Genomic DNA, 72,089 nt, shown 5'->3' with positions numbered 1-72,089 from the left:
TATACTGCATCTGCCATGCATTTGCCCACTCCCTGAACCTGTTCACGTCACCCTGCAGCCTCTTAGCGTCCCCCTCACAGCTCACACCACTACCCAATTTAGTGTCATCTGCAAACTTGGAGATATTACACTCAATTCCTTCATCCAAATCATTGATGTATATTGTAAAGAGCTGGGGTCCCAGCACTGAGCCCTGCGGCACTCCACTAGTCACTGCCTGACATTCTGAAAAGGACCCGTTTATCCCGACTCTCTGCTTCCTGTCTGCCAACCAGTTCTCTATCCATGTCAGTATATTACCCCCAATACCATGTGCTTTGATTTTGCACACCAATTTCTTGTGTGGGACCTTGTCAAAAGCCTTTTGAAAGTCCAAATACACCATATCTACTGGTTCTCGCTTGTCCACTCTATTAGTTACATCCTCAAAAAATTCCAGAAGATTTGTCAAGCATATTTCCCTTTCATAAATCCATGCTGACTTGGACCGATCCTGTCACTGCTTTCCAAATGTGCTGCTATTTCATACTTAATAATTGATTCCAACATTTTCCCCACTACTGATGTCAGGCTAACCGGTCTATAATTACCCACTTTCTCTCTCCCTCCCTTTTTAAAAAGTGGTGTTAGAAACAGTCCATAGAAACTGATTCCGAGTCGATAGACTGTTGGAAAATGATCACCAATGTAGCCACTATTTCTAGGGCCACTTCCTGAAATACTCTCGGATGCAGACTATCAGGTCTCGGGGATTTATCGAACTTCAATCCCATCAATTTCCTGAACACAATTTCCCGCCTAATAAGGATATCCTTCAGTTCCTCCTTCTCACTAGACCCCCATGTTCAATGCTGGCGAAGTGAGACCTCTCCCCGCCGAAGCCCCTCTGCTCTCCCATTGCCTGCCCACCTTTGATGCTCAGATCTCCCCCTGCTGTAAAAGGCTGTTGAGCTGTGGGGCGGAGGGGCGCCAGGCCCCGCTGCAGAGCGACTGAAGGGCAGCCGCTCATGGGGCCCAGAGCCAACGGAAAGGGTGCGAGCTGTAGGGATCTGTGATTGGTGGATCAGCGAGCGGGGGGGGGGGGGTGCTGTGATTGGAGGAGCAGCGGGCGGGAAAGAACGGCTGTGGAAAGTTCCAGAGCTCCGGATTGATGTGTCGAGGCTGCAGGAGCCCGGGGAAAGTTTCCCCCATCCGTCCGCCTATGAGGGCAAGTGTGGGGCCTGAGGGAGGGAGGGCTCAGATTGTGTGAGGCTGCATTTCACAGCAGTGCGGGGCGGCCCCGGCCCCAGGGTCACAGCCTGAGGGAATCCGCAGGTAAATTCGGGGGGAAGTCGGTGATGGTAATGCCGTTGAATGTCAAGGGGCAGTGGTTAGACTCTCGCTTGTTGGAGATAGTCATTGCCTGGCCTTTGTGTGGCACGAATGTTACTTGACACTTATCCGCCCAAGCCTGATTATTGTCCAGGTCTTGCTGCATGAGGCCATGGACTGTTTCATTATCTGAGGAGTTCGAATGGAACTGAACACTGCAATCATCAGTGAACATCCCCACATCAGACCTTATGATGAGGGAAGGTCATTGATGAAGCAGCTAAATATGGTTGGGTCTGGGGCACTGCCCTGAGAAACTGCTGCATTGATGTCTTGGGTCTGAGATGATGGACCTCCAACAGCCACACCCATCTTCCTTTGTGCTAACTATGACTCCAGCCAGTGGAGAGATTTCCCCCTGATTCCCATTGACAAATTTTACTGGGACTCCTTGATGCCCCGCTCTGAAGTGCTGCCTTGATGTCAATAGCAGTCACTCTCACCTCACCTCTGGAATTCAGCTCTTTTGTCCGTGTTGGGACCAAGGCTGTAATGAGATCTGGAGCAGAGTGGTCCTGGCAGAACCCAAACTGAGCATTGTTGACCAGGTTATTGGTGAGTAAGTGCCGCTTGATAGCAATGTCAATGACACCTTCCATCACTTTGCTGATGATTGAGAGTAGACTAATGGGGCGATAATTGACTGGATTGGATTTGTCTTGCTTTTTGTGGACAGGACAGACCTGGGCAATTTTCCACAGTGTTGGGTGGATCTCAGTGCTACAGCTGTACTGGATTGGCTTGGCTAGAGGTGTGGCTAGTTCTGGAGCATGTAGCATGTGTTCAGCACGATAGCCTGGATGTTGTCAGGGCCCATAGCCTTTGCTGTATCCAATATGCTGAGCCTTTTCTTGATATCACATGGAGTGCATCGAATTGGAAGAAGACTTGCTTCTGTGATGGTGGGAACCTCAGGAGGAGGCCGATATGGATCATCCTCTCAGCACTTCTGGATGAAGATGGTTGCAAACTCTTCAGCCTTGTCTTTTGCACTCACGTGCTGTTCTCTGCCATCATTGAGGATGGGGATATTCATGGAGCTTCCTTCTCCCATTAGTTGTTTAATTATCCACCACCATTCACAAATGGATGTGGCAGGACTGCAGAGCTTTAATCTGGTCCATTGATTGACGGATCGCTTAGCTGGTCCCCTGGCTTGATGGTAATGGTGGAGTGAGGGATAGGACGGGCCATGAGGTTACATATTATGGGCGGATAGCCTCGGGATATCGTGTGGCATAGTCAACAATTACTAAAATATCCTGATGTCCTCGTGCTGACCTTTCCATAGGTCCTTCTAGGTCCATAGCGGTCCTTTCAAAGGGCAGATAGATTATTGGAAGAAGGACTAATCGAGTGCGATAGTGAGGCGTGGCTGACACTGTGGACAGGAAATACAGAAACAGAGTACTTCTTCATATAGCCCTGGCTAGAGGAATCGCCTCAACAGCCGCTGCAGGGTCTTTGCGATCCTCGGTCACCTCCGAAGAGATGCTTGTGGGCCAAGTCACTGACTGTCCACCTATGTGTCCATGGCACCAACAATTGTTCCACTTCCTCACAATGCACCCGAGTCACTCTGTATAAAGGTCATTCTTTACTATGTTAAACGGCGGAAGGCATTTCGTTTTACACTCAACGGGTGCCCACTTATCACCATTACCTCTTGCTTCACATTTTGTAACACTGGATCATTTATCTGGGCCAAGAGGAAGTGTATTGCCTCTTTAAGAACCTCCCGTTTACAGACAGCTGTACCTTGAGCGGGAGCCCCTGGAGTTGTGGGGGCAGGGGTTTGGGGGCGGTGGGGAGGGGGAGAGACACTTTCCCCAGGCAGCTGAGCATAAAACGGGAGGTTCAGGAGAAGTATGGAACAGAAAGAAGCTGGGACTTGGAGCTGAAAGTCATACTGTGTGGTCTTGCTTTGTTTTATGTGCAGAAAAAGAAGGTATTTGAAATTTGGATTGTTCGAGGATTACTGTTTGTAAAGGAAAAGAAGGCTCGAGACAGCAGGACCCTGTAATACGTGGAGTCAGAAGTGGGATCTGTGTCTCCAATGGAGGAAGAAAGAGACCAACCGCGATGGAGGGAATGTTTAGAGAACTGGTGTGGACCTTGCAAGCTCTGATTGAGCATCCACAGCCCTCTGGGGCAGGGAACTTCCAAGAATTCACAACCATCATCTCAGCCCTAAATGGCCGACCCTTTAACCTTAGACTATGCCCCCTAGTTCTCGATTCCCCATCCAGGGAAAACCACCTCTTAGTATCTATCCTGTCAAGGCCCTGAAGGATTCTAAATGTTTCAATGAGATCACCTCTCATTCTTCTAAACTCTTGGGAATATTTACCTAGTCTACTCAATCTCTCCTCATAGGACAATCCCCCCATCCCAGGAATCGGTCCAGTGAAGCTTTCAGCACTCCCTCTAAGGAAATAGATCCTTCCTAAGATAAGGAGACCAAAACTGTACACAGTACTCGAGGTGTGGGCTCTCCAAAGACCGATATGATTGCAATATGACTTATTCACGTTTATACTCCTACCCTTTTGTAATAAAGACTAACATACTATTTACCTCCCTAATTGCTTGCTGTACCTGCATGTTAACCTTCTGTGATTCTTGTACAGGGAGATCCTCTGAACAACAACATTTCACAATTGAAAAATATTCTGCTTCTTTATTTTACCGACCAAAGTGGATAACTTCACATTTCTCCACATTGTATTCCATCTGCCAAGTTCTTGCCCATTCACTTAACCTGTCGATATTCCTTTGCAGCCTCTTTGTGTCCTCCTCACAACTTCCTTTCCCACCTAGCTTTGTATGATCAGCAAACTAGGATATATTACACTCAGTCCCCTCATCAGTCATTGATCTAGATTGTAAATAGCTGGCACCCAAGCACTGATCCTTGCGGAACCTAGTTACAGTCTGTCAAACTGAAAATGACCCATTTATTCCTACTCTCTGTTTTCTGTCCAATAACCAATCCTCAATCCATGCTAATATATTACCTCCAATCCCATGAGCCCTAATGTTGTGTAATATCCTCTTGTGTGGTACCTTATCGAATGCTTTTTAAAAATCCAAATACATGACATCCACTGGTTCCCCCTTATCTACCCTGCTAGTTACAACTTCAAAATATAACAGGCTTGTCAAACACCAATTCCCGATCATAAATCATTATTGACTCTGCCCAATCATATCATGATATTCTAAGTGCCCTGTTACCAGGTTCCTAATAACAGATTCTAGCATTTTCCCGACTATTGATGTCGGGTTTTCTGATGTCCATATTTCTGTTAATCCGCACCTATCAGATGTTGCTGATATGAACAGATCTTGGCGTTAGTATCAGGAACACTCTAGAAACTTGGGCATAATATCTAGGGTAATACTCTAGTACAGTACTGAGGGAAGGCTCCATTTCAGAGGTGCCGTTTTTCAGTTGAGATGTTAAACCTTCTCAGGTGAATACAAAAGTTCAAAGAAGAGCAGGGGAGTTGTTTGTGGGGTTTTAGCCAATGTTTATCCCTCAACCAACATCAATAAAAACTGATTATCTGATCATTGACACCTTGCTGCTGTGGGAGCTTGCTGTGCACATATTGGCTGCCGTGTTTCCCAAGTTACATCAGTAACTACACTTCAAAAGTACTTCATTATCTGTGAATCACTTTGGGACATCCTGAAGTGGTGAAAGGCAGTGTAGAAATGCAAGCGGGTTTGTTTGATGTTCTTTCTGTGGTGAAACTCTTTTTGGAGTTCACCTGCAAAAACATAAAACATTAAACCGTGCCACCCGACCTGGGTGACACACCAGACATTTACAAGGCCCTTTTTTCCTTTTTTTGGTTTTTTTTTTGTGTTTTTCTTTTTTTTTTTGGTTTTTTTTTTGGGCGCTAAAATCACATTTTTCCAGTGACCCCTATAAAAGGGAAGGGGACACTAAAAGCACCGGCAATTAAAACAAATTAAACTTTAAAACGTAAAATCAAATTAAAATTTGGTTTCTTTCTGTGGTGAAAGCAGGAATGCTGCTGCTGGTGATGTGGATCATTGGGGCTGTGAATGAAGGAAATCACCAGCAGGGGGCAGGCAAAACACAAAACCTTCCCAATGCACAACGTTCAGTTAATCAACGCAACAACATCATCAGAATGTATGTCTCCTCATAGAAATCCTTGTGTGTCAGTGGTTCATCAACAAACAGCTTGCAAGGCTCCAAGTGTTGGTTTTATGTGGTCACTCAGCGGGTTTCGAGCTGTGCTGTAAAGCAGCATGGAGAATGTGGAGCAGGAGCACTGGCCTCGTGTGTTGCTGGTGGGAAGCTGATCCCTGAATTCAGTAGCACGGGATAGGCCCTAATGTTCCTTATCATTCACTGCTTGTCATACGATGCCAGCACGCCCGAGCTCATTTATGGCCAATCTCTATATTCGCTAGAGTTCAGAAAAATGAAAGATGATCTCATTGAAACTTACAAAATGCTTCCAGGGCTTGATGGTAGATGCAGGGAGGATGTTTCCTCTGGCTGAGGAGTCTAGAACCAGGGGACACAGTCTCAAAATAAGGGGTCGGCCATTTAGCACTGAGATGAGGCGAAATTTCTTCATTCAGAGGGTGGTGAATCTTTGAAATTCTCTGCCCCAGCGGTCTGTGGAGGCTCAGTCAGTGAGTATATTCAAGACAGAGATCGATAAATTTGAGGATATTAAGGGAATCAAGGGATTATGGGGACACTGCAGGCAAGTGTTGAGTTGGAAAATCAACCATGATATTATTGAATCGCGGAGCAGGCTCGAGGGGCCGAATGGCCGACTCCTGCTCCGAAACCTTATGTTCTAATCTCACTGTTATTATCAATAATATCAATAAACACCATTTATAATTGACTCCCAACATGTTTAATATCAATCTTTTAGAGGTTTATGCTGGTTTCATTAATAAAGTAGGCTGTCTATGATTGGTGCTCGGGGTCAGTGGGGTAACACACTATTGGCTACACATAGAAAGGAATGAAATTGGGGAGGAATCCTGCAGCGGATCCACTCAGACCCCAGTCACAGTCAGATTCTTTGTGGAAGGATGAATCTACCTTCCTGACTAGCGCTCCCCGGTGACCCAGCACTCCCCGGTGACCCGGTGCTCCCCGGCGACCCGGTGCTCGCCGGTGACCCAGTACTCGCCGCTGACCCAGTGCTCCCCGGTGACCCAGCGCTCCCCGGTGAATCAGCACTCCCCGGCGACCCGGTGATCCACCGCTCCCCGGCGACCCGGTGACCTAGTGCTGGCCGGTGATCAGTGCTCCCCAGTGACCCAGTGTTCCCCGGTGACCCAGTGCTCCACGGTGACTCAGTGCTCCCCCGTGACCCAGTGCTCTCCAGTGACCGAGTGCTCCCCGGTGATCCAGCGCTCCCCGGTGACCCAGCGCTCCCCGGTGAATCAGCACTCCCCGGCGACCCGGTGACCTAGTGCTGGCCGGTGACCAGTGCTCCCCAGTGACCCAGCGCTCCCCGGTACCCAGTGTTCCCTGGTGATCCAGCGCTCTCCGGTGACCCAGTGTTCCCCGGTGACCCAGCACTCCCTGGGGTCCAGTGTATCCGCTTTGAGAAAATGGGTGCGATGGTTATGATCTGGCAGCATCTCAGACAGTAGGTGCTGGTAATAGTTATTCTGTAAACATTTACACCCGCTACGGACCCATCTTTTGTGTTTTTATTGTCCCATTACGATCCACCTTTCCCTTGCACCATCATCCCTTGTGTCATTGAATCACTCCTGCCTTCCACCCAATCACAGACCTTGCCTTTAGCTGCCCCACCCTTTCACTCGATCTGCACTTGCTTATAAACTGTTAAATCACTGACTTCTTCCGGTTCTGATGAAAGGTTGACTTAGTTTCTCTCTCCACAGATCCTGCCGGACCTGCTCACTGTTCCAGCATTTTCTGTATTGTATTTTAGGATGCACCTCACAGGAGATTTAACGTCGGATCCAAATGCAACGCACTTAGAAACCCAGCTGAGCAAACCATCACTGGGGCTGTGATCCACTGAGAACAAATAGGGAACCATCTGACCACCAGATTGGGGTCTATCTGTGATATTGGGGGTTTAGAAGAATCCTAAATTATCTGGACTGTGGACTGTCCCACAAACCCAGTCCAAAAGATATTAACCAATTAACCGGCTTCAAAAGACTGAGTCGGACACAGAGGTGTATCAACTAACACTGCTTTATTTAACAAATCTATACTAATACAGTTACTGCCATCATCGGGTTAAGTACTGACGATTGCAATAAAGTAGTTCATTATTTAATATCAATCCAACAATCTAAACCATCACAGATGGAACAGTAATCAAATGCATCACATGACCCGGGGTGTCACTGGCTTTAACTCAGTAACAGTAAAACACAATTACGTTCAATGGCCAAGATTACTCCACCGTGGTTTCTTTAACATTCGTTGATGGGATGTGGGCATCACTGGCAAGGCCGGCATTTATTGCCCATCCCTAGTTTCCCTTGAAAAGGTGGTGATGCCTTGTTGAACCGTTGCAGTCCGTGAGGTGATGTTACTCACACTGTGCTGTTAGGGAGGGAGTGCATGATTTTTGACCCAGCGACAATGAAGGAACGGCGATATATTTCCAAGTCAGGATGCTGTGTGACTTGGAGAGGAATTTGGAGGTGGTGGTGTTCCCATGTGCCTGCTGCCCTTATCCTATTAGGTGGGGGAGATTGTGGGTTTAGGAAGTCCTATTGAAGAAGCCTTGGTGAGTTGCTGCAGTGCATCGTGTCGATGGTACACGTAGCGCCGGTGGTGGAGGGACAAGGTGTTTAATGCGGTGGATGCCGGGCCATTCAAGCAGCATGGCCTGGATGGTGTTGAGCTGTTTGAGTGTTGGTGCAGCTGCACTTGGTAAACTTCAAGGACAGGACATCATCTAGAGAGGGGCGAGGCCATGGAGGGATTTGAAAACAAGGATGACAATTTTAACATAGAGGCATTGATCAACCGGGAGCCAATGTAGGTCAGTGAGCACAGCTGTGATGGGTGAACAGGGTTTGGTGCGAGTTAGTATACGGGCAGCAGACTTTTGGATGACCTCAAATTAATGGAGGGTGGAGGATTGGAGGCCAGCCAAGAGTGCGTTGGAATAGTCAGATCTAGAGGTAACAAAAGCATGGGTGAGGGTTTCAGCAGATGAGTAGAGGCAGGGATGGAGTTGGGCGATATTCCCGAGATGGAAGTAGTTGGTCTGAGTGATGGTGTAGCTCTGTGGTTAGAAGCTCCTCGGGGTCAAATACAACACAAAGGTTGTGAACAGTGTGGTTGAGCCTCAGCTTGGACAAATTTGACTAATTATTTCAACCCGGCATCGGCACTTTCATGGGGGCCAAGGTAGTGATTCACATAAACCCGGACGCCAAGCCAGTATACCACAAGGCCAGAGCAGTGCCATACGTGATGCGGGAAAAGATAGAAGGCGAATTGGATCGCCTGCTGAGGGAAGGCATCATCTCGGCAGTTGAATTCAGTGACTGGGCGAGCCCGATTGTGCCGGTGCTCAAGGCGGATGGGTCGGTCAGAATATGTGGTGATTACAAGGCCATCAATCGGGTGTCACTCCAAGACCAGTACCCGTTACCGAGAGCGGAGGACCTCTTTGCAACGCTATCCGGTGGCAAACTTTTTTCAAAATTGGACCTGACCTCAGCTTACATGATCCGGGAGCTGGCGAGTGAGTCGAAGAAGCTGACCACCATCACGACACACAAGCGGTTGTTTGAGTACAACAGATGTCCGTTCGGGATTCGCTCGGTCGCCGCGATCTTCCAACGAAATATGGAAAGCCTCCTCAAGTTGATTCCAGGGACGGTGGTTTTTCAGGACGACATCCTCATCACGAGTTATGATACTGAAGAACACCTCCGCAACCTGGAGGAGACTGGACCGGGTAGGGCTGCAACTGAAAAAGGCGAAGTGCGTCTTCCTAGCTCCAGAGGTAGAATTCCTGGGGCTGAGGGTAGCAACAGACGGGATCAGTCCAACTGCATCCAAGATGGAAGCGATCCAGAAAGCACCCAGACCGCGTAACACGACGGAGCAGCGTTCGTTGCTGGTGCTCCTGAACTATTTTGGTAACTTTCTTCCCAAATTGAGCACGCTGATAGAGCCGCTACATGTGCTCCTACGCAAAGGTCGTGAATGGGTCTGGGGGGATAGCCAGGAAAGGGATTTTAATAGAGCACGCAATTTGTTATGTTCCAACACTCTGTTAACACTATACGACCCATGTAAGAAACTTGTGTTAACGTGCGATGCGTCGTCCTATGGTGTCGGGTGTGTGTTGCAGCATGTCAGTGTCAAGGGTCAGTTACAGCCGGTAGCTTATGCCTCCAGGAGTATGTCCCAGGCAGAAAGGGGTTACGGGATGGTAGAAAAGGAGGCGCTCGCATGTGTATATGCTGTAAAGAAAATGCACCAGTACCTGTTTGGCAGGAAATTTGAACTGGAGACAGATCACAAACCCCGAACGTCCCTTTTGGCCGACAACAAGGCCATAAATGCAAACGCATCGGCCCGCATACAGAGGTGGGCACTCAGGTTAGCCGCCTATGACTATACAATTCGGCACAGACCGGGCACCGAAAACTGCGCCGATGCACTCAGCAGGCTCCCACTAGCCACCACTGAGGGGGCTACCGAGCATGCTGCTGAGACGGTCATGGCTGTTGAAGCTTTCAGAAGTGAAGGCTCACCTGTGACAGCCCGTCGGATTAAAGTCTGGACGAATAGAGACCCGCTATTGTCTCTAGTCAAGAAATGTGTCCTGAATGGGGACTGGCCAGCCACGTACAGGGCATGCCCTGAGGAATTTAAACCATTTCACAGGCGCAGGGATGAACTCTCGATTCAGGCAGATTGCCTACTGTGGGGAAACCGCGTAGTCATGCCCCAGATGGGCAGAGAGATGTTCATCAGAGAACTCTACAATGAGCACCCGGGCATTGTCATGATAAAGGCAATTGCCAGGTCACACGTTTGGTGGCCAGGGATAGACGCAGATCTGGAACTTTGTGTTCGCAGGTGCAACACGTGAGCCCAGCTGGGCAATGCGCCCAGGGAAGCCCCCCTTAGCCCCTGGCCATGGCCCACCAAGCCTTGGTCACGCATTCATGTGGACTACGCAGGTCCTTTCATGGGAAAATGTTTTTGGTTGTAGTAGGTGCCTACTCCAAATGGATCGAGTGTGACATTTTAAATTCAAGCACAGCCTCTGCCACCGTAGAAAGTCTACGGGCAATGTTCGCCGCCCATGGTTTACTGGAAGTCTTGGTCAGCGACAATGGCCCATGCTTCACAAGCACTGAATTCCAGGACTTCATGGCAGGCAATGGAATTAACCATGTCAGAATGGCACCGTTCAAGCCGGCCTCAAATGACCTGGTGGAACGAGCAGTGCAGACAATCAAACAGGGGATGCTCAGAATCCAAGGGTGTTCCCTACAAACCCGCTTATCACGCCTCCTGTTGGCCTATTGATCCCGACCACACTCGCTCACAGGGGTTCCACCGGCAGAGCTGCTAATGAAAAGGACGCTCAAAACCCGGCTATCCCTTATACACCCCACCATGAAAGAAATTGTCGAGAGCATGCGCCAGTCACAATATGACGACCATGACAGGAATGCGAGGGTGCGATGTATTGATGTAAATGATCCTGTTTTTGTCCTCAACTACGCTGCAGGGCCCAAATGGCTCGCAGGTCCTGTGATTGCCAAAGAGGGAAATAGGATTCTGGTAGTTAAACTTACCAATGGACAAATCTGCCACAAACACGTGGATCAAACAAAAAGGAGGCTCAGCAACCCCATAGAAGAAGCGGAGGAAGAACACGATGTAGAGTTCACTCCACCACAAGTGACCGAACACCGAAACCAAAGGGAGGAGAGCCCAATCACTGTGGGCAGTCTGGATAGGCCTGAGGCACCGCAAGCAGCAGACACTCAGGCCTGCGCCCAACAACCAGAGCCCCAACTCAGGCGCTCTCCAAGAGAGCGTAAACCACCAGAGGGACTCAACCTGTGATCCCAATAAGACTTTGGGGGGGAGGTGATGTCATGTATTCAACCAGCATTGTAACCCATGTATAATCTGACCTAAGTTGTACACTGTGAGAACAATGACCACTAGGTGGGAGACAATCCTAACCTAGACCTACAGGTATAAAAGGGGAAGCTCTACCCACCTTCATCACTTGAGTGCTAAGGAATAAAGGACAGGTCACAGACTGACCTTCTCTCAAGCATGGGCCTCGTGTGCATTTATACTGTATAGTAAGGACGTATCAGGGCCAACCGGCTAGCCCCGTGCTGGCGCTGTGGAGGAAACCACAGGGCCCACCAGTGCCGATACAAAGACTATACATGCAAAGGCTGCAGCACTAAAGGCCATCTCCAGCGAATGTGTAGAAGAAATTTTACTCACCGTCTCGTTGATGAGTTAGCTGATCACCCGGGCTCCAGCGCTGATGAAGATGAAGCCACTCAGCCCCTGGAAGAGGCGTACGGAGTGTATACCTGCTCCACTGAGAGTTCCCTGTGGAAAATGGAAGTAGAAATCAATGGTGTTCCAGTCTCAATGGAGATCGACACAGGGGCAAGCCAATCGCTGATGAACCAGACGGCCTTCGAGAAACTCTGGGACAATCCTGCCAAACGACCAAAAATGATCCTCATCCAGGTGAAGCTGCTCACTTACACAAAAGACACCATCCCAGTCGCTGGCAGCGTGGATGTCCAGGTGTCCCATGGCGGCGCGATGCACAAGCTTCCTTTGTGGGTCATTGCCGGTGATGGTCCAACGCTGCTGGGGAGATGGATGAAGCGAATCCAGATCTGTTGGAGCTGGGAAAGCCTCCAGCCCCCAGCGATCGACGTCCTACGCGGCACCAAACTTGGATCCATCGCAGCACCTGGAAATCCTACCATCCAGCTCGACTGCGTGGCGACGACACAGACTGCACAACTCAACGGCGAGATGATCCAACCTGAACGACCAGATCTCATCTTCCGGGCTCCAGTGGCAGGACTCCGAGGGAAGAGAATCGGTGCAGAAGGTGGTTTCCCGGCCACCGTGGCAGAACCTGGGGAGAAAAGGATCACCGCAGCCTACCTCGTGGAGAGAAAGAAGATGGCGCCCACACCACGAGGTGAAGCACCTGAAATCAAGATGGCCGTGACCAGACCACGAGGGGCAGCGTTGAGGGAGCAACACGTGAAGCTGAGCAGCGAACCGGATTGGGGTAAAGATTGCACGGCCTTGTTAAAGGAGACCGGCAACCCAGAACAATTAAAGGGACAGTTCCACTCTTCGTACAGCGATGCCGGTGATATTAATAAAGGTATAATTAATGAATGCAAGTATATAAATGTACCGTTGAACAGTGATGCCGGTAATACTAACGAGAAAAATGTAGCTAACAGAAATGCTGATAATACTCAAAAAAGTGATGTAAGTGACAAATTCATACAGCTGAACAGTGATGCTGGTAATGCTAATGAGACAAATGTAATTAACAAAGGCAGGCATCCAATTGTACCCCTGTACACAGATACTGATAGTACACAGGAAAGTGTTGTAATGGACAAATGTGAAAGTGTAACTGATAGTACACAGGAAAGTGCTGCAATGGACAAATATGAAAGTCGGAGCCAATGTATCATGAAGGCTAATGGACGGCACAGCCACCACCACTGGCAACCTGCCGCAGATCGGCCCTACCCCGCTGGCCACCAGGACCAGCACTGGGAGCAAGAGGCCATTATCCTCCAGCCTTCCTGGCAGGACCTGGGATGACCAGACTTCCACCACCAATGAAGGGCAGCAGGGTGACCTTGCAGCCGTCAATGAAGGACAGGGAGGCCATGCCACCCTGTGGCTCTGCCCACCACTAAATGTCCTTACCCACCAGACAAAGTAATGTATGTCCTTTCCTATAACGTGTACTTGCTCCACCACTGCTGAATTCAAAAACAGTGACATAACCAACCTGATTCCTTACTCACTCTACATGTATGCCAATGCAGGCGTTGAGCCACACACATGGTCTATGTATGGAGGGGGAAATGGATGTATGTAGCCATGAACACATGGATACCCAGAACCCACACAACCCTCTCGACAACCTCAAACCGTCCACTGCCGACCACTTCCCAATATCATGGCAATAAGGACTTGGGGTCCACAGGGAGAGAGCCATTCCCTGGCAAAGACAAGGTGCCAGGGCTTTGGGCACTCAAGTCGAGGGCCAGAGAACACAATGCCTGTGGCACAAGAATAAATGTATATACTGTAACACCAGACCACTGAATGTACCATCACACTGTATACACCATACCTGTACCACCAGAGGGTGCTACTGGTGGAGACCTAAGGATCACCTGCACACTGCAGGTAACCAAGTAGAAAGGGGAGCTCACCTCATTGTGTCCTCACTCAAGAAGCTGTAATAAAAGGACGAAGGTCACTGCAGTTCAAGTACTAGACCTTACCTCATGGAGTCGTTACTAGAGTACTTGTCTATACTACAGGTGTTCCCAATATTAGTTGGATGAAATTTCTGCTCATCCAGTACTGGATGTCGGACAAGCAGTGTGACAATTTGGAGACAATGGAGGGATGGAGAGTGCCTTGGGATGTCTCACTATGTTAAATGCTCTGTATAAAGTGGTTGTTGTTGAGGCTCAGGAGCATCTTGCCCACCCAACAAATGGTAACACAGTGCACGGGATTTGTCGCAATACGTGAAGTCACATGTACCCATGCACACCCTGAGAGAATGCTGCAAGCCTGACTCACCTCCATACCATCCACGCCCTCACTGTCGAGAGATGGATGATGCCAAACACACAATCACTCCTTTCTCACCTTATCCCACCTGTGTTATCCCAGAGCATGATACACGGCTGCTGGGATTTGATTCATTAGAGAACAGATTGCTGCATGGCCTGTACCTGAAAGCATCCTCCCTGTGCAATGTCTGCACACTCCTGGCTGTAATTCAATCTTGTGTTAATCAGGGGCCTTCCTCACTTTGCAAAAGGAAAGTTCCCGCAATCAGTGGGTCAAACACATTTGTCAGAGAGGAAGTGCACCCATCCCCCCACACGCACGAGGAGGAAGCTCCTCAGTTCCTCGGGAACACACCGGGGAGGCGGTGGGAGATGGGGACGTTGGAGGTGAGCTGCTGAGAACACATGGTAATAGAAGGGATCGGTCTCAGTCCAGTGAGCTGGTACAGTCTCCTGACATTCACCTCAATTGTAAGCTCTTCTGTTGTTGCTCACTGACTTCCTCAAAATCACATAAGAGTGGCCACCCTCCTAAACCCTTCCCTTTGTAACCCTCGCAGGTGATGCACAGCCTGATGCCTGGTCTGAAGAGCAGGCTGGCAGCTCCAGAGTGAAGAGCCACTCACCTGACTCACCAACTCTGTCCTGGCACCTTCCTCATTGAAGCAGCAGCCCCAATACATCACTCAGGTCACAGGGTGTAAGAGCTGATGAGGCACCGAGCACCAGTGAGCAGGAGGGGCTGGGAGGGGAGGAGGGGCAGACAGCACTGCCTCAGCATGGGGAGAAATGACTGCCTTAGGCTGAGGAGCCTGATTGCAGGGTCCCAGTGCCTAAGGGATCAATGATCCTGGAGTATTGAACACATGTGCTGCTGGGTCTGTTTCGGTGAATGTGCGAGGGTCTCACGCTCCAGGCTTGCAGCTTGGTCGCACTCTGGTGCTTTTATCCGTGAAGCCAGTGAAGATGTGAGTGAGCCAAAGACTTTCCATTGTAAGATCCAACTGTGATGTGTGTCCAATGGGTGAACAGGGTCAGCAATGAATGAGCTGTATTGTGTGCAGACTTCACATGGTTCAGCAGGCAATGAGTAACAGGAAATTACTGAGTACACTGGGACCCATTCAAATCCTCAGGCTGGCTCTGAAATGGACACTGACAGTGAGACGCTGCTTTTCCAATGTGAAAACATATAGGATATTACAGAGTGTGGGAGAAATTGAATAGGATCTGGGTTTGTATCCGGGGCGTATCATGAAGCTTAATTTGGTTCTCAAGGTAATTATACCAATTAATTTAATTTAATCTGCACAGCCACAGCCTGAGCAGCAGGAGTCAGTCCAGCACGGGTAGGATTACCACCAACACAGAGCTACCGGACAGACATCATGAACTGGACAGGACACAATTCAGTGTGATGCTAATGGCAACTTTATTTCATTGGTTCTCCCATTTAAAGAAACTCAATGTTCAAAACAATCACTGAAAACATAGCAAGAAATGAACATTCAGAATTACAGTCACACATATTACATTATACTGCAATTGTTTGTATACTTTTGGATTATGCTGCAATTGTCTCTATACTATTAGATAATACTGCAATTGTCTCTATACTATTAGATTATACTGCAATTGTCTCTCTACAATTAGATTATACTGCAATTGTCTCTATACTATTAGATAATACTGCAATTGGCTCTATACTATTAGATAATACTGCAATTGTCTCTATACTATTTGATTATGCTGCAATTGTCTCTATCCTATTAGATTATACTGCAATTGTTCCTATACTATTAGATAATACTGCAATTGTCTCTATACTATTAGATAATACTGCAATTGTCACTGTGTTATGAGATTATACTGCAATTGTCTCTATACTATTAGATTATGCTGCAATTGTCGCGATACTATTAGATTATGCTGCAATTGTCTATGTACTATTAGATTATGCTGCAATTGTCTCTATACTGTTAGATTATACTGCAATTGTCTCTATACTATTTGATTATGCTGCAATTGTCTCTATACTATTAGATTACACTGCAATTGTTTCTATACTATTATAATGTGATGTACAGCAAATGAATTTCCAAGGCTTTCTCTCCCTAGTTCACCATAACTTCAGTGGAGGTTCTGTGAAAACTCTGGAAAATATCAACCATGTCGATGTGGGTTTTCTGGAGTTTCCACTGGTCTTCGGGATGTCCTGAGGATGTGAAAGATGCCACATCCACACTACTTTCTGTTTTATTCTTGAACTTTTAATGATATACAGGAGCACGATGTGCTGATGTTTTAGTGCAGTCCATTTAATCAGTCTCAAATGCAGCCTTCACCACTCTCTGCGCATTCTCCACAAGCTCATCCAGTGCATCATTCAGCAGCTTGTAGGTCATTGTAAATGATGTTCCTGCTCCAAAGATGGAACCAATGATTGGTATGAAGTCAAGGATAGCCTCAGCTGCTGAAATGGCAGCAAAGGTGGAACCCAGCAATATTCTTTTCACAAATTCTTCAGTAATTTCACCCATCAGAGGGGTTTTCACCACTGCTTTCAGATCTCTCACAGATTTCCCTGCCACATTGGCCAGTCTTTGAAGAGAGTCATCATCCAGACCCAGATATAGACGGAACTGTATTATTGCTGTAACCAGTATCCCAATGTCACAAACCAAGGACAGGCCAGGAATGGGCACTGCTCCCACTGTTCCTGAAAGTGTGGCCAACATCCAGACTTGTTTATTTAGCTCTTTTCTTTTATTCTCTACCATCTCCAATGTAATGTTTGGAAGTGACAGCAAGAAAACATGCTTCTTTATATCATCAAGGTTATTTGCAAGGGTTTCCTTTAATGTTGGAAAATCAAATTCTTTCACGCAATGGCTTGATATCAGGAAAACAGTGGGTGATGGAATCCTGAACTTTTTCAACTCAGCAACACAGTAAGTCCTGATCTTTTTCATTTCTCTAGATTTTCCACCATCCGTTTCAATATCAGTGAGATCATTGTCAATCTTCGATCGAGCAAAGTAAATATTCTTCCCCAGTCGCTTAATCTTTTTGCCGAGTTTTGCATCATGTTCTTTGACTCGGCAGTCTAAGATAATGATGAAGAAATCGTATCTTTCAAAGTGCATTTTTCTCAGATATGTATCTGCTTTGAAATTAAAAGTTCCAATTCCTGGCAGGTCCCAGAAGCAAACATTAGGCAGGCTGGGATGTGGGTATGGAGCTGGCTCCATTGTGGTTTCTGTGTTACCAACTTCAGCTGCTCCCTTATCATTTCTCCGAAGCCCCCTCATAGCATTGATGAAGCTGGATTTCCCTACGCCTGATTCTCCCGTCACGGCAATGTCAAGCTTTACATTGTTGAGGTCTTTTACCTTCTTCTGTATCAGAGACACAGCCCCCTCCAGCCCACCTGTTTCATAAGCGGACGTGAATCGCTTGCAATCTTTCTGACTGAAGAATGTAGATTTCGAAGACTGAGCCATCTGATCTCTGTAAAAAAAAAATGATTGTACACTATGTAGAATTTCTCCAAATTGTGAAAGGTTGCAGGAAAACTACAATTAGAACTCGTGATTAAAGGCAGAAATCAGTGGGGACAATTCACTCAGAGCTACTGAAAGATGCACTGAGCTGTAAAACAAAGGATCTTGTCACCCTGTAACATCACTGATCCCTCTATCCCAATCATTCATTCCTACTCTCCGTGCTCGTGGGGCATGTGCTATACAGGCACTCCTGGCATTGAATACCTTGTGTTGACTTTGCAGTTTGTTGTATTAAAATAGAATGTGGATTTAACATTTGTTATTCAGGAAGATTAGAGTCAAACAGGACAGTGCAGATATATAGTGCTGACTCAGTTAATCAGGTGATTATTATGAGCACTGTCACATAGGAGCAAAGAGCACTGACGTGTTGGCATGTTGTAGGATGTTGCAGCCCAAACACCAAATGATCTGAAGACAGGAAGTAGAAAGAATCAAAATCAAAGGGTGATGTCACAGGAAAGAAGGGAAGTGAGGTTCCGCAGGGCTCAGTGCTGGGACCCTTGCTTTTTATGGTATAAATCATCGATTTAGATTTGAATATCTGGAGTATGATTAACAAGTTTGCAGACAACACTAAAATTGGCTGTGCGGTTGGTAATGAAGAGGAAAGTCATGGGTTGCCGGAGGATATCAATCTACTGGTCAGGTGGGCAGAGCAGTGGCAAATGGAATTTAATTCAGAGAAGTGTGAGGTGCTGCGCTTTGGGAGGGCGAAAAAGGAAAAGGTATACACATTAAGCGGTAGGTCACTTAATAATGTAGATGAACAAAGGGACCTTGGAGTCCATAGATCCCTGAAAGTAGCAGGCCAAATGGATAAGGTGGTTAAGAAGGCATGCGGAATGCTTGCCTTTATTGGCTGAGGCATAGAATATAAGAGCAGGGAGGTTATGCTTAAATTGTATAATACTTTGGTTAGGCCACAGCTAGAGTACTGCATGCAGTTCGGATCGCAGTATTAAAGGAAGGATGTGATTGCACTAGAGAGGGTGCAGAGGAGATTTACTAGGATGCTGCCTGGAATGGAGAATCTTAGTTATGAGGACAGATTGAATAGGCTGGGTTTGTTCTCATTGGAACAGAGAATATTGAAAAGAGACCTCATTGAGTTGTATAAAATATTGAGGGGTCTGGACATCTTGGATAGTAAGGGTCTATTTCCATTGGTGGAGGGGTCTATTATGAGGGGCCATAGTTTTAAGGTGGAAGGTTTAGAGGGGATTTGAGGGGGGCTTATTTATGCAGAGGGTTTTGGGGATCTGGAACTCGCTGCCTGGAAGAGTGGTGGATACAGACACCCTCACCACTTTTAAGAGATGGTTGGATGGGCACTTAAAGTGCAGTAGCATGCAGGTAATTGGGATGAGACTGGATGACGTTTTGTTGGACGGCACAGATATAATGGTAAGTACTGCAGGAATAGAATACATCCAGAGTGATCTCCTGTACTAGTTTCGATCAGCTGGATGGGTCAGAGAGGAATTTTCCCAGATTTTTTCTCCCTAAATTTGCCTGGGTTTTTATCTGGCTTTTGCCTCTCCCAGGAGATCACATGGCTCCGGTTGGGGTGGAATGTAGAATGTTTCAGTATAAGGGGTGCCGCAGTTGTGTGAGGCGGATTGGTTGGGCTGGGTGCTCTTTGCCTTTTCGCCATTGTTCATAGGTTTGTATGTAACCTTTAGGGCTGCTGACCAAGGGCCGTGCAGCTCTTTGTCGGCCGGCGCAAACACGATGGGCTGAAATGGCCTCCTTCTGCACTGTAAATTTCTATGTTTCTATGTTTTTATTGGTTGGTGAGTTTTTCTCTTTCTCTCTTTTCTGGGGCATTGATTTGAATTAGAGCTGGGATTAAAAACAAAACTTGAAAATTTAATTTACTAAATACATTAGAGGTGGCAGAGCAGGCGATGTGTTTCTGTTGTTGCATCTGGGAGCTGGTGGACCCCATTGAGTTCCACGTCGACCACATCTGCAGCAAGTGTCTGCAGCTCGAGGACCGTTGGCTTCCTGTTGATGAGCTGGAGTCCGAGCTGCAAACACTGTGATACATCAGAGGCGGGGAGAGTTACCTGGACACTGTGTTCCAGGAGGCAGTCACACCCCTTAGATTAATTAGTTTGAATTCGATCCGTGGTCAGGGACAGGAGGGTGTGACTACGAATGAGGAAGGTATGGGGACTCAGGATGTCGTGGTGGAGGAGCCTCGGCCCTTGAAATTGGCTAACAGGTATGAGATTCTTGCTCCCTGTGTGGACGAGAGCAAACTGACCACAGCACCGTGGTACAGGGGGCCATTCAAGTGGGGGAAGTAAAAAGAAACGTTGTAGTAATAGGGGACAGTATAATAAGGGGGATAGATACTGTTCTCTGCAGCCGCGAAGGTGAGTCCTGAAAGTTGTGTTGCCTACCCGATGCCAGGGTTAAGGACATCTTCTCTGCGCTGGAGAAGATGGAGAGGAACTTGGAGTGGGAGGGGAAAGATCCAGTTGCCGTGGTCCACGTGGGTACCAACAACATAGGTAGGACAAAGAAAGAGGTTCTGCTGAGGGAGTATGAGCAGCTAGGAGCCAAATGAAAAGCAGAACCACAAAGGTAATAATCTCTGGATTACTACCCGAGCCACGAGCAAATTTGCATAGGGTAAATAATATCAGGGAGTTGAACACGTGGCTCAAAGACTGGTGTGGGAGAAATGGGTTTTGGTTCGTGGGACACTGACACCAGTACTGGGGTAAGAGGGAGCTGTTCCATTGGGACGGGCTCCACTTAGACCATGCTGGGACTAGGGGCCTGGCCAATCAAATAACTAGGGCTGTAGAGAGGGCTTTAAACTAAATAGTGCGGGGGGGTGGGGGGTGGCGTGGGGGAGGAGCGTTCAGCTGAACAAGAATTTAAGAAGTCAAAGAATAAGGAGAAGGCAATAAATCAGGATAGCACTGGGGGAAATGAAAACCAGAGCATGCCAGGAAGGGACAAAATGTATAAACATAAAAGTGGGGTCAAAGCAGGAAAAAAGGATAAAGAAACAAAATTAAAAGCTCTTTATCTGAATGCACGCAGCATTCGTAACAAAATAGATGAGTTGATGGCACAGATAGATACAAATGGATATGATCTGACAGCCGTTAGAGATGTGGTTGCAAGGTGACCAGGACTGGGAACTAAATATTCAGGGGTATTTGACAATTCGGAAGGACAGACAGAAAGGAAAAGGTGGGGTAGCTCTTTTAATAAAGGATGAGATCACTCTGTTAGTGAGAAATGATATTGGCTCAGAGGATAAAGATGTTGAATCAATTTGATAGGAAATAAGGAATAATAAGGGGAAAAAGTTGCTGGTGGGCGTAGTCTATAGGCTCCCTAACAGTAGCTACACTGTTGGTCGGAGTATAAATCAAGAAATAATGGAGGCATTTAAAAAAGGAATGGCAATAATCATGGGAGATTTTAACCTTCACATTGATTGGACAAAGCAAATTGGTCAGGGTAGCCTTGAGGAAGAGTTCATAGAGCGTATCCGGGATCCTTGAACATTACGTTGAGGAACCAACCAGGGAGCAGGCTATCTTAGAACTGGTACTGTGTAATGACCCTTGATGGCTTACATCCTAGGGTCTTAAAAGAAGTGGCTGCAGAGATAGTGGATGCATTGGTTGTAATCTACCAAAATTCCTTGGATTTTGGGGCGGTCCCAGCAGATTGGAAAATCACAACTGTAATGCCGGTCTTCAGAAAAGGAGGTAGACAAAAAGCAGGGAACTATAGACCAGTTAGCCTAACATCTGTTGTTGGTAAAATGCTGAAGTACATTATTAAGGAAGCAGTAGCGGTACATTTGGAAAAGCATTATTCAATCAAGTGGAGTCAGCATGGTTTTCTGAAAAGGAAATAAAGTTTGACAAATTTGCTCGAGTTCTTTGAAGATGTAACTAGCAGGGTGGATAAAGGAGAACCAGTGGTGTATTTGGGTTTCCAGAAGGCATTCGATGAGGTGCCACACAAAAGGTTACTGCACAAGATAAAAGTTCACGGGGTTGGGGGTAATATATTAGCATGGATTAAGGATTGGCTAACTAACAGAAAACAGAAACTTAGGATAAATGGGTCATTTTCCGGTTGGCAAACAGTGACTAGTGGTGTGCCGCAGGAATTGGTGCTGGGTCCTCAATTATTTACAATCTATATTAATGACTTGGATGAAGGGACCGAGTGTAATGTAGCCAAGTTTGCTGATGATACAAAGATAGAACATAAGAACATAAATAATTAGGAACAGGAGTAGGCCATCTAGCCCCTCGAGCCTGCTCTGCCATTCAAAAAGATCATGGCTGATCTGGCCGTGGACTCAGCTCCAGTTACCCGCCCGCTCCCCATAACCCTTAATTCCCTTATTGGTTAAAAAGCTATCTATCTGTGATTTGAATACATTCAATGAGCTAGCCTCAACTGCTTCCTTGGGCAGAGAATTCCACAGATTCACAACCCTCTGGGAGAAGAAATTCCGACTCAACTCAGTTTTAAATTGGCTCCCCCGTACTTTGAGGCTGTGCCCCCTAGTTCTAGTGTCGCCGACCAGTGGAAACAACCTCTCTGCCTCTATCTTGTCAATCCCTTTCATTATTTTAAATGTTTCTATAAGATCACCCCTCATTCTTCTGAACTCCAACGAGGAAAGACCCAGTCTACTCAATAGGTGGGAAAGCAATTTGTGAGAAGGACACAAAAAATCTGTAAAGGGATATAAACAGGCTAAATAAGTGGGCAAAAATTTGGCAGATGGAGTATAATGTGGGAAAGTGTGAGGTTATCCACTTTTGCAGAAAAAATAAAGAAGCAAATTATTATTTAAATGGAGAAAAATTGCAAAGTGCTGCAGTACAGAGGGACCTGGGGGTCCTTGTGCATGAAACACAAAAAGTTATTATGCAGGTACAGCAAGTAATCAGGAAGGCAAATGGGATGTTGACCTTTATTGCAAGGAGGATAGAGTATAAAAGCAGAGAAGTCCTGTTACAACTGTATAGGGTATTGGTAAGGCCACACCTGGAGTACTGTGTACAGTTTTGGTCTCCGTATTTAAGGAGGGATATATTTGCATTGGAGGCTGTTTAAAGAAGGTTCACTCGGTTGATTTCTGAGATGAGGGGGTTGACTTATGAACAAAGGTTGAGCAGGTTGGGCCTGTACACATTGGAGTTCAGAAGAAGTCATGTTATCGAAACATATAGGATCATGAGGGGGCTCGACAAGGTGGATGCAGAGAGGATATTTCCACTCATTGGTGAAATTAAAAGTTGGGGACATAGTCTCAAAATAAGGGGCCGCCCATTTAAAACTGAGATGATGAGGAATTTCTTCTCTATGGAATTCTCTGTCCCAGATAGCTGTGGAGGCTGGGTCATTGAATATATTTAAGGTGGAGATAGACAGAAATTTGAGCGACAAGGGAATAAAGGGCTATGGGGAGCGGGCAGGGAAGTGGAGCTGAGTCCATGATCAGATCAGCCATGATCTTATTAAATGGCGGAGCAGGCTCGAGGGGCCAGGTGGCTGACTCCTGCTCTTATTTCTTGTATACTTATGTTTTTATGTTTGGATATTGGATAGATGGGCTTAGATGGGGGATTTAGGGTACTAGATGGATGGGTTTGATGGAGGATTTTCCGCACTGGATCGATGGGTTTGATGGGAGACTTAGAGCATTGGATGGATGGGTTGGTTTAATGGGAGAGTTAGAGTACTGGATGGATGGATGTGAGAAAACAATTATTCTGCAGGCTTTTCAGTAGATATAGGCCTTTTATATTCAAAAATGCTAATTCAGCAGTTTGTGTAACTGTTCTTGTACAACTAGTTCCAAAGCCATTTTGTCGATAGATATCTTATGTTGTGGGATTATAGCATGGGAAGTATGGGGTAAATGTTTTGCCTATTGTGGAATGTGCGAGAGTGGTTCGGAGACTGTTCGGCCTGGGGAAACATTGAAATCTATTGACATACAGGCACTAAAAGCAGGCTCAAGTTCCCATAATATAATGAGTGATTCAACGTATATAACAAAGACGTATATTGTATTATAATATTCTCGGAGCGAAACTGGTGATGCTCACATGTTATCACAAGGCCATTTGAGATCAAGCACCTCAAAACACCTTGTAGATGTTAAATAAATTCAGTGGGGAATCCAGGAGAAATTTCTTTATCCATAGAGTGGTTAAAATGTGTAACTTGCTCCCACAAGGAGAAGTTGAGGAGACTAGCATAGATACATTTAAGGCGAAACTAGATAAACACATGAGGGAGAAAGGAATAGAAGGATCTGTTGATCGGGTTCGATAAAGAAGAGTGGGAGGCGGCCTGCGTGGAGCATAAAAACACCAGCATAGACCGGTTGGACTGAATGGTCTGTTACTGTGCTATAAATACTGTGGTCAAAATTTTCTTCGGGGAGACGGGCTGGAGGCAGTGGTGGGGGGGAAACCCGGGAAGCCTAATTTGAATGTGAGGCCTGATTGGCTGTGGGTGGCTAGGCCTCAGTTGCGAGGGTCGGTCTGGGGGAGGGATCACGGGAGGGGAGTCGGGGATTGGTGGAAGGGGATCAGGATCGGGAAGGTCAGACATCGTGGGCCATGGATTGCGGGGGGGGGGTGGGTGCGGAGGATCGGGAGGGATGCCGGACGATCAGGGCCGGCCTCATCATCATCGCTGTGGGGAAGCCGGGGGTGGGGGGATGGGTTAGGCAGGGACCCTGGATCCAGGAGGTGGATATAAAGCCATTTATCGCCTGGATGCAGCCATCCCTGCCTCGGTCCAACTGTCAGGTTGTGTGAAACCCATCCATAGGCAGTTAAATTCGAAATGGAGGGAGAAATAGAGGCTTCCAGCCTCATTATAATATTTAAATTGAGGTAACGGCCCCTGTATGTGGATAGGTCGCCCGCCACCCGTCCCGCCCCAGCCCCGTCCTCCCCATTCTGCCCTGCACCCCCCCTCCCCGCCCCGTCCCCCCCATCCCACTCCGTCCCGTCCTGCCCCATCCCGCCCGGTCCCACCCCTGGTCAAACCAGAAGTGGGTGGTGTGCATGTGACGATTGGCTGGGAGCAGCTGTCAGTCAGTAAGCGTGTGTGGTGATTGGCTGAGAGTGGCCGTCAGTCTGTGAGAATTTGATGATTGGATGGGAGCAGCTGTCTGTCAGTGAGTGTGTGTGGCGATTGGCTGAGAGCGGCTGTCAGTCAGTCAGTGAGTGTGCGGTGATTGGGTGGGAGCTACTGTCAGTCAGTGAGTGTGTGTGGCGATTGGCTGGAAGCGGCTGACAGTCAGTCAGTGAGTGTGTGCGGCGATTGGGTGGGAGCGGCTATAGTCAGTGAGTCTGTGTGGCGATTGGCTAGGAGCAGCTGTCTGTCAGTGAGCGCATATGCGGGTGCTGAGGGAACCGCCTACAGGCTGCTAGCACGCGCGCACACAAACACACATTCCCCGCATGCGCACAGGTACACCCCACATGCACACTCAACACAAGCACACCTAACACACGCACAGACACGAACCTGGGCGCTGTCGACAGGTAAGCCTAGGCCAGGCGTGACCTCCCGCAGTTCGGAAAATTCTTTCTTTCGGCACTAGTCAGGTCCCGAGGGTGCCGGACCACAGAGGTCCAACCTGTACATATCAATCACTTAGACTTGAATAAAAGGTTTTCAATGATATACAAATTGGCTGTGTGATTGATAATAGACTGCAGGAAGATATCAATGAACTGGGCTGAACAGTGGCAAATAGAATTCAATCTAGAGAAGTGTGAGGTAATGCATTTGGGGATGGCTAACAAGGCAAGGGAATACACATTAAATGGTAGGACACTGAGAAGTGTAGAGAAACAAAGGGACCTTGGAGGGGCATGTCCACAGATCCCTGAAGGTAGCAGGCCAGGTACATAAGGTGGTTAAGAATGTATACGGAATACTTGCCTTTATTGGCTAAGGCATAGAATAGAAGAGCAGGGAGGTTATGCTTGAACTGTATAAAACACTAGTGCGGTCACAGCTAGAGTACTGCGTACAATTCTGGTCACCACATTGCAGGAAACATGTGATTGCATTAGAGAGGGTACAGAGGAGATTTACGAGGATGTTGCCAGGAGTGGAGAGTTTTAGCTATGAGGAAAGATTGGATAGGCTGGGTTTGTTTTCTTTCGAACAGGGGAGGCTGATGGGAGAACTTATTGAGGTGTATAAAATTATGGGGGACTTAGATAGAGTGGATAAGAAGGACCTATTTCTCTTAGCAGAGAGGCCAACAATCAGGGGGCATAGATTTAAAGTAATTGGTAGAAGGTTTAGAGGGGATTTGAGGTGAAATGTTTTCACCCAGAGGGTGGTGGGGGTCTGGAACTCACTGCCTGAAAGGGTGGTAGAGGCAGAAACCCTCACCACATTTAAAAAGTACTTGGATGTGCACTTGAAGTGCCGTAACTTACAGTGCTACGGACCAAGATCTGGAAAGTGGGATTAGGCTGGGTAGCTCTTTGTCGATTGGCATGGACACGATGGGCCGAAATGGCCTCCTTCATTACTGTCAAATTCTATGTTTCTATGATTTCCATCTATTGAATAGTATTTAATGTTAACCTTTGATTATTTCCTCATTCCATTCCCCATGGGAATAACTATCATGGCTTGTTGAGCTGGGTGTATGAAGTCCTATACTTGCAGCTGCATTGCTTATCTATAGAATGAGAAGGGACGCATCAGTTTTAAGGAGGCCAATACATCTTACATTACGAGAAAAGCATTTAAACTTAATCTTCACTATCTTCTTTCCATGTTCAAATCCCTCATTATATTAATCTTTCTTTGCTTTCCTCTAAGGTGCAAGCAAGATTGTGTTTTCACAGAGGGCTTAGAAACTGTGGAATGTACTATGTTAGCAACTGAAGCAGAGACTACGGCCCTGAATTTCCTCAGTGTCAGCTCCTCGGTTGTTATGTTGCTCTTACACCGGAGGTTACCATCACTAGCAGCGGGATTTTCACACAAGTATACTGGGGTAAGTGAATGGAAATAGTTGTTGGTTCAGCTCTGCTATAAGTTGCGTGTTGAAACTGTAAATTGCTGCCAAACTTGCCCTCCCAGGAAACCTCCGTGCAACAATGGTGTAACTCTTTTAAAGCTTTCAACAGACGTCCGACAGCAGCTGAACATTGTCGCACAGCAAGGTCATCAGCTCAAAGTGGTTTCGTTGCCTATTTCCACCAGATCATTGACACCATCTCTCACCCACACCTTCAGTCCAGATTGGCACCTTCGCACCCCATTAGTTGCCAGCTGTGCCCATTGGGCACCACCCCAGGCCAGCAACAGAAGAACATTTGGGACCCCGATGAAAATCTCCAAGCTCTCCTCACCCACACCATCGGTCCAGATTGGCACCTTCACACTCCATTAGGTGCCAACTGGTCACCACGACAGGGCAGCAGGCACAAGGTCTACCACTGGCTCCCCGAGGGAAGTTCCAATCCCTGCTCCAGAGGTACATGAGGGAAGACACACACTCCTGGGTCTTTTGTTCAATAATCTGGACACCAGCATCAGCTTCCAGGGAGCAGGCACTGATTCCCCACTCCCTCACACCCAGCACCACATTCATTTCAACAGTGCAGAGAAAATGAAAATACTTTGAGAACATGTCGGCAAACTCTCTCTCTCATCCCTCTCCGTCCTGCCCACCACACTCTCCCTCTCCACCCTGCCCACCACAATGTCCCCCTCCATCCTGCCCACCACAATGTCCCTCTCCATCTTACCCACCTGACCCAACTCTAACTTTATTTGCAATTGATCGGTACTTCTTGCGCTTGGAATGCTCAAATCGAAAAACAGGTTACTCTGTAACATCGCCCGCCTCTGCTCCTGCCTCAGCTCTTCTGCTGCTGAAACCCTCATTCATGACTTTTTTAGTTCTAGTCTTGACTATTCCAACTCACTCCTGGGTGGCTTCCCACATTCTACACTTCGTAAACTTGAGTTCATTAAAAACTCAGCAGCCCGTGTCCTAACTTGCACTAAGACACGATCATCCATCACTCCTGTGGTTTCTGACCTACATTGGCTCCTAGTTAAAAGTTCTCATCCTTGCTAACAAATCCCTCTATGGCCTTGCCCCTCCCTATCTCTCTAATCTTTTTCAGCCTCACAATCCCACAAGATGTCTACGCTCCTCAAATTATGGTCTCTTGAATATCCCTCATTATAACTGCTCAACCACTGGTGGCCTTGTCTTCTGTTGCCTGTGCCCCAAGCTCTGGAACTCCCTCCCTAAACCTCGCTACCTCTCTTTCCTCCTTTAAGACGTTCCTTAAAACCTACCTCTTTAACCAAGCTTTTGCTCATCTGCCGTAATTTCTTCTTTTGTGGCTCGGTGTCAAATTTATCTGTTTTTTCTTGTAACACTGTTGTGAAAAGCCTTGGGACATTTTACTACATTAATAAATATGTAAATAAAAGTTATTACAGGCAACACTCCATTATCCGGGTCCCTCGGGGATTGGGCTATGCCGGGTAAACGATGTCTCTGTTAGAGCGATTTGACATTACAGTTAATGTTTACAGTACTGCAGGTGTGCTCTAACCAATAGTTGTAGCGTATCTTCTAATCCTTGAATTCTAGTCCTCTAGATCTAAAGACCATTAGACTTGTTGATTACTTCCTTTAACTGTTCATGGCATTTTAATGAATTATGAGAGGCAGTGGACCTGTGTGCGAGCAGCAGCGGAAGCTGAGGCAAGGCAGAGCGCTTAAAAGCAAGGGTCAATAGGCAACACTCGAAAGGAACATCAGAGTTTCAAAGCGACGTCACACACGTGGAATTTTAAATGCCGTTACAACAGTTTCCCGTTGTATCCGTGTGCGGATAATCGAGAGTTGCCTGTATTTATTATTATTACACGATAATCATTAATTTATACATACAGTGGTCCACGAGCGGGCAGCCGAGTGATTGTTGTTCCTCTGGGTTTGATTTGACCGGATTGTCCCGTCTTCCACCTGCAGTAAAAAAGGTTGATTGCCTTTTGGCTTATATTCTGTTTGACCTTTTGGTGAGCAATTGACGTTTGGTGCCTTTTTCCTTATACTGTTAGCAGAAACTCTGAAGTGTAACTGTTAATCTGATAGTCTCTAATCTCAGGAAACACGGTGCTGACTCATTCTGGGTGGAGGATGACAGGCGATATTTTTTTCTGTCCATTCTTGGAATTTCAGCCTCAGCCACAAGCATACGAGAAACTATTTGTATCCCATGTTCCACGCGTCCGTCCCTTTCTTACGATCCTCCCTCAAGTGACTCCTGAGTCTTTGACTCTCATGGGACACTTAAAGTCGTTTGATGTGTACAATCTGCACCACTGCAGCCAGAATGCTTTAATCATTTGCTTGAATCTTGTGGTGAACCATTCCTTAGTCATGCTGTCACACCAGTCACGTATGCTGAGACTTGACATATTGAGTATAATTTCCCTTTCATCCATCACAACATCATTAAACATAACAAACCTTTCAGCTCCAATACCAGGCCATTACTGATCCCCCTTTCTCAAGGGGACAATGCCATTTGGTTCTTTCTTTGGCTTCCTTGATTTTTGTTTAAAATCGATCCCCTGTTTGGGTGTTTTAGGGCAGCTAATCATATTGCTGGGCAATTTCCATACAGACACATGTACGTACCTGAGTGCTTACTTCCCCCTTAATATTTCCTCTGTCACTATATTTATTTCATCCAGAATATCACACTCCTCCTCGAGAGCAGTATCTGCATTGCCTCTTTCCTTTATAATAATAGATGCAAAGTATTCGTTAAGAACCTTAACAACATCTTCAGCCGCCACACAAAGGTAACCCTCATGGTCTCTAATAGGCCCTACTCCTTCTTTTGTTACCCTCTTCGTCTCAATATATTTATAGAACATCTTAGGGGTTTTTACAGGTCCCATCTCCTGCAGAAGCAGTCCCAATGCCTCAAGAATTTAAAGCCCTCCCTCCTACTCCAACTCTCCAGTCATGTGTTCATCCTCTCTATCCTTCTATTCTTGTACTCATGAGCACGTGGCACAAGTAGTAGCCCAAAGATTACGCTTTGAGGTCCTACCCTTTAATTTTCTTCCTAGCTCATGGAATTCTGCCTGGACCTCATCCCTCCCCGATATGGACCACGACCTCTAGCTGTTTATCCTTCCCCCCGCCCCGCCAAGAATGCCCTGCGCCACTCTGTGACATCCTTGACTCTGGCACCATAATATTTGGGCTGCAGAAATGCCTGTCTATTCCCCTAACTATAGAATCCCCCATCACTAGAGCTCTTTTATTCTCCGTCCCTCCTCCCTGTGCAGCTGAGACACCCGTGGTGCCTTGGAACTGGCTCTGGCTGCACTCCCCAGAGGCACCGTCACCCTGACCGATACTCAAAAGTGAATATCGGTTCGAAAATGAGAAGAACTCACGGGAGGAATCCTGCACTACCTGCCTAACATTCGTATTTCGTCTGGTGGTCTCCCGCTTCCCCTCTGCCTGCACGCCTTTAAGCTGCGGGGTGACCAGCTCCTGAAACGTACTTTCCACGTAGCTCTCAGCCACTCTGACTCCAGCCACTGCTCCAGCTCTGAAACGCGGAGCTCGAGTAGTTGAAGCTGGAGACGTACACACGTGGTTGTCTAGGCCACGCGAAGCATCCAGGACTTCCTACATGCCACAAGATGTGCACTCCATGGGACTGAACTGCCCTGCCATCCCTCTAGTTAGACTTATCTAGTTTAAAATCTAATTAAAAAGAAATAGAGAAAAGAGAGATACTTACCAACTCACCTCACCGACCTCTGTGGCCTCCCGAACTCACCGACCTCTCTGACCTCCCGAACTCACCGACCTCTGTGGCCTCCCGAACCCACTGACCTCTGTGGCCTCCCGAACTCACCGACCTCTGTGACCTCCCAGACTTCTGACCTCTGTGACCTCTCAAACTCACCGACCTCTGTGACCTCCCGAACTCACTGACATCTGTGGCCTCCCGAACTCACCGACCTCTGTGGCCTCCCGAACCCTTGGGCGCCTGACCTCCAAACTCCCGACCTCTCTGGCCTCCCGAACTCTGACTCCTAGACTCTGAACTCCTGACCTCTTGTGGCCTACCGACCGCTCGGACATCCAAACTCCCGACCTCAGTGAGGTGCAGACTGCCAGTCTATGCCACCAACAGCAAGATGGCACACCATGGCATGTCCGAATGGAAGATGAGGGACTTGGCCTCACAGTGTAATGGATCCCTGGATTTGGTCTTTAAGTTGAAAGATTGTGTGAAAGTAGATTTAAAGATGACCAAATTTCATTGACCAAAACACCTCAAAAAACAATATATTTTCTGTTGAGCAAAGGTGCCTGTTAACTTGTGAGCTGTTCTATGATTGAGATATTTTGAAAGCTGTGTTAGATGGCAATGGCAGACCTGGACAGAACAACTGGTTGTAACTGCAGAGAGTACTCTCAGATAAACAAATCCCTTTTAACCGAGATGAAGTTCCAGATGAAGCGTCTCCAATGGTCATAAAATGAGACATTTGGAGCTAAAGGGAGAACACATACCTTGGGAATTCTGCAAAAAACAGAATACAAGGTATCGATGTGTGATGTCACCATATGGTTTATTGCTCTTCTGCAAACTATTATGAATTACTGAACAATGGGGAATTTGATTGGAGGAATGCCCCCTCGCAATCCCTGAATGATTAATTGGGAGAAGAAGGAAAAACCAACGTCGGCCATTACCCATGCTGGATGAAACATGTGCACACAAAGGGACTGCCCAGGATTTTACGGGTAAAGAACAGGGCTACGAAAGGTCATTGGGTACTGCTTCAGTCGAAAGGCAACCTGGTCAGTTGTCCGTTAAAGAGCCTCGTCTAGTCACCGCCGAACCGACCACTCGCTGGTGTCAGTACGTGTGAGATTTTGCTTATGATCACTTGAGTTAAGTAAAGGAATAGACCTGAGCCTGCTTATTGGTAAACCGGGATCACTGTGTGTAATGGTACTGTTGGATGCTTACTTGTAACCTTTTGTTAAATTTAAGTAAAGAGAACTTATTCCAGAAACCTTTGCCTTGAGATGTCCGTTCCAGTGTGAACTCTATAAAGGGTTGGACGGGGCGAGGTGTAATTCCATGCAGCTCACACCGTGTGAGAGGTCCCGGGATTGGGTGTCAGAGTGGAAGCTGTGTGTCTCCACCTGCTCAGCCCAGGCGGCTTCACTCACCGCTTGCTCATCTTTCTTCAGCTCTTTCTTTGTGCGGCCTTTGCCCTTTGAAACATAGAAACATAGAAAATAGTTGCAGGAGTAGGCCATTCGATAAGATCATGGCTGATCATTCGCTCAGTATTCCTTTCCTGCTTTCTCTCCATACCCCTTGATCCCCTTAGCCGTAAGGGCCATATCTAATTTCCTTTTGAATATATCCAATGAACTGGCATCAACAAATCTCTGAGGCAGGGAATTCCACAGGTTAACAACTCTCTGAGTGAAGAAGTTTCTCCTCATCTCAGTCCTAAATGGCCGACCCCTTATTCTAAAACTGTGTCCCCTGGTTCTGGACTTCCCCAACATCAGGAACATTCTACCCGCATCTAACCTGTCCAGTCCCGTCAGAATCTTATATGTTTATATGAGATCCCCTCTCATCCTTCTAAACTTCAATGTATAAAGGCCCAGTTGATCCAGTCTCTCCTCATATGTCAGCCCTGCCATCCCAAGAATCAGTCGGGTGAACTTTCGCTGCACTCCCTCAATAGCAAGAATGTCCTTCCTCAGATTAGGAGACCAAAACTGAACAGGTGAGGCCTCACCAAGGCCCTGTACAACTGCAGTAAGACCTCCCTGCTCTATACTCAAATCGCCGAGCCATGAAGGCCAACATACCATTTGCCTTCTTCACCTGTATGTCAACCTGTATGCCAAATTTCAAAGACTGATGAACCATGACACCCAGGTCTCGTTACACCTCCCCCTTTCGTAATCTGCCGCCATTCAGAAAAGATTCTGTCCTCGCGTTTTTGCCTCCAAAGTAGATAACCTCACATTTATCCACATTATACTTCATCTGCCATGCATTTGCCCACTCCCCTAACCTGTCCAAGTCAACTTGCAACCTCTTAGCATCCCCCTCACAGCTCACACCACTACCCAGTTTAGTGTCATCTGAAAACTTGGAGATATTACACTCTATTCCTTCATCCAAATCATTGATGTATATTGTAAAAAGCTGGTGTCCCAGCACTGAGCCATGCGGCACTCCACTAGTCACTGCCTGCCATTCTGAAAAGGACCCATTTATCCCGACTCTCTGCTTCCTGTCTGCCAACCAGTTCTCTATCCACATCAGTATATTACCCCCAATACCATGTGCTTTGATTTTGCACACCAATCTCTTGTGTGGGACCTTGTCAAAAGTATTTTGAAAGTCCAAATACACCACATCTACTGGTTCTCCCTTATCCACTCTATTAGTTACATCCTCAAAAAATTTCAGAAGATTTGTCAAGCATATTTCCCTTTCATAAATCCATGCTGACTTGGACCGATCCTGTCACCGCTTTCCAAATGCGCTGCTATTTCATCCTTAATAATTGATTCCAACATTTTCCCCACTACTGATGTCAGGCTAACCCATCTATAATTACCTGCTTTCTCTCTCCCTCCCTTTTTAAAAAGTGGTGTTACATTAGCTAACCCCCAGTCCATAGGAACTGATCCAGAGTCAATAGACTGTTGGAAAATGATCACCAATGCATCCACTATTTCTAGGGCCACTTCCTCAAGTACTCTGGGATGCAGACTATCAGTTCCCAGGGATTTATCGGCCTTCAATCCCATCAATTTCCCTAACACAATTTCCCACCTAATAAGGATATCCTTCAGTTCCTCCTTCCCACTAGACCCCCATGGTCAATGCTGGTGAAGTGAGACCTCTCCCCGCCGAAGCCCCTCTGCTCTCCCATTGCCTGCCCACTTTTGATGCTCAGATCTCCCCCTGCTGTAAAAGGTTGTTGAGCTGTGGGGTGGAGGGGAGCCAGGCCCCGCTGCAGAGCAACTGAAGGGCGGCCGCTCGCAGGGCCCAGAGCCAACGGAAAGGGTGCGAGCGGCAGGGAGCTGTGATTGGTAGATCAGCGAGCGTGGGGAGCTGTGATTGGAGGATCAACGAGCGGGGGAACTGTGATTGGAGGATCAGCGAGCATGGGGAGCTGTGATTGGTGGATCAGCGAGCGGGCGGAGCTGTGATTGGAAGATCAGCATTCAAGGGGAGCTGTAATTGGAGGAGCAGAGTGCGGGAAAGAACGGCTGTGGAAAGTTCCAGAGCTCCGGATTGATGTGTCGAGGCTGCGGGAGCCCAGGGAAAGTTTCCCCCATCCGTCCGCCTATGAGGGCAAGTGTGGGGCCTGAGGGAGGGAGGGCTCGGATTGTGTGAGGCTGCATTTCACAGCAGTGCGGGGCGGCCCCGGCCCCAGGGTCACAGCCTGAGGGAATCCGCAGGTAAATTCGGGGGGAATTCGGTGATGGTAATGCCGTTGAATATCAAGGGGCAGTGGTTAGACTCTCGCTTGTTGGAGATAGTCATTGCCTGGTCCTCGTGTGGCACAAATGGTACTTGCCACTTATCAGCCCAAGCCTGATTATTGTCCAGGTCTTGCTGCATGAGGCCATGGACTGTTTCATTATCTGAGGAGTTCGAATGGAACTGAACACTGCAATCATCAGTGAACATCCCCACTTCAGACCTTATGATGAGGGAAGGTCATTGATGAAGCAGCTAAATATGGTTGGGTCTGGGACACTGCCCTGAGAAACTCCTGCATTGATGTCTTGGGTCTGAGATGATGGACCTCCAACAGCCACACCCATCTTCCTTTGTGCTAACTATGACTCCAGCCAGTGGAGAGATTTCCCCCTGATTCCCATTGACAAATTTTACTGGGACTCCTTGATGCCCCGCTCTGAAGTGCTGCCTTGATGTCAATAGCAGTCACTCTCACCTCACCTCGGGAATTCAGCTCTTTTGTCCGTGTTGGGACCAAGGCTGTAATGAGATCTGGAGCAGAGTGGTCCTGCAAGAACCCAAACTGAGCATTGTTGACCAGGTTATTGGTGAGTAAGTGCCGCTTGATAGCGCTGTCAATGACACCTTCCAACTCTTTGCTGATGATTGAGAGTAGACTGATGGGACGGTAATTGATCGGATTGGATTTATCTTGTTTTTTGTGGACAGCACATACCTGGGCAATTTTCCACAGTGTTGGGTAGATCTCAGTGCTACAGCTGTACTGGATTGGCTTGGCTAGAGGTGTGGCTAGTTCTGGAGCATGTGTTCAGCACGATAGCCGGGATGTTGTCAGCACCCATAGCCTTTGTTGTATCCAATATGCTGAGCCTTTTCTTGATATCACATGGAGTTCATCGAATTGGCAGAAGACTTGCTTCTGTGATGGTGGGAACCTCAGGAGAAGGCCGATATGGATCATCCTCTCAGCACTTCTGGATGAAGATGGCTGCAATCACTTCAACCTTGTCTTTTGCACTCACGTGCTGTTCTCTGCCATCATTGAGGATGAGGATATTCATGGAGCCTCCTTCTCCCGTTAGTTGTTTAATTATCCACCACCATTCACAAATGGATGTGGCAGGACTGCAGAGCTTTAATCTGGTCCGTTGATTGTGGGATCGCATAGCTCTGTCTATAGCATGCTGCTTCCGCTGCTAAGCATTCATGTAGTCCTGTGTCGCCGCTTCCCCAGGTTGGCACCTCATTTTTAGGTATGCCTGGTGCTGCTCCTAGCATGCTCTTCTGCACTCCTGATTGAACTAGGTTTGTCCCCTGGCTTGATGGTAATGGTGGAGTGAGGGATCGGGCGGGCCATGAGGTTACAGATTATGGGCGGATAGCCGCGGAGTATTGTGTGGCATAGTCAACAACTACTGAAATATCCTGATGTCCTCATGCTGACCTCACCATAGGTCCCTCTAGGTCCATAGCAGTCCTTTCAAAGGGCAGCTAAATTATTGGGAGAAGGACTAATCGAGTGCAATAGTGAGGCGTGGCTGACACTCTGGACAGGAAATACAGAACCAGAGTACTTCTTCATACAGCCCTGGCCAGAGGAATCGCCTCAACAGCCACTGCAGGGTCTTTGCAATCCTCGGTCACCTCCGAAGAGATGCTTGTGGGCCAAGTCAATGACTGTCCACCTATGTATTCATGGCACCAACAATTGTTCCACTTCCTCACAATGCCCCCGAGTCACTCTGTATAAAGGTCATTCTTTACTATGTTAAACGGCGGAAGGCATTTTGTTTTACACTCAACGGGTGCCCATTTATCACCATTACCTCTTGCTTCACATTTTGTAACACTGGATCATTTATCTGGGCCAAGAGGAAGAGTATTGCCTCTTTAAGAACCTCCTGTTTACAGACAGCTGTACCTTGAGCGGGAGCCCCTGGAGTTGTAGGGGCGGGGGTGTGGGGGCAGTGGGGAGGGGGAGAGACACTTTCCCCAGGCAGCTGAGCATAAAACGGGAGTTGAGGGGAAGCAGGGGACAGAAAGAAGCTGGGACTTGGAGCTGAAAGTCGTACTGTGTGGTCTTGCTTTGTTTCATGTGCATTAAAAGAAGGTATTTGAAATTTGGATTGTTCGAGGATTACTGTTTGAAAAGGAAAAGAAGGCTCGAGACAGCGGGACCCTGTAATACGTGGAGTCAGAAGTGGGATCTGTGTCTCCAATGGAGGAAGAAAGTGACCAACCGCGATGGAGGGAATGTTTAGAGAACTGGTGTGGACCTTGCAAGCTCTGATTGAGCATCCACAGCCCTCTGGGGCAGGGAACTTCAAGGATTCACATCATCTCAGTCCTAAATGGCCGACCCCCTTATCCTTAGACGATGCCCCTTAGTTCTAGATTCCCCATCCAAGGAAAACCACCTCTTAGTATCTATCCTGTCAAGGCCCTGAAGGATTCTAAATGTTTCAATGAGGTCACCTCTCATTCTTCTAAACTCTCGGGAATATAGACCTAGTCTACTCAATCTCTCCTCATAGGACAATCCCCCCCATCCCAGGAATCAGTCCAGTGAACCTTTCAGCACTCCCTCTAAGGAAATAGATGCTTCCTTCGATAAGGAGACCAAAACTGTGCACAGTACTCGAGGTGTGGGCTCTCCAAAGACCGATATGATTGCAGTATGACTTATTCACGTTTATACTCCTACCCTTTTATAATAAAGACTAACATACTATTTACCTCCCTAATTGCTTGCTGTACCTGCATGTTAACCTGTGATTCTTGTACAGGGAGACCCTCTGAACAACAACATTTCACAATTTAAAAATATTCTGCTTCTCTATTTTTCTGACCAAAGTGGATAACTTCACATTTCTCCACATTGTATTCCATCTGCCAAGTTCTTGCCCATTCACTTAACCTGTCTATATCCCTTTGCAACTCCTTTGTGTCCTCCTCACAACTTCCTTTCCCACCTAGCTTTGTATGATCAGCAAACTAGGATATATTACACTCAGTCCCCTCATCAGTCATTGATCTAGATTGTAAATAGCTGACCCCCAAGCACTGATCCTTGCGGAACCTAGTTACAGTCTGTCAAACCGAAAATGACCCATTTATTCCTACTCTCTGTTTTCCGTCCAGTAACCAATCCTCAATCCATGCTAATATATTACCTCCAATCCCATGAGCCCTAATGTTGTGTAATATCCTCTTGTGTGGCACCTTATCGAATGCTTTTTAAAAATCCAAATACACGACATCCACTGGTTCCCCCTTATCTACCCTGCTAATTACAACTTCAAAATATAACAGGCTTGTCAAGCACCATTTCCCGATCATAAATCCTTATTGACTCTGCCCAATCATATCATGATATTCTAAGTGCCCTGTTACCAGGTCCCTAATAACAGATTCTAACATTTTCCTTACTATTGATGTCGGGTTTTCTGATGTCCGTATTTCTGTTAATCCACACCTATCAGATGTTGCTGATATGAACAGATCTTGGCGTTAGTATCAGAAACATTCTAGAAACTTGGGCATAATATCTAGGGTAATACTCTAGTGCAGTACTGAGGGAGTGCTCCATTTCAGAGATGCTGTCTTTCAGTTGAGATATTAAACCCTCTCAGGTGAATACAAAAGTTCAAAGAAGAGCAGGGGAGTTGTTTGTGGGGTTTTAGCCAATGTTTATCCCTCAACCAACATCAATAAAAACTGATTATCTGATCATTGACACCTTGCTGCTGTGGGAGCTTGCTGTGCACATATTGGCTGCCGTGTTTCCCAAGTTACATCAGTAACGACCCTTCAAAAGTACTTCATTATCTGTAAATCACTTTGGGACGTCCTGAAGTGGTGAAAGGTGGTGTAGAAATGCAAGCGGGTTTGTTTGATGTTCTTTCTGTGGTGAAAGCAGGAATGCTGCTGCTGGAGATGTGGATCATTGGGGCTGTGAATGAAGGAAATCACCAGCAGGGGGCAGGCAAAACACAAAACCCTCCCAATGCACAACGTTCAGTTAATCAACGCAACAACACCATCAGAATGTACGTCTCCTCATAGAAATCCTTGTGTGTAAGTGCTGGAGTTCATCAACAAACAGCTTGCAAGGCTCCAAGTGTTGGTTTTATGTGGTCGCTCAGCGGGTTTCGAGCTGTGCTGTAAAGCAGTACGGAGAATGTGGAGCAGGAGCACTGGCCTCGTGTGTGGCTGGTGGGGAAGCTGATCCCTGAATTCAGTAGCACGGGATAGGCCCTAATGTTCCTTATCATTCACTGCTTGTCATACGATGCCAGCACTCCCGAGCTCATTTATGGCCAATCTCTATATTCACTAGAGTTTAGAAAAATGAGAGATGATCTCATTAAAACATACAAAATGCTTTCAGGGCTTGATGGTAGATGCAGGGAGGATGTTTCCCCCGGCTGAGGAGTCTAGAACCAGGGGGCACAGTCTCAGAATAAGGGCATTTAGCACTGAGATGAGGAGAAATTTCTTCATTCAGAGGGTGATGAATCTTTGATATTTCCTGCCCCAGCGATCTGTGGAGGCTCAGTCAGTGAGTATATTCAAGACAGAGATCGATAAATTTGAGGATATTAAGGGAATCAAGGGATATGGGGATACTGCAGGCAAGTGTTGAGGTAGAAGATCAGCCATGATATTATTGAATGGCGGAGCAGGCTCGAGGGGCCGAATAGCCTACTCCTGCTCCTAAACCTTATGTTCTAATCTCACTGTTACTTGATTTCTAATATCAATAAACACCATTTATAATTGGCTGCCAACATTTTTAAGTACAATGTTTTGAAGGTTTATGCTGGTTTCATTAATAAAGTAGGCTGTTTATGATTGGTGCTCGGGGTCAGTGAGGTAGCACACTATTGGCTACACACTAACCAATAGAAAGGAATGAAATTGGGGAGGAATCCTGCAGCGGATCCGCTCAGACCCCAGTCACAGTCAGATTCTTTGTGGAAGGATGAATCTACCTTCCTGACCCTGGTGACCCGGCGTTCTCCGGTGACCCGGCGCTCCCCGGTGACCCAACGCTCCCCGGTGACCCAGCACTCCCCGGTGACCCAGCGTTCCCCGGTGACCTGGTGACCCGGCGCTCCCCGGTGACCCAGTGCTCCCCGGTGACCCAGTGCTCCCCAGTGACCCAGTGCTCCCCGGTGACTCAGTGTTCCCCGGTGACCCAGCACTACCCGGTGACCCAATGTTCCCCAGTGACCCAGTATTCCATGGTATCCAGTGCTCCCCAGTGATCCAGTGCTCCCTGGTGACCCAGTGCTCCCCAATGACCCAGCGTTCCCCGGTGATCCAGTGCTCCCCGGTGACCCAGTGCTCCCCGGTAACCCAGTGCTCCCTGGTGACCCAGTCTTCCGCGGTGACCCAGTGCTCCCCAGTGATCCAGTGTATCCACTGTCTGAGAAAATGGGAGCGATGGTTATGATCTGGCAGCATTTCAGACAGTAGCTGCTGGTAATAGCTATTCTGTAAACATTGACACTCGCTACGGACCCATCTTCTGTTTTTTTATTGTCCCATTACCATCCGCCTTTCCCTTGCACCATCATCCCTTGTGTCATTGAATCACTCCTGCCTTCCACCCAATCACAGACCTTGCCTTTAGCTCCCCACAACCCTTTCACTCGATCTGTACTGCTTATAAACTGTTAAATCACTAACCTCTTCCAGTTCTGATGAAAGGTTAACTCGGTTTCTCTCTCCACCGATACTGCCGGAACTGCTCACTGTTCCAGCATTTTCTGTAATGTATTTTAGGATGCACCTCTCAAGGAGATTTAACGCCGGATCCAAATGCAACGCACTTAGAAATCCAGCTGAGCAAACCATCACTGGGGCTGTGATCCACTGAGAACAAATAGGGAACCATCTGACCACCAGATTGGGGTCTGTCAGTGATATTGGGGGTTTAGAAGAATCCTAAATTATCTGGGCTGTGGACTGTCCCACAAACCCAGTCCAAAAGATATTAATCAATTAACCGGCTTCAAAGACTGAGTCGGACACAGAGGTGGATCAACTAACACTGCTTGATTTAACAAATCTATACTAATACAGTTACTACCATCACCGGGTTAAGTACTGATGATTGCAATAAAGTCGTTCATTATTTAATATCAATCCACCAATCTAAACCATCACAGGTGGAACAGTAATCAAATGCATCACATGACCCGGGGTGTCACTGGCTTTAACTCTGTAACAGTAAAACACAATTCCGTTCAATGGCCAAGATTACTCCACCGTTGTTTCTTTAACATTCGATTGTGGGCATCGCTGGCAAGGCCGGCATTTATTGCCCATCCCTAGTTTCCCTTGAGAAGTTGGTGATGGGCCGCCTTGTTGAACCGTTGCAGTCCGTGAGGTGAAGTTACTCCCACTATGCTGTTAGGGAGGGAGTGCATGATTTTTGACCCAGTGACAATGAAGGAAAGGCGACATTTTTCAAGTCATGATACTGTGTGACTTGGAGAGGAACTTGGAGGTGGTGGTGTTCCCATGTGCCTGCTGCCCTTGTCCTATTAGGTGGTGGAGATTGTGGGTTTAGGAAGTCCTATCGAAGAAGCCTTGGTGAGTTGCTGCAGTGCATCGTGTAGATGGTACACGTAGCGCCGGTGGTGGAGGGACAAGGTGTTTAATGTGGTGGATGCCGGGCCATTCAAGCAGCATGGCCTGGAAGGTGTTGAGCTGTTTGAGTGTTGGTGCAGCTGCACTTGGTAAACTCCTAGGACAGGACATCATGTAGAGAGGGGCGAGGCCGTGGAGGGATTTGAAAACAAGGAGGACAATTTTAAAATAGAGGCATTGATCAACCGGGAGTCAATGTAGTTCACTGAACACAGCTGTGATGGTGAACGGGGCATGGTGTGAGTTAGTATACGGGCAGCAGAGTTTTGGATGACCTCAGGTTAATGGAGGGTGGAGGGTTGGAGGCCAGCCAGGTGTGCATTGGAATAGTCAGATCTAGAGGTAACAAGGGCCTGAGTGTGGGTTTCAGCAGCGGATGAACTGAGGCAGAGATGGAGTTGGGCGATGTTACCGAGATGGAAGTAGTTGGTCTGAGTGATGATGTGGATCTGTGGTTAGAAGCTCCTCGGGGTAAAATACAACACCAAGGTTGCGAACAGTGTGGTTGAGACTCAGGCAGGTGCCAGGGAGAGGGGTGGAGTCGGTGGCTGGGGATCACAATTTGTGATGGGGACAGAAGGCAATACCTTCGGTCTTCCCAATATTTATTTGCAGGAAATTTCTGCTCATCCAATACTGGATGTGGGACAAACGGCGTGATAATTTGGAGACTGTAGAGGGATGGAGAGTGCTTGGGATGTTTTACTATGTTAAAGACTCTGTATAAAGTGGTTGTTGTTGAGCCTCAGGGGCATCTTGCCCACCCGACAAATGTAACACAGTGCAGGAAGTGGTTTAATTGCCTCACGAGATTGGCTGCAGTACGTGAAGTCACGTGTACCCATGCACACCCTGAGAGAATGCTGCAAGCCTGACTCACCTCCATACCATCCCTGTCAAGAGATGGATGTAACCCATAATATTCACAAAGGATCCTGATGCCAAACACACACGCACTCCTTTCCCACCATTCCAGTGTGTGTTATCCCAGAGCCTGTTGGGCTGGTGGGATTTGATTCAATAGAGAACAGATTGCTCCATAGCCTGTACCTGAAAGCATCCTCCCTGTGCAATGTCTGCACACTCCTGGCTGTAATTCAATCTTGTGTTAATCAGGTGCCTTCCTCACTTTGCAGAGGGAAAGTTCCCACACTCAGTGGGTCAAACACATGTTGTCAGAGAGGAAGTGCACTCATCCCCCCACACGCACAAGGAGGAAGCTCCTCAATTCCTCGGGAACACACCAGGGAGGCGGTGGGAGATGGGGACGTTGGAGGTGAGCTGCTGAGAACACATGGTAATAGAAGGGATCGGTCTCAGTCCAGTGAGCTAGTACAGTCTCCTGACATTCACCTCAATTGTAAGCTCTTCTGTTGTTGCTCACTGACTTCCTCAAAGTCACACAAGAGTGGCCACCCTCCTAAATCCTTCACTTTGTCACCCTCGCAGGTGATGCACAGCCTGATGCCTGGTCTGAAGAGCAGGCTGGCAGCTCCAGAGTGAAGAGCCACTCACCTGATTCACCAACTCTGTCCTGGCACCTTCCTCATTGAAGCAGCAGCCCCGATACATCACTCAGGTCACAGGGTGTAAGAGCTGATGAGGCACCGAGCACCAGTGAGCAGGAGGGGCTTGGAGGGGAGGAGGGGCAGACAGCACTGTCTCAGCGGGGGGAGAAATGACTGCCTTGGGCTGAGGAGCCTGATTGCAGGATCCCAGTGCCTAAGGGATCAATGATCCTGGAGTATTGAACACATGTGCTGCTGGGTCTGTTTCGGTGAATGTGCAAGGGTCTCACGCTCCAGGCTTGTAGCTTGGTCGCACTCTGGTGCTTTTATCCGTGAAGCCAGTGAAGATGTGAGTGAGCCAAAGACTTTCCATTGTAAGATCCAACTGTGATGTGTGTCCAATGGGTGAACAGGGTCAGCAATGAACGAGCTGTATCGTGTGCAGACTTCACATGGCACAGCAGGAAATGAGTAACAGGAAATTACTGAGTACACTGGGACCCATTCAAATCTTCAGGCTGGCTCTGAAATGGACACTGACAGTGAGATGATGCTTTTCCAATGTGAAAACATATAGGATATTACAGAGTGTGGGAGAAATTGAATAGGATCTGGGTTTGTATCCGGGGCGTATCGTGAAGCTTAATTTGGTTCTCAAGGTAATTATACCAATTAATTTAATTTAACCTGCACAGCCACAGCCTGAGCAGCAGGAGTCAGTCCAGCACGGGTAGGATTACCACCTACACTGAGCTACCGGACAGACATCATGTACTGGACAGGACACAATTCAGTGTGATGCTAATGGCAACTTTATTTCATTGGCTCTCCCATTCAAGGAAACTCCAATGGTCAAAACATTCACTGAAAACATAGCAAGAAATGACCATTCAGAATTACAGTCACATATATTACATTATACTGCAATTGTCTCTATACTGTTCGATTATACTGCAATTGGCTCTATACTATTAGATTATGCTGCAATTGTCTCTATACTATTAGATTATACTGCAATTGTCTCTATATTATTAGATTATCCTGCAATTGTCTCTGTATTAGAGTGTGATGTGCAGGGAGTAAATTTCCAAGCCTTTCTCTCCCTAGTTCACCATAACTTCAGCGGAGGTTCTGTGTAAACTCCGGAAAATATCGACCATGTTGATGTGGGTTTTCTGGCGTTTCCACTGGTTTTCGGAATGTCCTGAGGATGTGAAAGATGCCACATTCACACTACATTCTGTTTTATTCTTAAACTTTTAATGATGTACAGGAGCGCGATGTGCTGATGTTTTAGTGCAGTCCATTTAATCAGTCCCAAATGCAGCCTTCACCACTCTCTGCGCATTCTCCGTAACGTCATTCAGTGCATCATTCAGCAGCTTGTAGGTCATTGCAAATGATGTTCCTGCTCCAAAGATGGAACCAATGATTGGTATGAAGTCAAGGATCGCCTCAGCTACTGAAATGGCAGCAAAGGTGGAACCCAGCAACATTCTTTTCACAAACTCTTCAGTAATTTCACCCATCAGAGGGGTTTTCACCACTGCTTTCAGATCTCTCACAGATTTCCCTGCCACCTTGGCCAGTCTTTGAAGAGAGTCGTTATCCAGACCCAGATATAGACGGAACTGTATTATTGCTGTAACCAGTATCCCAATGTCACAAACCAAGGACAGGCCAGGAATGGGCACTGCTCCCACTGTTCCTGAAAGTGTTGCCAACATCCAGACTTGTTTCTTTTGCTCTTTTCTTTTATTCTCTACCATCTCCAATGTAATGTTTGGAAGTGACAGCAAGAAAACATGTTTCTTTATATCGTCAAGGTTATTTGCAAGGGTTTCCTTTAATATTGGAAAATCAAACTCATTCAGCCTATGGCTTGATATTGGAAAACAGTGGGTGATGGAAACCCGAACTCTTTCAACTCAGCAACACAATAAGTCCTGATCGTTTTCATCGTTTCAATATCATCGAGATCATTGTCAATCTTAGATCGAGCAAAGTAGACTTTCTTCCCCAGCCGCTTAATCTCTTTGCCGAGTTTTGCATCATGTTCTTTGACTCAACAGCCTAAGTTAATGATGAAGAAATCGTATATTTCAAAGTTCATTTTCCTCAGGTATGTATCTGCTGGGAAATTAAAAGTTCCAATTCCTGGCAGGTCCCAGAAGCAAACATTAGGCAGGTCGGGATGTGAGTATCGGGTTGGCTTCCTTGTGGTTTCTGTGTTACCAACTTTAGCTGCTCCCTTATCATTTCTCCGAAGCCCTCTCATAGCATTGATGAAGCTGGATTTCCCTCCGCCTGATTCTCCCGTCACGGCAATGTCAAGCTTTACATTGTTGAGGTCTTCTACCTTCTTCTGTATCAGATACATAGCCCCCTCCAGCCCGCCTGTTTCATAAGCAGACATGAATTAATTGTGATCTTCCTGACTGAAGAATGTAGATTTCGAAGTCTGAGCCATCTGATCTCTGTCAAAAAATATTATTTTACATTGTATAGAATTTCTCCAAATTGTGAAAGGTTGAAGGAAAACTACAATTAGAACTTGTGATTAAAGGCAGAAATCAGTGGGGCTGGAACAATTCACTCAGAGCTACTGAAAGATGCACTGAGCTGTAAAACAAAGGATCTTGTCACCATGTAACATCACTGATCCCTCTATCCCCATTCTTCATTCCTACTCTCCGTGCTCGTAGGGCATGTGCTATACAGATACTCCTGGCATTGAATACCTTGTGTTGACTTTGCAGTTTGTTGTATTAAAATAGAATGTGGATTTAACATTTATTATTCAGGAAGATTAGAGTCAAAAAGGACAGTGCAGGTATATAGTGCTGACTCAGTTAATCAGGTGATTATTATTAGCACTGTCACGTAGGATCAAAGAGCACTGACGTGTTGGCATGTTGTAGGATGTTGCAGCCCAAATACCAACTGATCTGAAGACAGGAAAAGTAGAAAGATTCAAAATCAAAGGGTGACGTCACAGGAAAGAAGAGAAGTGAGGTTCCGCAGGGCTCAGTGCTGGGACCCTTGCTTTTTATGGTATAAATCATCGATTTAGATTTGAATATATGGAGTATGATTAACAAGTTTGCAGACGACACTAAAATTGGCTGTGTGGTTGGGAATGAAGAGGAAAGTCATGGGTTGCCGGACGATATCAATCTACTGGTCAGGTGGGCAGAGCAGTGGCAATTGGAATTTAATTCAGAGAAGTGTGAGGTGCTGCGCTTTGGGAGGGCGAAAAAGGAAAAGGTATACACATTAAGCGGGAGACCACTTCATAGTGTAAATGAACAAAGGGACCTTGGAGTCCATAGATCCCTGAAAGTAGCAGGCCAAGTGGATAAGGTGGTTAAGAAGGCATACGGAATGCTTGCCTTTATTGGCCGAGAATATAAGAGCAGGGAGGTTATGCTTAAATTGTATAATACTTTGGTTAGGCCACAGCTGGAGTACTGCATGCAGTTCTGGTTGCCGTATTATAGGAAGGATGTGATTGCACTAGAGAGGGTGCAGAGGAGATTTACGAGGATGCTGCCTGGAATGGAGAATTTTAGTTATGAGGACAGATTGGATAGGCTGGGTTTGTTCTCATTGGAACAGAGAATGTTCAAAGGAGACGTCATTAAGGTGTACAAAATATTGAGGGGTCTGGACATCTTGGATAGTAAGGGTCTATTTCCATTGGTGGAGGGGTCTATTATGAGACGGCATAGTTTTCAAGTGGGTGGTGGAAGGTTTAGAGGGTATTTGAGGGGGGAGCTTCTTTATGCAGAGGGTTGTGGAGATCTGGAACTCACTGCCTGGAAGAGTGGTGGATACAGAAACCCTCATCACTTTTAAGAGATGGTTGGATGGGCACTTAAAATGCCGTAACCTGCAGGGTTACAGACCTAGAGCTGGTAATTGGAATTAGACTGGATGACCTTTTGTTGGACGGCGCAGATATAACGGTAAGTAGTGCAGGGAATAGAATACGTCTAGAGTGATCTCCTGGACTAGTTTCGATCACCTGGATGGGTCGGAGAGGAATTTTCCCAGATTTTTTCTCCCTAAATTAGTCTGGGTTTTTATCTGGCTTTTGCCTCTCCCAGGAGATCACATGGCTCCGGTTGGGGTGGAATGTAGAATGTTTCAGTATAAGGGGTGCCGCAGTTGTGTGAGGCGGACTGGTTGGGCTGGGTGTTCTTTGCCTTTTCGTCATTGTTCATAGGTTTGTATGTAACCTTTAGGGCTGCTGACCAAGGGCCGTGCAGCTCTTTGTCGGCCGGCGCAAACACGATGGGCTGAAATGGCCTCCTTCTGCACTGTAAATTTCTATGTTTTTATTGGTTGGTGAGTTTTTCTCTTTCGCTCTTTTCTGGGGCATTGATTTGAATTAGAGCTGGGATTAAAAACAAAACTTGAAAACTTAATTTACTAAATACATTAGAGGTGGCAGAGCAGGCGATGTGCTTCTGTTGTGGCATCTGGGAGCTGGTGGACCCCATTGAGTTCCACGTCGACCACATCTGCAGCAAGTGTCTGCAGCTCAAGGAACTTCGGCTCCCTGTTGATGAGCTGGAGTCCGAGCTGCAAACACTGTGATACATCAGGGACGGGGAGAGTTACCTGGACACTGTGTTCCAGGAGGCAGTCACACCCCTTAGATTAATTAGTTTGAATTCGATCCGTGGTCAGGGACAGGAGGGTGTGACTACGAATGAGGAAGGTATGGGGACTCAGGATGTAGTGGTGGAGGAGCCTCGGCCCTTGAAATTGGCTAACAGGTATGAGATTCTTGCTCCCTGTGTGGAAGAGAGCAAACTGACCACAGCACCTTGGTACAGGGGGCCATTCAAGTGGGGGAAGTAAAAAGAAATGTTGTAGTAATAGGGGACAGTATAATAAGGGGGATAGATACTGTTCTCTGCAGCTGAGAACGTGAGTCCTGAAAGTTGTGTTGCCTACCCGATGCCAGGGTTAAGGACATCTTCTCTGCGCTGGAGAAGATGGAGAGGAACTTGGAGTGGGAGGGGAAAGATCCAGTTGCCGTGGTCCACGTGGGTACCAACAACATAGGTAGGACAAAGAAAGAGGTTCTGCTGAGGGAGTATGAGCAGCTAGGAGCCAAATGAAAAGCAGAACCACAAAGGTAATAATCTCTGGATTACTACCCGAGCCACGAGCAAATTTGCATAGGGTAAATAATATCAGGGAGTTGAACACGTGGCTCAAAGACTGGTGTGGGAGAAATGGGTTTTGGTTCGTGGGACACTGACACCAGTACTGGGGTAAGAGGGAGCTGTTCCATTGGGACGGGCTCCACTTAGACCATGCTGGGACTAGGGGCCTGGCCAATCAAATAACTAGGGCTGTAGAGAGGGCTTTAAACTAAATAGTGCGGAGGGTGGGGGGTGGCGTGGGGGAGGAGCGTTCAGCTGAACAAGAATTTAAGAAGTCAAAGAATAAGGAGAAGGCAATAGATCAGGATAGCACTGGGGTAAATGAAAACCAGAGCATGCCAGGAAGGGACAGAATGTATAAACATAAAGGTGTATCAGAAAGTGGGGTCAAAGCAGGAAAAAAGGGTAAAAAAACAAAATTAAAAGCTCTTTATCTGAATACACGCAGCATTCGTAACAAAATAGATGAGTTGATGGCACAGATAGATATAAATGGATATGATCTGACAGCCGTTAGAGATGTGGTTGCAAGGTGACCAGGACTGGGAACTAAATATTCAGGGGTATTTGACAATTCGGAAGGACAGACAGAAAGGAAAAGGTGGGGTAGCTCTTTTAATAAAGGATGAGATCACTCTGTTAGTGAGAAATGATATTGGCTCAGAGGATCAAGATGTTGAATTAATTTGATAGGAAATAAGGAATAATAAGGGGAAAAAGTTGCTGGTGGGCATAGTCCATAGGCTCCCTAACAGTAGTTACACTGTTGGACGGAGTATAAATCAAGAAATAATGGAGGCATTTAAAAAAGGAATGACAATAATCATGGGAGATTTTAACCTTCACATTGATTGGACAAAGCAAATTAGCCAGGGTAGCCTTGAGGAAGAGTTCGTAGAGTGTATCCGGGAACATTACGTTGTGGAACCAACCAGGGAGCAGGCTATCTTAGAACTGGTACTGTGTAATGACCCCTGATGGCTTACATCCTCGGGTCTTAAAAGAAGTGGCTGCAGAGATAATGGATGCATTGGTTGTAATCTACCAAAATTCCTTGGATTCTGGGGCGGTCCCACCAGATTGGAAAATCACAACTGCAATGCCGGTCTTTAGAAAAGGAGGCAGACAAAAAGCAGGGAACTATAGACCAGTTAGCCTAACATCCGTCGTTGGTAAAATGCTGAAGTACATTATTAAGGAAGCAGTAGCGGTACATTTGGAAAAGCATTATTCAATCAAGTGGAGTCAGCATGGTTTTCTGAAAAGAAAATTATGTTTGACAAATTTGCTCGAGTTCTTTGAGGATGTAACTAGCAGGGTGGATAAAGGAGAACCAGTGGATGTGGTGTATTTGGGTTTTCAGAAAGCATTCGGTAAGGTGCCACACAAAAGGTTACTGCACAAGATAAAAGTTCATGGGGTTGGGGGTAATATATTAGCATGGATTGAGGATTGGCTAACTAACAGAAAACAGAAACTTAGGATAAATGGTTCATTTTCCGGTTGGCAAACAGTGACTAGTGGTATGCCGCAGGAATCGGTGCTGGGTCCTCAACTATTTACAATCTATATTAATGACTTGGATGAATGGACCGGAGTGTAATGTAGCCAAGTTTGCTGATGATACAAAGATAGGTGGGAAAGCAATTTGTGAGAAGGACACAAAAAATATATAAAGGGATATAAACAGGCTAAATGAGTGGGCAAAAATTTGGCAGATGGAGCATAATGTGGGAAAGTGTGAGGTTATCCACTTTGGCAGAAAAAAATAAAAAAAACTAATTATTATTTAAATGGAGAAAAATTGCAAAGTGCTGCAGTACAGAGGGACCTGGGGGTCCTTGTGCATGAAACACAAAAAGTTATTATGCAGGTCCAGCAAGTGATCAGGAAGGCAAATGGGATGTTGGCCTTTATTGCAAGGGGGATAGAGTATAAAAGCAGAGAAGTCCTGTTACAACTGTACAGGGTATTGGTAAGGCCACACCTGGAGTACTGTGTACAGTTTTGGTCTCCGTATTTGAGGAGGGATATATTTGCATTGGAGGCTGTTCAGAGAAAGTTCACTAGGTTGATTCCTGAGATGAGGGGGTTGACTAATGAATAAAGGTTGAGCAGGTTGGGCCTGTATACATTGGAGTTCAGAAGAATGGTAGGTGATCTTATCGAAACATATAAGATAATGAGGGGGCTCGACAAGGTGGATGCAGAGAGGATATTTCCAGTCATTGGTGAAATTAAAAGTTGGGGACATAGTCTCAAAATAAGGGGCCGCCCATTTCAAACTGAGATGATGAGGAATTTCTTCTCTATGGAATTCTCTGCCCCAGATAGCTGTGGAGACTGGGTCATTGAATACATTAAAGGCGGAGATAGACAGAAATTTGAGCGATAAGGGAATAAAGGGCTATGGAGAGCGGGCAGGGAAGTGGAGTTGAGTCCATGATCAGATCAGCCATGATCTTATTAAATGGCGGAGCAGGCTCGAGGGGCCAGGTGGCCGACTCCTGCTCTTATTTCTTGTATTCTTATGTTGTTATGTTTGGATATTGGATGGATGGGTTTGATGGGCGAATTAGGGTACGAGATGGATGGGTTTGATGGGAGAGTTAGGGTACTGGATGGATGGGCTTAGATGTGGGATTTAGGGTACTCGATCGATGGGTTTGATGGGAGATTTAGGGTACTGGATGGATGGATGTGAGAAAACAACTATTCTGCAGGCTTTTCAGTAGAAATAGGCCTTTTATATTCAAAAATGCTAATTCAGCAGTTTGTGTAACTGTTCTTGTGCAACTAGTTCCAAAGCCATTTTGACTATGGATATCTCATGTTGTGGCATTATAGCATGGGAAGTATGGGGTAAATGTTTCTGCCTATTGTGGAATGTGCGAGAGTGGTTCAGAGGCTGTTCGGCCTGGGGAAACATTGAAATCTATTGACATACAGGCACTAAAAGCAGGCTCAAGTTCCCGTAATATAATGAGTGATTCAACGTATATAATAAAGACGTATATTGTATTATAATATTCTCGGAGTGAAACTGGTGATGCTCACATGTTATCACAAGGCCATTTGAGATCAAGCACCTCAAAACACCTTGTAGATGTTAAATAAATTCAGTGGGGAATCCAGGAGAAATTTCTTTATCCATAGAGTGGTTAAAATGTGTAACTTGCTCCCACAAGGAGAAGTTGAGGAGACTAGCATAGATACATTTAAGGTGAAACTAGATAAACACACGAGGGAGAAAGGAATAGAAGGATCTGTTGATCGGGTTCGATAAAGAAGAGTGGGAGGCGGCCTGCCTGGAGCATAAAAACACCAGCATAGACCGGTTGGACTGAATGGCCTGTTACTGTGCTATAAATACTGTGGTCAAAATTTTCTTCGGGGAGACGGGCTGGAGGCAGTGGTGGGGGGGAAACCCAGGAAGCCTAATTTGAATGTGAGGCCTGATTGGCTGTGGGTGGCTCGGCTTCAGTTGCGAGGGTCGGTCTGGGGGAGGGATAACGGGAGGGGAGTCGGGGATTGGTGGGAGGGGGTCTGGATCGGGAAGGTCAGGCATCGTGGGCCATGGATTGCGGGGGGGTGGGTGCGGAGGATTGGGAGGGATGCCGGACGATCAGGGCCGGCCTCATCATCATCGCTGTGGGGAGGCCGGGGGTGGGGGGATGGGTTAGGCAGGGACCCTGGATCCAGGAGGTGGATATAAAGCCATTTATCTCCTGGATGCAGCCATCCCTGCCTCGGTCCAACTGTCAGGTTGTGTGAAACCCGTCCACAGGCAGTTAAATTCGAAATGGAGGGAGAAATAGAGGCTTCCAGCCTCATTATAATATTTAAATTGAGGTAACGCCCCCTTTATGTGGATAGGTCACCCGCCACCCGTCCCATCCCGTCCCGCCCCAGCCCCGCCCTCCCCTTTCCGCCCTGCACCCCCCTCCCCGCCCCGTCCCGTCCTGCCCCGTCCCGCCCGGTCCCGCCCCTGGTCAAACCAGAAGTGGGTGGTGTGCATGTGACGATTGGATGGGAGCAGCTGTCAGTCAGTGAGTGTCTGTGACGATTGGCTGAGGGCGGCTGTCAGTCAGTCAGTGAGTGTATGACTGGGTTCTGAACTTAAGGAAAGGTAACTTTGACGGTATGAGGCGCAAATTGGCTAGATTAGACCGGCAAACGATACTTAAAGGGTTGACGGTGGATAGGCAATGGCAAACATTTAAAGATCACATGGACGAACTTCTGGAGTAAAAATAAAATGGGGAAGGTGGCTCAACCGTGGCTAACAAGGGAAATTAAGGATAGTGTTAAATCCAAGGAAGAGGCATACACATTTGCCAGAAAAAGTAGCAAACTGGAGGACTGGGAGAAATTTAGAATACAGCAGAGGAGGACAAAGGGTTTAATTAAGAGGGGGAAAATAGAGTACGAGAGGAAGCTTGCTGGAAACATAAAAAATGACTGCAAATGCTTCTATAGGTATGTGAAGAGAAAAAAATTAGTGAAGACAAGCGTGGTCCCTTGCAGTCAGATTCGGGTGAATTTTTAATGGTGAACAAAGAAATGGCAGACCAATTGAACAAGTACTTTGGTTCTGTCTTCACAAAGGAAGACACAAATAACCTTCCCGATGTACTAGGGGTCCGAAGTACTAGGGGACTAGTGAGAAGGAGGAACTGAAGGATATCCTTATTAGGCGGGAAATTGTGTTAGGGAAATTGACGGGGTTGAAGGCTGATAAATCCCCAGGGCCTGATAGTCTGCATCCCAGAGTACTTAAGGAAGTGGCCCTAGAAATAGTGGATGCATTGATGATAATTTTCCAACAGTCTATCGACTCTGGATCAGTTCCTATGGACTGGAGGGTTGCTAATGTAACACCACTTTTTAAAAAATGAGGGAGAGAGAAAACGGGTAATTAATGACCAATTAGCCTGACATCGGTGGTAGCGAAAATGTTGGAATCGATTATTAAGGATGAAATAGCAGCGCATTTGGAGAGCAGTGATAGGATTGGTCCAAGTTAGCATGGATTTATGAAAGGGAAACCTTACTTGACAAATCTTCTGGAATTTTTTGAGGATGTAACTAGTAGGGTGGACAAGGGAGAACCAGTGGATGTGGCGTATTTGGACTTTCAAAAGGCTTTTGACAAGGTCCCACACAAGAGATTGGAGTGCAAAATCAAAGCACATGATATTGGGGGTAATGCACTGACGTGGATAGAGAACTGGTTGGCAGACAGGAAGCAGAGAGTCGGAATTAACGGATCCTTTTCAGAATGGCAGGCAGTGACTAGTGGAGTGCCGCAGGGCTCAGTGCTGCGACCCCAGTTCTTTACAATATATATCAATGATTTAGAGGATGGAATTGAGTGTAATATCTCCATGTTTGCAGATGAAGCTAAACTTGGTGGCGGTGTGATCTGTGAGGAGGACACTAAGAGGCTGCAGGGTGACTTGGACAGGTTAGGCGAGTGGGCAAATACATGGCAGATGCAGTATAATTTGGATAAATGTGAGGTTATCCACTTTGGGGGCAAAAACACGAAGGCAGAATATTATCTGAATGGCGGAAGATTAGGAAAAGGGGAGGTGCAGCAAGACCTGGGTGTCATGGTTCATCAGTCATTGAAAGTTGGCATGCAGGTACAGCAGGCGGTGAAGAAGGCAAATGGTATGTTGGCCTTCATATCTAGGGGATTTGAGTATAGGAGCAGGGAAGTCTTGCTGCAGTTGTACAGGGCCTTAGTGAGGCCCCACCTGGAATATTGTGTTCAGTTTTGATCTCCTAATCTGAGGAAGGACGTTCTTGCTATTGAGGGAGTGCAGCGAAGGTTCACCAGACTGATTCCAGGGATGGCTGGAATGACATATGAGAAGAGACTGGATCAACTGGGCCTTTATTCACTGGAGTTTAGGAGGGTGAGAGGGGATCTCATGGAAACATATAAGATTATGACTGGACTCGAAAGGCTAGATGCAGGAAGAATGTTCCCGATGTTGGAGAAGTCCAGAACCAGGGGGCACAGTCTTAGGATAAGGGGTAAGCCATTTAGGACTGAGATGAGGAGAAACTTCTTCACTCAGAGAGTTGTTAACCTATGGAATTCCCTACCGCAGAGAGTTGTTGATGCCAGTTCATTGGATATAGTCAAGAGGGATTTAGATATGGCCCTTACAGTTAAGGGGATCAAGGGATTTGGAGAGAAAGCAGGAAAGGGGTACTGAAGGAATGATCAGCCATGATCTTATCGACTGGCGATGCAGGCTCGAAGGGCCAAATGGCCTACTCCTGTGCCTCTTTTCGAAGTTTTTCTGTTTCTATGTCTGTGACGATTGGCTGGGAGCGGCAGTCAGTCAGTGAACATGTGTGGCAATTGGCTGGGAGTGCTGTCAGTCAGTGATCATGTGTGGCAATTGGCTGGGAGCAACTGTCAGTCAGTGATCATGTGTGGCGATTAGCTTGGAATGGCCGTCTGTCAGTGAGCATGTGACGATTGGCTGGGAGCAGCTGTCAGTCAGTGAGCAGGTGTGGCGATTGGCTGAGAACGACTGTCAGTCAGTCAGTGAGTGTGTGTGGCGATTGGGTAGGAGCAGCTGTCAGTCAGTGAGCGTGTGTGGCGATTGGCTGGGAGCAGCTGTCTGTCAGTGAGCGCATGTGCGGGTGCTGAGGGAACCGCCCACAGGCTGCTAGCACGCGCGCACACAAACACACATTCCCCGCATGCGCACACCCACACCCCACATGCACACCCAACACAAGCACACCTAACACACGCACAGACACGAACCTGGGCGCTGTCGACAGGTAAGCCTAGGCCAAGCTTGACCTCCCGTGGATCAGAAAATTCTTTCTTTCGGCACCAGTCAGGTTCCGAGGGTGCCAGACCACAGAGGTCCAACCTGTACAGATCAATCACTTTGACTTGAATGTAAGGGGTGTGATTTAAAGGTTTGCAAATGATATACAAATTGGCTGTGTGATTGATAATGAAGAAGAAAGCTATAGACTGCAGGAAGATATCAATGAACTGTGCTGAACAGTGGCAAATAGAATTCAATCTAGAGAAGTGTGAGGTAATGCATTTGGGGAGGGCGAACAAGGCAAGGGAATACACATTAAATGGTAGGACACTGAGAAGTGTAGAGGAACAAAGGGACCTTGGAGGGGCATGTCCACAGATCCCTGAAGGTAGCAGGCCAGGTACATAAGGTGGTTAAGAAGGCATATGGAATACTTGCCTTTATTGGCTGAGGCATAGAATAAAAGAGCAGGGAGGTTATGCTTGAACTGTATAAAACACTAGTTAGGTCACAGCTAGAGTACTGCGTACAATTCTGGTCACCACATTGCAGGAAAGATGTGATTGCATCAGAGAGGGTACAGAGGAGATTTACGAGGATGTTGCCAGGAGAGGGGAGTTTTAGCTATGAGGAAAGATTGGATAGGCTGGGTTTGTTTTCTTTCAAACAGGGGAGGCTGATGAGAGAACTTATTGAGGTGTATAAAATTATGGGGGACTTAGATAAAGTGGATAAGAAGGACCTATTTCCCTTAGCAGAGAAGCCAACAATCAGGGGGCAGAGATTTAAAGTAATTGGTAGAAGGTTTAGAGGGGATTTGAGGTGAAATGTTTTCACCCAGAGGGTGGTGGGGGTCTGGAACTCACTGCCTGAAAGGGTGGTAGAGGCAGAGACCCTCACCACATTTAAAAAGTACTTGGATGTGTACTTGAAGTGCCGTAACTTACAGGGCTACGGACCAAGATCTGGAAAGTGGGATTAGGCTGGGTAGCTCTTTGTCGGCCGGCATGGACACGATGGGCTGAAATGGCCTACTTCATTACTGTAAAATTCTATGATTTCCATCGATTGAATAATATTTAACGTTAGCCATTCATTATTTCCTCATTCCATTCCCCATGAATAACTGTCATGGCCTGTTGAGCTGGGTGTATGAAGTCCAATACTTGCAGCTTTATTGCTTGTCTATAGAATGAGAAGGGACGCATCGGTTTTAAGGAGGTCAATACATCTTACATTACGAGAAAAGCATTTAAACTTAATCTTCACTATCTTCTTTCCATGTTCAAATCCCTCATTATATTAATCTTTCTTTGCTTTCCTCTAAGGTGCAAGCAAGATTGTGTTTTCACAGAGGGTTTAGAAACTGTGGAATGTACTATGTTAGTTAGCAACTGAAGCAGAGACTACGGCCCTGAATTTCCTCAGTGTCAGCTCCTCGGTTGTTATGTTGCTCTTACACCGGAGGTTACCATCACTAGCAGCGGGATTTTCACACAAGTATACTGGGGTAAGTGAATGGAAATAGTTGTTGGTTCAGCTCTGCTATAAGTTGAGTGTTGAAACTGTAAATTGCTGCCAAACTTGCCCTCCCAGGAAACCTCCGTGCAACAATGGTGTAACTCTTTTAAAGCTTTCTACAGAACATTGTCGCACAGCAAGGTCATCAGCTCAAAGTGGTTTTGTTGCCTATTTCCACCAGATCATTGACACCATCTCTCACCCAAACCTTCAGTCCAGATTGGCACCTTCGCACCCCATTAGGTGCCAGCTGTGCCCATTGGGCACCACCCCAGGCCAGCAACAGAAGAACATTTGGGACCCCGATGAAGATCTCCAAGCTTTCCTAACCCACACCATCGGTCCAGATTGGCACCTTCACATGCCATTAGGTGCCAACTGGTCACCACGACAGGGCAGCAGGCACAAGGTCTACAACTGGCTCCCTGAGGGAAGTTCCAATCCCTGCTCCACAGGTACATGAGGGAAGACACACACTCCTGGGTCTTTTGTTCAATAATCTGGACACCAGCATCAGCTTCCATGGAGCAGGCACTGATTCCCCACTCCCTCACACCCAGCACCACATTCATTTCAACAGTGCAGAGAAAATGAAAATACTTTGAGGGCAGGAAAGGAGAACATGTCGCCAAACCCTCTCTCTCAATCCCTCTCTGTCCTGCCCACCACACTCTGCCTCTCTGTCCTGCCCACGACACTCTCCCTCTCCGTCCTGCCCAACACATTGTCCCTCTCCGTCCTGCCCACCACACTCTCCCTCTCCGTCCTGCCCACCACACTCTCCCTCTCCGTCCTGCCCACCACACTCTCCCTCTCCGTCCTGCCCACCACACTCTCCCTCTCCGTCCTGCCCACCACACTCTCCCTCTCCGTCCTGCCCAACACATTGTCCCTCTCCGTCCTGCCCACCACACTCTCCCTCTCCGTCCTGCCCACCACACTCTCCCTCTCCGTCCTGCCCACCACACTCTCCCTCTCCGTCCTGCCCACCACACTCTCCCTCTCCGTCCTGCCCACCACACTCTCCCTCTCCATCCTGCCCACCACACTCTCCCTCTCCGTCCTGCCCACAACACTCTCCCTCTCCGTCCTGCCCACCACACTCTCCCTCTCCGTCCTGCCCACCACACTCTCCCTCTCCATCCTGCCCACCACACTCTCCCCCTCCACCCTGCCCACCACATTGTCCCTCTCCACCATGCCCACCACAATGTCCCTCTCCACCCTGCCCACCACAATGTCCCCCTCCACCCTGCCCACCACATTGTCCCTCTCCATCTTACCCACCTGACCCAACTCTAACTTTATTAGCAATTGATCGGTACTTCTTGCACTTGGAATGCTCATGTCAAAAAACCTATGGCTGTACACAGGTTACTCTGTAACATCGCCCGCCTCTGCCCCTGCCTCAGCTCTTCTGCTGCTGAAACCCTCATTCATGACTTTTTTAGTTCTAGTCTTGACTATTCCAACTCACTCCTGGGTGGCTTCCCACATTCTACACTTCGTAAACTTGAGTTCATTAAAAACTCAGCAGCCCGTGTCCTAACTTGCACTAAGTCACGATCATCCATCACTCCTGTGGTTTCTGACCTACATTGGCTCCGAGTTAAAAGTTCTCATCCTTGCTAACAAATCCCTCCATGGCCTTGCTCCTCCCTATCTCTCTAATCTTTTTCAGCCTCACAATCCCACAAGATGTCTGCGCTCCTCAAATTCTGGTCTCTTGAATATCCCTCATTATAACTGCTCAACCACTGGTGGCCGTGTCTTCTGTTGCCTGGGCCCCAAGCTCTGGAACTCCCTCCCTAAACCTCTCTACCTCGCTTTCCTCCTTTAAGACGTTCCTTAAAACCTACCTCATTAACCAAGCTTTTGCTCATCTGCCGTAATTTCTTCTTTTGTGGCTCAGTGTCAAATTGATCTGTTTTTTGTTGTAACACTGTTGTGAAAAGCCTTGGGACATTTTACTACATTAATAAATATGTAAATAAAAGTTATTACAGGCAACACTCCATTATCCGGGTCCCTCGGGGATTGGGCTATGCCGGGTAAACGATGTCTCTGTTAGAGCGATTTGACATTACAGTTAATGTTTACAGTACTGCAGGTGTGCTCTAACCAATAGTTGTAGCGTATCTTCTAATCCTTGAATTCTAGTCCTCTAGATCTAAAGACCATTAGACTTGTTGATTACTTCCTTTAACTGTTCATGGCATTTTAATGAATTATGAAAGGCAGTGGACCTGTGTGCGAGCAGCAGCGGAAGCTGAGGCAAGGCAGAGCGCTTAAAAGCAAGGCTCAACAGGCAACACTCGAAAGGAACATCAGAGTTTCAAAGCGACGTCACACACGTGGAATTTTAAATGCCGTTACAACGGTTTCCCGTTGGATCCGTGTGCGGATAATCGAGAGTTGCCTGTATTTATTATTATTACACGATAATCATTAATTTATACATACAGTGGTCCACGAGCGGGCAGCCGAGTTGATTGTTGTTCCTCTGGGTTGATTTGACCGGATTGTCCCGTCTTCCGCCTGCAGCAAAAAAGGTTGATTGCCTTTTGGCTTATATTCTGTTTGACCTCTTGCTGAGTAATTGACATTTGGTGCCTTTTTCCTTATACTGTTAGCAGAAACTCTGAAGTGTAACTGTTAGTCTGATAGTCTCTAATCTCAGGAAACACTTGGTGCTGACTCATTCTGGGTGGAGGATGACAGGCGATGTTTTTTTCTGTCCATTCTTGGAATTTCAGCCTCAGCCTCGAGCATACGAGAAACTATTTGTATCCCATAGCTGTTCCACGTGTCCGTCCCTTTCTAAAATCCTCCCTCAAGTGATTCCTGAGTCTTTGACTCTCATGGGACACTTAAAGTCGTTTGATGTGTACAATCTGCACCACTGCAGCCATGTCTTGTTGACGCAATTTCCTGAATTCTTCTTTCTTGAATTCTCATCATACGTTCCCCCATTAGGAGTACCACTCGGACCAACTCTACCCACAATAATAATTGTGATACCAGTCTTATCCAGGGTGTTATTTCGATTCTGGTGATTCCGGGGCCATACCACCATCGTATATCATTGGTGATAGACATGGCTGGTTTTCTCGCCTAGCCACCTTCAGGACTTTGTTTCATCAGTGTGTTCAATCTTTTTTAGCAATTCGGTTAGATTCTCATTCAGCAGAGGTAAATCATACCAACACTTTACCGGATATTGTTTTAAGCTGTCTCTCCATCCTTCAGTTGCATTTACGTTCATCCTCTTTTGTTTAGTCAGTGGTCAACATGAGTTATTTTAGTTGGAATGATACATAATGTCTTATTTTTAATCAGGCAGGTAGTTTGCTTCTATTGCCCGGAAGTGAAGAACTTTTCTATGATGTTGATACGCTCGATATGCAGTATTAACATACTCTCCCTTGGGCCTGACCGCTAAGGGCTGACACAGGGACACCAAAATCCACATGACATTCAATCTGTACAATGGAGTTCGGCTTTTAGTTACATCATACATACACATAGCAATTCTTCCCAACAATAGTACCTCAATTTCAATCTCCGCACACAGGTGATCAATGAGTAATCGAATGGTTCACATCATTCATTTTTAGCCCTTTATGAATGAATCCCAAATGATGCGTGACAAAAACTGGCTTAGGCTTCCATGGTCTACCCAATACAGGCATTGTTACCACCATACCCACAATCCATCACCATTCCATGGTCTACCCAATACAGGCATTGTTATCACCATACCCACAATCCATCATCACTCCATGGTCTACCCAATACAGACATTGTTATCACCATACCCACAATCCATCACCATTCCATGGTCTACCCAATACAGGCATTGTTATCACCATACCCACAATCCATCATCACTCCATGGTTTACCCAATACAGGCATTGTTATAACAATACCCACAATCCATCATCACTCCATGGTCTACCCAATACAGACATTGTTATCACCATACCCACAATCCATCATCACTCCATGGTCTACCCAATACAGACATTTTTATCACCATACCCACAATCCATCACCATTCCATGGTCTACCCAATACAGGCATTGTTATCACCATACCCACAATCCATCATCACTCCATGGTCTACCCAATACAGGCATTGTTATCACCATACCCACAATCCATCATTACTCCATGGTCTACCCAATACAGACATTGTTATCACCATACCCACAATCCATCACCATTCCATGGTCTACCCAATACAGGCATTGTTATCACCATACCCACAATCCATCATCACTCCAAGGTCTACCCAATACAGGCATTGTTATCACCATACCCACAATCCATCATCATTCCAAGGTCTACCCAATACAGGCATTGTTATCACCATACCCACAATCCATCATCATTCCATGGTCTACCCAATAGAGATATTGTTATCACCATACTCATAATCCATCACCATTTCATGGTCTACCCAATACAGGCATTGTTATCACCATACCCACAATCCATCATCACTCCATGATCTACCCAATAGAGACATTGTTACCACCATACCCACAATCCATCATCACTGATGACATTATACTCATGTGGGGCCACTAACACTGAAGATAATCTTCTCACCTGAGACACAGCCAGACTCGAATCATACCTTTGCACAGCCTTTAAGTGTTTATCAGTTACCCGTGGGGGAACTTTTCCCACAGCTAGCCGATCTAAATTTCCTCTGGCTTGTTCAAGATTCCATCCTCTTTTCATGATACACGCTTCATTTTCTGAGACCCTATCGGATACATTTCTATCTTTTTTGATAATGTGGTTAATATTTTTTGCCTGATTTTGCAAGATCCTTACTGATTCAATCATATGCAGTGTTAATTCTAATTCCGCATCCAATTGCTTTTCCCCAATCGTTTGCTGATTCCGCAGGGCCCCTTGCAATCCTTCTTTCATAATTTTTAGTTGATTATGTAGGTTTGCAAGAGCCATACCATTCATCAAACCAATGCCTGTGTTGAATACTGTGGCTATATCATTCCAAATACTTATTTTCTTTCTACCACCGGAGGACCTGGAGGATGGCTTTCTAACTTTCATCTCATCCTCTGACAAATCCCCCAAATATTCCTTCCAGAATGCTTTAATCATTTGCTTGAATCTTGTGGTGAACCATTCCTTAGTCATGCTGTCACACCAGTCACGTATGCTGAGGCTTGACATATTGATTATAATTTCCCTTTCATCCATCACAACTTCATTAAACATAACAAACCTTTCAGCACCAATACCAGGCCATTACTGGTCCCGCTTTCTCAAGGGGACAATTGCCATTTTATTCTTTCTTTGTCTTCATTGATTTTTGTTTAAAATTGATCCCCTGTTTGGGTGTTTTAGGGCAGCTAATCATATTGCTGGGCAATTTCCATACACACACATGTACGTACCTGAGTGCTTACTTCCCCAGAAATTTCCCAACATTAAGTATGCCCATCGCTCCAATGCCTTCCCCAAATGAACCTTGCCCCATGCGGGCACATACTGACCGAATGCCCCTTGCCTCATGCAGACACATACTAACCGAATGCACCTTGCCCCATACAGACACATGATGACCGAATGCCCCTTGACCCATTGAGGTACATACTGACCGAATGCCCCTTGCCCCATGCAGACACATACTGATCGAATGCCCCTTGCCGCATGCAGACACATACTGACCGAATGCTTATTGCCCCATGCAGACACATACTGACCGACTGCCCCTTGCCCCATGCAGACACATACTGATCGAATGCCCCTTGCCGCATGCAGGCACATGCTAACGGAATGCCCCTTGCCCCATGCAGGTACATACTGACCGAATGCCCCTTGCCCCACGCAGGCACATACTGACCGAATGCCCCTTGCCCCATGCAGACACATGATGACCGAATGCTTATTGCCCCATGCAGACACATACTGACCGACTGCCCCTTGCCCCATGCAGACACATACTGACCGACTGCCCCTTGCCCCATGCAGACACATACTGACCGACTGCCCCTTGCCCCATGCAGACACATACTGACCGACTGCCCCTTGCCCCATGCAGACACATACTGACCGACTGCCGCTTGCCCCATGCAGACACATACTGACTGAATACCCCTTGCCCCATGCAGGTACACACTGACCGAATGCCCCTTGCCCCATGCAGACACATACTGACTGAATGCCCCTTGCCCCATGCAGGCACATACTGACCGAATGCCCCTTGCCCCATGCAGACACATACTGACACAATGAACCTTGCCCTATGCAGACACGTACTGGTATTGGGGCATCTGGCCACAAGTCTCAGTTCCACCACTCCCTCTGTAAAGTTTAGAGTGTTGTTGGAACACTTTAGACAAATTCACTGTCTTTCTTCTACCTTTTGGTGGTAGACAGTTACCGCCCAATTACTACATATTAGGGTCTGATTTTTAGCAATGGTTCCGTCTTTACGGAGATTGATAAAACCCATATCTGAGGAATTTATTTTACCAATGGTGTTGGCCGTTGGGATTGTTTCCTGTTGAAACATTTGCATGTTCAATTCCCGCATCCCGAGTACCACGGCCACAATGAGCAGGATTAACATTTCCACATTTCCCTGTAATACACAAATAACTTTGTTACAAACAAGGATATTATAACTTGTTCAATTTAAAGACTCCATGGGGTCCGAGGTTTTCGGACTCTGGTACTGATCCATCCTGGTGGTTATGCTGGTAGTTTCCTTGGGGAATTTTGGATGGAGATGTTACCACTAACCCTGTTGTCGATGTTGGCGCGGGTGACACAGCCACAGGGGGTGCAGCTGGCACCGCCGCCCGCTGAAATGGTTCCAGTACTGGACTTTCATCGTCCCACAACATAGGTATTAGTCCTGTGTACCCGATCATGCACATAACCGTGCCCTTTTGTCTTACTTGTTTGCATGCGGTACCCGTTGCACTATATCGCTTCATCTGGTTGATGTGGAACCACTTAACCGTTTTGGATAATTGCACCAGCCGCATAGACCATTGGGCTGGCTTTTTCCACGATATTGTACAGACGCTTATACAGTGGTTCAAACACTCCCACCCTCGCATAATTCCTGACCACCACTTGATCTCCCAGATCCCACTCCTGGGATTTATGAAGTTCCAATAATAACTTATTACTGGTATGTTGTTTCCCAATATTACATAGAAACATAGAAAATAGGTGCAGGAGTAGGCCATTCGGCCCTTCGAGCCTGCAACGCCATTCAACAAGACCATGGCTGATCACCCACCCCAGCACTCCCACCCACCCATGCCCCCTCCACACCCCCCGACACGCGCAGCCACAAGGACCGCATCCAACTCCCTCCCGAACACATCCAATGAACTGGCATCAACAACTCTCCGCGGCAGGGAACCCCATAGGTCAACAACTCCCCGAGTGAAGAAGTCTCTTCCCATCCCAGCCCCAAACAGTCCACCCCCCATCCCAAGACCGTGCCCCCAACCACCCCCCCCCCCCCCCCCACCGGCTCCGGACCCACCCAACACTGGGAACACTCCCCACGCACCCAACCCGTCCCGTCAGAATCCTTCCCAAATGCCGGGCACCCCCGGATGCCGAACCCCCAGCCCCGGCCACCCCGGAGCCACGCCCCCGCGACGCCAACCACACCACATCCACCAACCGCCATCTGCGCAGTCAACCCGTCCACACCACTCTGAACACTCCCCGCACCGAGGTACAGAGCCCCCAGGCCCGCTCCTCCAACACACTTTGTCCCGCCCAGACCTCCGCTGCAATGTGGCCCCTCCCGTCCCCCGCCCCCCCACCTCCAGCACTCTCCCCTCCATCCCCCGCCCCCATCCCCCCTCCACTTCCCTCTGCCTCCCATCTTGGGGGCAGTAACCTACTAGGGCCAGGAATTTTAGCCCCCAGCGAGGAAGTCCTGCTCCCACCGCAGAATTGGCCTTACCACCCCTCAATGGAAGCGGAGTGCAATTTCCCACACTCCACTTCCTTTGGGGGCAGTTATCGGGGCACGACTGGATGCTCCTGTGACAGTGTCAACTGGTGCTCTCCACTCTCTGACCTGTGACAGTTTGAACTGGTCCTCTCCTCTCTCCCGTTCCCTCTCCTCTGCCCTCCTTTCATCCCTTAATCTCTTCCTTCATATAAGCTACCCAACCATATACATTGCCACCTCCTCGATCTTATCATCTCATGTGGTCTCACTATCCCCTCTGTAACCATCACCGATAAGGCAATCTCCGACTATTTCCTTATATCACTCTCTACCCATATTTCCTTTCCCCCTCCTAACCCCACTTCTTTTCACATCCGCTCCTGGAAAAAACTCTCCTTCCCCTCATCAGTTAACTTTCTAATTCCCAACTATCTAGCCTTTGGCCTACAATTCTTCATGACATTTCTGCAACCACTGGCTTACTAAATCACACCCTCTCCATCACCTTCAATGCCCCTGTCCCCACTAAAATTATTACACATTCTCATCCTAGTCGTTCCCCCGGTATGCTCCTCATCTCCGCTCCCTTAAATCCAAGGGACGCAGACTTGAATGTTAGCGGACAACTGGTCTAACTCATGCACTAGATTTAGCTATATCATATAAAGCACTACCGGGTCCTGCTCTCCATCACTAAAATCTCCCACTATTCCAAGATCATCCAGGATGGCAAAAACAACACCAGGCTTCACTTCATCACTATCCGTCATCTAAAACCACCCTCCCCTGCCTCTTCCTCCCTCACCTCCAACAATAAATGTCAGGAGCTCATGGACTTCTTTGTTAAAAAGATCGACATCCATTCAACTGCCTCTGCAACTTCCCTCCCTTCCTCAGCCCACCAGCCCTAACTTCCTCTCCAGTTTCCTCTGGCGCTAACCCTAAATTTGCATATTTCTCTCCCATTTCCTCCCTCTTGCCCTTTGAAAGCTCATCTTGTCAATGAGAGCAAACTCCTGCTCTCTCAACTCTATTCCGACTAAATTGCTGACCACCCAAATTCCCTTCCTGGCTCCCATGTTAGTGGATATTGTTAATGGTTCTGTCTCCTCCGGTATTGCTCGCCTTTCCTTCAAATCTGCTGTCATCACCCCTCTCCTCCATAAACCGACCCTTGACCCCTCTGTTCTTGCAAATTATCACCGCATCTCCAATGAAGTTCCAATAACAACTTATTACTGGTATGTTGTTTCCCAATATTGTGAGCTGCATTCCAGTTCTCCACAGATTTTTCACGAACCTGTCCCTTGCCACCTCTCTTTCCTGAGTTTCCGTCAAGGTCGGGACTAACAAATGGGCTGGGGTTCTCATTGGCCTTCCGGTCACAAGTTCAAAGGGTGAGTACCCCATTCCCTTAGCAGCGTTGAATGTGATGTCCATTAGGACCAACGGAAGCATCTCATCCCATGTCTTTGGATTATTCCCCAATCCCTTTCGTAGCCTTTCTTTAAGGATTCTATCCATTCTCTCCACAATCCCAGATCACTGCAGGTTATGGGCCACATACCATTTTCCTTTGATTCTCAACAACTTCAGGGTTGGCTGCATCACTTGACTGGTGAAGTGACTTCCCTGATCAGATTCTACTACTCTGGGGAGTCCCCATCACGAGAAAATCTCCCTCACAAGGCTTTTAGTTGTGAGTGCCATGGCTGTTTTGCAAGGGAAGGCCTCCACCTATTTGGTGAAGGTATCCACCAGGACCAGGCAGTATTTATTAGCCCTCCTGGTGGTGGGAAGTGGAGCGATGAAATCAATCTGGACACAGTGCCATGGGCCTTCCAGTCTTCTTATACCTCCGGGAGGTGCCTCCTGCGTGTGGGGATCTGGATAGTTCGCGGCGCACACCAAACTGTTGTCACAATATTCCCTCACATCTTCCCTCTGGTGAGGCCACCATTTACCCCCTTCCACTTGTTTCCAAGTGATTTCGGGTCTGGGATGCCCAGCCCCTGGTCCTCCATGGGCCAGTTGCATGAATTCTTCCCAGTATCTCTCTGGAAGTATCCATTTGTCTCCTTTAAATAACATCCCTTCGCTTAGCTGCACGTCGCTTGCTCCAAATGGCTCCTCCAGGTACATCCCTCTGCCTTTTCTTTGATAATGGCTTTCAATCCCACATCCTTTGTCTGTACTGCATTCTGATCTGGTGGTCGGGTCACCAGACCTTTTACCTCAGTCGCTCCTGGTAGGACGGCTGCCATTACTCCTGATTGATAGGGATCCCACAGGATTCCCTGTACCACCCCTTCTCTTGCCAACTTGTCTGCCCTCTTACTTCCTTTCCACTAGTCGTCACCTTTATTTCCTGTGGCCTCCAAATTGGTGGCTAATAAGGGTGCATTCACTAGTAGTTTCCCATTAACCGACTTAAACGCTCTCCTGGCCCTTATTGCCAAGTACTCCATGCAGGAGTTACAGGTAAACATAGAGTCTGAGCAGATGGTGTAGGGTGGTGGGAATTCCATGGGGTGTGTCACCACAAAAGTTACTGCGGCCAATTGTGCCTGCTGGGCACTCATACCTTCCGGCAAGCAAATTACCAGCTCCACCCCTTTCCTTGGATCATAAATCTCACACCTTGTTTTTCTCCTCCCATCTTCCACAAAGCTTGATCCGTCTACATAAATGTCTCTTCCGTTGGGTGTTCTCCCGCCTGGAATCCTATTCCCATTGCTCCTTCAATTACCCAAACACTAGTGCCGTCTGCAGGTCCCTTTTAAATCGGACAAAGGCTTCCTCACATTAGTCATCCCATTCCCAGTCTGCCCCTTTCCTGAGTAACCTGAAGGGAGACGCTGCTGTGGGAGCATAATCCTCGATAAATTCCCTCGAGCATCCCGTGAGTCCTAGAAATGATCTCAAGGCCATGACGTCAGCAGGGATTGATAGCTCTTGCACTGCCTTTCGTTTGGCTTCATCTATTGATCTTTCGCCTGGTCTGAGCAGTAATCCTGAAAACCGTAGCTCTTTTCTTCCAATCTGGGCATTTTTGGGGTTTACCTTAAAACCTGCCTTGGCGAACAGCTTCAACAATCCATCTAGCATTTGTTTATGGTCCACCTCAGAATCTGAAAATAGCAACAGATCATCCACATATTGGACCAGGCAGTCTGGCCGACTGAATTCCTTAATGGTTTCAGCCATGCACTGTTGTAATATGGAGGGGCTATTCTGGAACTCCTGCTGTCCTTTAAAGGTAAACGCAAACTTGTACTGGTCTTCTTGTCTTACCGGTATCGGCCACAACCCGTTTGAGATATCCAACATGGTCAATACTGTTGCCGATGAGGAGATATTTCCAATCAGGTCCACCACCGCTGCCACGGTCGGGGCACAGGCGGGAATATTTTTGGTAAAGACCCGATAGCCCATGGTCATTCGCCACGACTTATCCAGTTTCTTCACCGGCCAAACCGGTGAGTTTACATGGGTGGCCAGCAGCCTTGAGACCCCCTGTATAACCAGCGATGTCACCAAATCTTTCTCTGCATCCCTTGGGAAGTTATAATGCTTCTGGGCTTTAATCATCGGTTCCCCGTCGATCTGCGTTTCCATGCCTTCCATACTGCAATCGTGTTTATGTGCAGAAAATGCTCCCTTGTTTACCTCTGCCACCGATCTGTACTCCTCGGGTACATTGTTTACCAACTATCCTCTGTCATATGGGTCGTTGGGCAGCATCATCCATGCAGGATCACGTTTCCTAACTCCCTTCGGGATCTCTAATACTTCCTCAGACCCATCGTCATCCACTACTCCCCAACTGCAATCATTCTGCATGTCCACGATAATATTATGGGCCAACACCCAGTCTGACTCTAGGACACCTAATCCTTGTTGGTCCTATTTCATTAAACACATGTCCACTTGGTTTGCAAGGGGCCCATCTTGAAACTTAAGGTTTTGATACCACCCCAGCCTGTTCGTTCCCAGTGAAGCTCGCCAAAGTGACTGGTTTACCGCATGACCATGGGGCTCTTGAGGGAGTCTCTGAGTGTATGACGATGCTGGAAGCCCCCGTGTCCACTAGATAGTCCCGTCTCTTCCCTTCCACTATTATGTCAATACACGGTCTCCCCCATTTGTCGTATCTGAGTGGACGCAGATCCTTGAACTGGGCACGGCTCCATCATTGGGACGGGGGAGAGTCACTCTGGTTATTACCAGTGGTTACACTCACAACCCTTTCCCTATTGCTTGTTGTCTGGCCTTTACTAATATTTGCATAACTCTCTCCTGTGATCCACCACTCTGGCTGTCCTGTGGTGGTACCAACATTTTTGGACGTGAAGAGTCCCATTTGTTCTTCTTAGATTTCTTACAATCGCTAATGAAATGTTCTTTCCTCCGCAATTATAGCAGGTCTTATCCCCTCCTTGTCTGTAATGTCCTCCCTCCTGCTGCCACTTTAGCCTGCCTTGCCCATCTATACATGATGGATAAACTCTTGCTTTGAACAGTTTCCTTTTCTGTTTGGGCTTGACTGAACCACCCCCCTCCATTTTACTAGCTGTGCCCCTATCTGCTTCGAAAGCTAAAGTTAACCTCCGTAATGAGATGTTGGGGGCCTGAAGATCGAACCAGTGATCTGTTTTTGCTCGAATATGGAGCAAGCTATTTGCAACTAGTGTCCTCAGCTAGTGACTGAGGGGGTGGCTAACAGATTAGCCCGCACCAAATTACAGCTGCAGGGGGCTGAGTAGATGGGCCTAATCTCTTGGCAAAAGCTTCCGTCAGTTCTCCCGGTTCTTGCCTGGTGTTATTCACCCGATCGAACGGGCATCTGCTGTCGCAACCCATGGCCAGTGCCACTTGATCTTTTAACCCGTGCCAGGTACCTCCACCACGTTTAGTTATGGGCGGGAGGCCACTATATATCGAGCGTTCTAGAGTATAAAGCAACATTGATATGTGCTCTGCCTCATCACAGATGTTTAAGTATGTTGCCTGCCGTTCCGCCCCTTGCCCAATGTTTAACTTTTCTACAGGATAGCTCAGACCAATACATGGCTGAGGAATGGTACAGATGGGAGATTCAAATTCCTGGGATATTGGAACCCGTTCTGGGGGAGGTGGGACCAGTACAAACCGGATGGTCTGCACCTGGGCAGGACTGAAACCGATGTCCTGGGCAGAGTTTTTGCTCGTGCTGTTGGGGAGGGTTTAAACTAAAATGGCAGGGGGATGGGAATCTATGCAGGGAGACAGAGGGAGGTAAAAATGGGGCAGAAGCCAAAGGTAGGAAGGAGAAAAGCAAGAGTGGAGGGCAGAGAAATCAAGGGCAAAAATCAAAAAGGACCACAATAGAACATAATTCTAAAAGGACAAAGAGTGTTAAAAAAGACAAGCCTGAGGCTCTGTGTCTCAATGCGAGGAGTATTCACAATAAGGTGGATATATTTAATGCACAGATAGCTGTTACTGAATGTGATTTAATTGGGATTACGGAGACATGGCTCCAAGGTAACCAAGGCTGGGAACTCAACATCCAGGGGTATTCAATATTCAGGAAGGACAGACAGGAAGGAAAAGGAGGTGGGATAGCGTTACTGGTTAAAGAGGAGATTACTGCAATAGTAAGGAAGGACGTTAACTTGGATGATGTGGAATCTACATGGGTAGAGCTGCGAAATACCAAAGGTCAGAAAACCTTAGTGGGCATTGTGTACAGACCACCAAACAGTGTAGGGAGGTTGGTGATGGCATCAAACAGGAAATTAGGGATGTTGTGCATCTGTAAAGCATGCACTCCCATGTTCCGTCCCCAGAGAGCTCAACCACGAGTCTACAACTGCCAGCAGGCCTCAGGTGACCCAGATGACTCAGAGTCCGCAACAAAGGATGAATGCAAGGCAATTCACACCTTGTTGGCGTTGTGGAGGCTTCCATTCAGCCTATTCATGCCACATCAAAGGGTACATTTGCAAGAGCTGTGGAACAATGGGGCACCTCCAACGAGCTTGCAAACGTGCTGCAAGCTCTGCAAAACCTGCTAACCACCACGTGGCAGAGGAAGATCGGTCCATGGTGGATCAAAGCAATTTCGAGCCTCAGAGAGAGGCGGCAGATGCTGAAGTACACAGGGTGCACACATTTGAGAGGAAATGTCCACCTATAATGCTAAACGTAAAATTGAATGGCTTACCCATAGCCATGGAACTGGACACTTGCGCTAGCCAATCCATCATGAGCAAAAAGATGTTTGAGAGACTGTGGTGCAACAAGGCATTCAGACCAGCCCTGAGCCCCATCCACATGAATCTGAGAACGTACACCAAAAAGCTTATCACTGTCCTTGGTAACACCATGGTCAAAGTCACCTATGAGGGCACGGTGCACAAACTGTCACTCTGGATTGTCCCAGGCGATGGCCCCACACTGCTTGGAAGGAGCTGGCTGAGAAAAATCTGCTGGAACTGGGATGACATCCGAGCGCTATCACATGTTGATGAGGCCTCATGTACCCAAGATCTTAACAAATTTCCTTCCATTTTTGAGCCAGGCATTGGAAATTTTTCCGGGGCGAAGGTGCAGATCCACTTGGTCCCAGAGGCACGCGCGAGCGGTACCTCACATGATGAGGGAGAGTGGAAATCGAGCTGGAGAAGCTGCAGTGCGAGGCCATCATCTCCCCAGTGGAATTTAGCAAGTGGGCCAGCCCGATTGTTCCAGTACTCAAAAGTGATGGTACGATCACGATTTGCGGCGATTATATAATAACTATTAATCGTTTCTTGCTACAGGACCAATACCCGCTACCTAAGGCAGACGACCTATTTGCGACGCTGGCAGGAGGCAAGACGCTCACCAAGCTCGACTTGACTTCGGCCTACACGACGCAGGAGCTGGAGGAGTCTTCGAAGGGCCTCACCTGCATCAACACGCACAAGGGACTGTTCATCTACAACAGATGGAATTCGGTCGGCTGCAGCGATCTTCCAGAGAAACATGGAGAGCCTATTCAAGTCGGTACCATGCACAGTGGTCTTTCAGAACGACATATTGGCCACGGGTTGGGACACCGCTGATCACCTACAAAACCTGGAGGAGGTCCTCCAGCGACTGAACAGCGTAGGGCTGAAGAGGTCGAAATGCGTCTTGATGGCAACCAGAAGTGGAGTTTTTGAGGAGAAAGATCGCGGCGGACGGCATTCGACCCAGAGACGCCAAGACAGAGGCTATCAGGAACGCGCCCAGGGCACAGAACGTCACGGAGCTGCGGTCGTTCCTGGGACCCCTCAACTATTTTGGTAACTTTCTACCAGGGTTAAGCACCCTCTTAGAGCCTCTACATATGTTATTGCGTCAAGGTGAGAACTGGGTATGGAGATAAAACCAGGTAATTGTTTTTGAGAAAGTCAGAAACATTTTATGCTCCAACAAGCTGCTTGTTTTGCATAACCCATGTAAAAGACTTGTGCTAGCATGTGACGCATCGTCGTACGGAGTCGGGTGTGTATTACAACAAGCTAACATTGCGGGGAAGTTGCAACCTGTCGTCCATGCTTCCAGGAGCTTGTCTAAGGCCGAGAGGGCTGACAACATGATTGAGAAAGAGGCATTAGCGTGTGTGTTCGGGGTAAAGCAAATGCATCAGTACCTGTTTGGCTTCAAATTTGAGCTGGAAGCTGATCACAAGCACCTCACATCCCTGTACGCTGAAAACAAAGGGATAAATACTAATGCCTCAGCCCGCATACAAAGGTGGGCACTCGCGCAATCAGCGTATAACTATACCATCCGCCACAGGCCAGGCACAGAGAACTGTGCGGATGCTCTCAGGTGGCTACCGTTTCCCACCACGGGGGTGGAAATGGCGCGGCCTGCAAACTTGTTGATGGTGGCGCAGCCCACAGACTTGTTGATGGTCATGGAAGTGTTTGAAAATGATAAATCACTTATCACGGCCCGCCAGATTAGGACGTGGACCAGCCAAGATCCTCTGCTGTCCCTAGTAAAAAAACTGTGTACTG

The 72,089-nt window shown here is 47.2% G+C and overlaps 1 protein-coding gene, 1 long non-coding RNA gene and 1 pseudogene across 7 annotated transcripts; all 3 read right to left on the bottom strand.

Moving 5' to 3' along the window:
- Positions 1 to 15,659: 15,659 nt before the first annotated feature.
- On the bottom strand, positions 15,660 to 58,917 carry LOC139265777 (interferon-inducible GTPase 5-like). Of its 6 annotated transcripts, XM_070883183.1 has the most exons (5): positions 31,954 to 32,098; positions 29,536 to 29,636; positions 28,783 to 28,857; positions 25,362 to 25,473; positions 15,660 to 17,754 (listed from the first exon to the last, which is right to left on the bottom strand). In XM_070883183.1, exon 5 carries the CDS (start codon positions 17,745 to 17,747, stop codon positions 16,563 to 16,565), a length of 1,185 nt encoding a protein of 394 aa, XP_070739284.1. In that variant the 5' UTR covers positions 17,748 to 17,754; positions 25,362 to 25,473; positions 28,783 to 28,857; positions 29,536 to 29,636; positions 31,954 to 32,098; the 3' UTR covers positions 15,660 to 16,562. The 6 variants fall into 6 exon arrangements, with proteins under 6 accessions (XP_070739284.1, XP_070739281.1, XP_070739283.1 ...); XM_070883180.1 differs by lacking the exons at positions 25,362 to 25,473; positions 29,536 to 29,636; positions 31,954 to 32,098 and adding exons at positions 32,113 to 32,157; positions 58,547 to 58,628; XM_070883182.1 differs by lacking the exons at positions 25,362 to 25,473; positions 31,954 to 32,098 and adding an exon at positions 58,547 to 58,590.
- LOC139265495 (interferon-inducible GTPase 5-like) lies at positions 43,371 to 45,046 on the bottom strand (annotated as a pseudogene).
- Positions 58,918 to 58,946: 29 nt separating the features above from the next.
- LOC139265779 (uncharacterized) lies at positions 58,947 to 65,678 on the bottom strand. The gene is made up of 3 exons (XR_011593627.1): positions 65,621 to 65,678; positions 62,601 to 62,709; positions 58,947 to 59,565 (listed from the first exon to the last, which is right to left on the bottom strand). It is a non-coding gene; the product is annotated as an uncharacterized lncRNA (long non-coding RNA).
- Between the last annotated feature and the right edge of the window lie 6,411 nt (positions 65,679 to 72,089).

The sequence above is a fragment of the Pristiophorus japonicus genome, chromosome 6 (genome assembly GCF_044704955.1).
Source record: "Pristiophorus japonicus isolate sPriJap1 chromosome 6, sPriJap1.hap1, whole genome shotgun sequence".
Classification (NCBI taxonomy): domain Eukaryota; kingdom Metazoa; phylum Chordata; class Chondrichthyes; family Pristiophoridae; genus Pristiophorus; species Pristiophorus japonicus.
The sequence above is the reverse complement of the archived record's forward strand: the minus strand, read 5'-3'. Positions and strand labels throughout refer to the sequence as shown.

Bases quoted from the DNA above. Each gene is read 5' to 3' on its own strand.
- LOC139265777 (XM_070883177.1), bottom strand. From the start codon at position 58,689: ATGTCAATTACTCAGCAAGAGGTCAAACAGAATATAAGCCAAAAGGCA. The intron at 28,858-58,546 runs GTATGTATAAAT...TTTTTACTGCAG, and splicing joins CTGCCCGCTCGTGGACCACT to GTGGAAGACGGGACAATCCG. The intron at 17,755-28,782 runs GTATGTATAAAT...TTTTTTTTACAG, and splicing joins CTGCCCGCTCGTGGACCACT to AGATCAGATGGCTCAGTCTT.